At 40.9% G+C, this 72,089-nt stretch overlaps 3 protein-coding genes across 4 annotated transcripts in view; 2 read left to right on the forward strand and 1 right to left on the reverse strand.

The window, feature by feature from the left end:
* The first annotated feature begins 26,189 nt into the window (after positions 1–26,189).
* Positions 26,190–40,915, forward strand: LOC139445253 (apolipoprotein L4-like). Its single transcript, XM_071226394.1, has 6 exons — positions 26,190–26,324; positions 32,715–33,602; positions 36,905–36,964; positions 37,545–37,736; positions 38,399–38,458; positions 39,177–40,915. Exons 2-6 carry the CDS (start codon positions 32,804–32,806, stop codon positions 39,275–39,277), a joined length of 1,212 nt encoding a protein of 403 aa, XP_071082495.1. The 5' UTR covers positions 26,190–26,324; positions 32,715–32,803; the 3' UTR covers positions 39,278–40,915.
* Positions 40,916–53,378: 12,463 nt separating this feature from the next.
* LOC139446660 (uncharacterized) lies at positions 53,379–56,818 on the reverse strand. The gene has a single exon (XM_071227933.1). It carries the CDS (start codon positions 56,544–56,546, stop codon positions 53,379–53,381), a length of 3,168 nt encoding a protein of 1,055 aa, XP_071084034.1. The 5' UTR covers positions 56,547–56,818.
* Positions 56,819–69,788: 12,970 nt separating this feature from the next.
* The window catches only part of LOC139445697 (protein CLN8-like), a 4,665-nt gene continuing 2,364 nt past the window's right edge, over positions 69,789–72,089 (forward strand). Inside the window, exon 1 of one of the 2 annotated variants that reach the window (XM_071226896.1) lies at positions 69,789–69,846. The gene's annotated coding sequence lies outside the window, so the exon portion shown is untranslated. The remainder of the gene's footprint in view (positions 69,847–72,089) is intronic. The other variant, XM_071226895.1, reaches the window with a different exon arrangement.

Below are 72,089 nucleotides of genomic sequence, written 5' to 3' on the forward strand. Positions count from 1 at the left end.
CCTAGCTGTATACGCTAAGCTAGAGTGTTAGGTACGTATGTGTTGGGGTTTGGCCTAGCTGTAGACGCTAAGATATAGTGTTAGGTACTTATGTGTTGGGGTTTGGCCTAGCTGTATACGCTAAGATATAGTGTTAGGTACTTATGTGTTGGGGTTTGGCCTAGCTGTAGACGCTAAGATATAGTGTTAGGTACTTATATGTTGGGGTTTGGCCTAGCTGTATACGCTAAGATATAGTGTTAGGTACATATGTGTTGGGGTTTGGCCTAGCTGTATACGCTAAGCTAGGGTGTTAGGTACATATGTGTTGGGGTTTGGCCTAGCTGTATACGCTAAGCTATAGTGTTAGGTACGTATGTGTTGGGGTTTGGCCTAGCTGTATACGCTAAGCTGTGTTAGGTACGTATGTGTTGGGGTTTGGCCTAGCTGTATACGCTAAGATATAGTGTTAGGTACATATGTGTTGGGGTTTGGCCTAGCTGTAGACGCTAAGCTATAGTGTTAGGTACTTATGTGTTGGGGTTTGGCCTAGCTGTATACGCTAAGCTATAGTGTTAGGTACGTATGTGTTGGGGTTTGGCCTAGCTGTATACGCTAAGCTATAGTGTTAGGTACATATGTGCTGGGGTTTGGCCTAGCTGTAGACGCTAAGCTATAGTGTTAGGTACTTATGTGTTGGGGTTTGGCCTAGCTGTAGACGCTAAGCTATAGTGTTAGGTACTTATGTGTTGGGGTTTGGCCTAGCTGTAGACGCTAAGCTATAGTGTTAGGTACTTATGTGTTGGGGTTTGGCCTAGCTGTAGACGCTAAGCTGTGTTAGGTACGTATGTGTTGGGGTTTGGCCTAGCTGTATACGCTAAGCTATAGTGTTAGGTACTTATGTGTTGGGGTTTGGCCTAGCTGTAGACGCTAAGCTATAGTGTTAGGTACTTATGTGTTGGGGTTTGGCCTAGCTGTAGACGCTAAGCTATAGTGTTAGGTACTTATGTGTTGGGGTTTGGCCTAGCTGTATACGCTAAGCTAGAGTGTTAGGAGTCTGAGTCGGAGACTTCAAATGGTTAAAATGTCTCAAGAGTCGCAGCAAACCATGTTAACATCAGTTTGATGAAGTCCATGTTGCCCACCGAAAGCTATCTATAGCTGTCTGTAGCTGTCTGTAGTTGTCTGTTGTTGTCTATAGCTGTCTGTTGTTGTCTGTAGTTGTCTGTTGTTGTCTGTTGTTGTCTGTAGTTGTCTGTCGTTGTCTGTTGTTGTCTGTAGTTGTCTGTAGTTGTCTGTAGTTGTCTGTTGTTGTCTGTTGTTGTCTGTAGTTGTCTGTTGTTGTCTGTTGTTAACTGTAGTTGTCTGTAGTTGTCTGTTGTTGTCTGTTGTTGTCTGTAGCTGTTTGTAGTTGTCTGTTGTTGTCTGTAGCTGTCTGTAGTTGTCTGTAGTTGTCTGTAGCTGTCTGTAGTTGTCTGTGGCTGTCTGTAGTTGTCTGTTGTTGTCTGTAGTTGTCTGTAGTTGTCTGTAGTTGTCTGTAGCTGTCTGTAGTTGTCTGTAGTTGTCTGTAGCTGTCTGTAGTTGTCTGTAGCTGTCTGTAGTTGTCTGTAGTTGTCTGTAGCTGTCTGTTGTTGTCTGTAGCTGTCTGTAGCTGTCTGTAGTTGTCTGTTGCTGTCTGTAGTTGTCTGTAGTTGTCTGTTGTTGTCTGTAGTTGTCTGTTGTTGTCTGTAGTTGTCTGTAGTTGTCTGTAGTTGTCTGTTGTTGTCTGTAGCTGTCTGTAGTTGTCTGTTGTTGTCTGTAGTTGTCTGTTGTTGTCTGTAGTTGTCTGTAGCTGTCTGTTGTTGTCTGTTGTTGTCTGTAGTTGTCTGTTGTTGTCTGTAGCTGTCTGTAGCTGTCTGTAGTTGTCTGTTGTTGTCTGTAGTTGTCTGTAGTTGTCTGTAGCTGTCTGTAGTTGTCTGTTGTTGTCTGTTGTTGTCTGTAGTTGTCTGTTGTTGTCTGTTGTTGTCTGTTGTTGTCTGTAGTTGTCTGTAGTTGTCTGTAGTTGTCTGTAGTTGTCTGTTGCTGTCTGTAGCTGTCTGTTGTTGTCTGTTGTTGTCTGTTGTTGTCTGTAGCTGTCTGTAGCTGTCTGTAGTTGTCTGTTGTTGTCTGTAGTTGTCTGTAGTTGTGTTTGTTCAGACGTCCACTGCTCTCAGCCGTCCTCAAGTGAGTCTCAATGAAGACACAATATCCACACACGTCTCTTAATTATAACCTTATGTTCTGTACACAGTAATAGTGGGATTAGGAGATTTCAGTATCACCATGTACAGACGGGACCCGAGTATCTAGATGTCCTCGGACTTCTCCCAACTCAGTCCAAGGTGTCCATCAGCCCCAAGAGCTCCACTCACATTGTGAGAAGACCTGGGTTACGAGATGACGGCCTTCCATTGCAATCAACTTGAACCACACGATATGCATCCCCGTTTGGTAATACATACACTAAATGAGCTCCCGTGTAATACCAATATTAGGAAACTCGTGAATTGGCATTTCAGAAGTTTGACTCTGCTTTATGCAGAGATTTCTATTTGCTATGAAAAGGGTTTTGTTGCTTTATTTGTCATCTGTCATCAAATCAGTAGATTACAGAAGCACCAAACAGGCATCGACACCAACTTCAAAGGCTCCATAAAACTTAGAACCATCCTCCAAGCTAAAGGCCGCAGGCCCCCCTCCAACAAGTAGCCCCACCAAGGAGTAATCTGTAAGATTAACTGTGCCTTTGGTGACTCGTACATCGGGGAAATCAGCCGCCCAGTTCACACAGCATCTAAGAACATAAGACTTCCACAGCACACAGCAAATCAGCCCTCTCAGACCCGAGCAAAAATTCCACAGCCATCATTTTAGTTTGACAAAGTCCAAATCCTCTCAACCAAACATCAGGACTTCACCAAGAAAAAACTTTCAGAGGCTATAGAAATCCGCCGTCACAAACGTTTGATCATCAGAGATCAAGGGTATGACTTCTCGTCTGCCTATGAAGGCCTAATCAAGCAATAGAGATAAAATTAATTAGGATCCAATTAGCTTGTAACAACCGTTTAATCATTTCAGTCCTTATCCTTATGTACAGTAAACCTGTGTGCTTCTTTACCTGTGTGCTTCACTACCTGTGTGCTTCATTACCTGTGTGCTTCATTACCCGTGTGCTTCATTACCTGTGTGCTTCATTACCTAAGTGTTTCATTACCCGTGTGCTTCATTACCTAAGTGCTTCATTACCCGTGTGCTTCATTACCTAAGTGCTTCATTACCCCTGTGCTTCATTACCTGTGTGCTTCTTTACCCGTGTGCTTCATTACCCGTGTGCTTCATTACCCGTGTGCTTCATTACCTGTGTGCTTCATTACCTGTGTGCTTCATTACCTGTGTGCTTCATTACCTAAGTGCTTCATTACCTGTGTGCTTCATTACCCGTGTGCTTCATTACCCGCGTGCTTCATTACCTAAGTGCTTCATTACCTGTGTGCTTCATTACCTGTGTGCTTCATTACCTGTGTGCTTCATTACCTGTGTGCTTCATTACCTAAGTGCTTCATTACCCGTGTGCTTCATTACCCGTGTGCTTCATTACCCGTGTGCTTCATTACCTGTGTGCTTCATTACCTGTGTGCTTCACTACCTGTGTGCTTCATTACCTAAGTGCTTCATTACCTGTGTGCTTCATTACCCGTGTGCTTCATTACCCGTGTGCTTCATTACCTAAGTGCTTCATTACCTGTGTGCTTCACTACCCGTGTGCTTCATTACCTAAGTGCTTCATTACCCGTGTGCTTCATTACCTCTGTGCTTCTTTACCCGTGTGCTTCATTACCCGTGTGCTTCATTACCTGTGTGCTTCATTACCTGTGTGCTTCACTACCTGTGTGCTTCATTACCCGTGTGCTTCATTACCTAAGTGCTTCATTACCTGTATGCTTCACTACCTGTGTGCTTCATTACCTGTGTGCTTCATTACCCGTGTGCTTCACTACCTAAGTGCTTCACTACCTGTGTGCTTCATTACCTGTGTGCTTCATTACCCGTGTGCTTCATTACCTGTGTGCTTCAATACCTGTGTGCTTCATTACCCGTGTGCTTCATTACCTGTGTGCTTCATTACCTGTGTGCTTCATTACCCGTGTGCTTCATTACCTGTGTGCTTCATTACCTGTGTGCTTCACTACCTGTGTGCTTCATTACCCGTGTGCTTCATTACCTAAGTGCTTCATTACCTGTGTGCTTCACTACCTGTGTGCTTCATTACCCGTGTGCTTCATTACCTAAGTGCTTCATTATCTGTGTGCTTCACTACCTGTGTGCTTCATTACCTGTGTGCTTCATTACCTGTGTGCTTCACTACCTGTGTGCTGCATTACCCATGTGCTTCATTACCTGTGTGCTTCATTACCTGTGTGCTTCATTACCTGTGTGCTGCATTACCCGTGTGCTTCATTACCCGTGTGCTTCATTACCTAAGTGCTTCATTACCCGTGTGCTTCATTACCTAAGTGCTTCATTACCCGTGTGCTTCATTACCTAAGTGCTTCATTACCTGTGTGCTTCATTACCTGTGTGCTTCTTTACCTGTGTGCTTCATTACCCGTGTGCTTCATTACCTAAGTGCTTCATTACCCGTGTGCTTCATTACCCGTGTGCTTCACTACCTGTGTGCTTCATTACCTGTGTGCTTCACTACCTGTGTGCTTCATTACCCGTGTGCTTCATTACCTAAGTGCTTCATTACCTGTGTGCTTCACTACCTGTGTGCTTCATTACCTGTGTGCTTCATTACCTGTGTGCTTCATTACCCGTGTGCTTCATTACCTGTGTGCTTCATTACCTGTGTGCTTCACTACCTGTGTGCTGCATTACCCGTGTGCTTCATTACCCGTGTGCTTCATTACCTGTGTGCTTCACTACCTGTGTGCTGCATTACCCGTGTGCTTCATTACCCGTGTGCTTTATTACCCGTGTGCTTCATTACCCATGTGCTTCATTACCTGTGTGCTTCACTACCTGTGTGCTGCATTACCCGTGTGCTTCATTACCCGTGTGCTTCATTACCCGTGTGCTTCACTACCTGTGTGCTTCATTACCCGTGTGCTTCATTACCTAAGTGCTTCATTACCTGTGTGCTTCACTACCTGTGTGCTTCATTACCTGTGTGCTTCATTACCTGTGTGCTTCATTACCTGTGTGCTTCATTACCCATGTGCTTCATTACCTAAGTGCTTCATTACCTGTGTGCTATTTGTTATTCTTACTGTACATGTGGCTTCACCCAATAAAGGCAGACAGACAGACAGACAGACAGACAAATTTATTCGGTTCGTCAGGCCACCGGCCCATAATACAATGGAAATATACTGTAAATATATATTTGCATGTTGAGTAGATTTAATTATGATATACCGTCCCACACTGTGTTTCCTTTCGATGTTCATGACTTGTTAGAGAAATATTGACCTAAGCCTTTTAAAATTTGTTCGTTTTCAGCTGACATAAATCTTACAAAATTCTAAATAGAGAGGGGGATAACGAGACGCTTGGGAAAAGAGTTTCTTCTTGCTCTGGAATACTGGTCACAAATCATAAGAACATGGAATTCATCTTCTACATGGTTATGTCCCTTTGAGAAACAGAAAGTGCAGACACGTTCATTATATCATCCAATTAACTGTATGTTAATCAGCTGCTTATCACAACTTATCATGCATGTATACCTCTCATCACTGGATTGTAGTCACCCCAGCTTGACAACGGTGTAAGAATCTACATCAACACGTCGCTCTATACAATAAACCAGAAGTTGTTATCCATAAAGTTGTATTAAACTCTGTGCAATACCAGCTTATTGTTATCAAACGGGTGATCTCTTCACGGGCGAGCAATACGTATCTTATCTTACTATGTAGGGGATATGCTACAATAATGAAACAGAGAACTTTACCCGGTCTGCTGTGTAGCCAAGGTGATTGTTGGAGTATATGTGCACAGTGTGTACCCCCCAGTTAGGACCCATGTCTCGGCCCACGTCATATTAACGTTGGCCTGTACATGTACGACAGTTCAATGTAGTACGTGTGTCCGTGTAAAACTACTGAGTCATTACATGTAAGGTAAAACGTCGCTTTGGACTGAATAATATAATACAGCATGTACATAAAGCATATACTACTACATAAGTCGTTCTTATCGTTATTACTGAAACAGAGTTAGTTTTTACACTAAAACTGATCAAAACCTAGAATGACTTTCGGGGAATTAGCCACGGGATCAACAAACAGAGAGGGGTTCTCAGGCAAAGCAGGAATTTCTTTATTAAATGGTTTCATCATCATCAAGCACATAGACATAATCAGACAAATAATTAAGCGGTGATACAAAAACTGTTGAGATATTCGTTGTTATATAATAGGCATGAGTTAATAAACAATTGCTTGTTATGTGATCTCACTTTGAGAACAATGCATTAACTTCAGAGACGTCTCAGTACCTATTCAAGTTACAGCCTAATATAACATTGCATAAGATTACGTAACACATTTATAATTAAAATACCATTTGTAAAATAATAACTAAGTGTAAAGTGTAAGCTCAACTCATTGGATATTCATTTATATCATAGCAGTAAAAATTTGATATAATGCAGACATTATTAATCAATTCACATTAAATTACTCATTGATAATTACTCATAATGTTTGGTCTATATATTTAAGGTACTCATAAATAACATCTGAACAATGTTTACAAAAAGCATTCATATAAAAGATTATAACAACACCTTTCTTGAACAATGACATGTCTAATAACTTATTCTACGTTAAATACGGTACATGTGACGTCATGAACTATAGCTGATTCAGGTGTACACTCCAGAGTTAAATAGTGAATACAAGATTGAATACGGTAAATAATAATGGGACCCGCATTCAATGACTGAATACATTATACTAAATTCAGGTAACAGCTATGCGCAAAATGGTTAAATACGGTACGTGCCGTCACTGCCGAGCGCTGGTGAGTGCGCCGTTATGTAACAATGAGCGGTGCCGCCTGTGCATGCCGCGCTATGCGGGCCGAGCTTATACAAATCACACATGAATGAATACCGTACTTGAAACTTGAAATATATATGAATTAAAACTGATTATTAGTGAACGTATATTCTATTGTGAATGTTAATGAACCTTATTGGAGATTTCGCCAAACAGAGAAATTGCTTGTGAACTGTAATTTAGAAATGGATATAAACACTGCTATAGGAAAGCCTGTTTCATTATAACTATTCTACAACATAAAACTACTACGTTATCTGTAGCGTCCAAATTATGCTAAAAGTATAGTATCTGAGATATTCTATACAGCATCCATTCATCTTACCGAATGGAAACAATATGCATAAATTGGAAAACATAAATTTATCAGGCATAGATTAAATTGCGTGCATTTATCTAGAACAAAAGTTACGTTGGAGTATTGTGGTCTAGTGCTATGCCCTCACAAAGTAGTTACCTAATAAGAAATATATTTTGGGCTACAGATAAGAATAATATACTTTGCTGTACTTGCACTGATCTGGTTTTGTATATAAAAAATATATTTGATGCATGAACATCGGATATAAGTTATATTCTTGAACCGTATTTATCAGGCATAAGAACGCAAACAAATATACATAACGTAATTAAATCGAGTAACTGGATCATGTTGATGCATATTGACGCATTTAACGTTGTTGCATTATAAAACCACTCTACTAACGATACAGCATACAATAAGGTAAATAACACGACACACATATGAATATTGGTCCTACCGACACACGGACAAATAATTCATACATTATTATAATGCACGCTATTCACATTGAAACATGATAATTATGAAGCATCCACGACACCTGTGATTAATAATCATTTGCCTAGTAGTTTTAAACCAGATAAATAAACATGTGGGATACGAGCGCTGATTGTGAAATAGTAATATTTCTACATGAGACGCACGCATATAAATTACTGTAGCTAATTTGAGTCAGTAAAACTTGAATAATATGCAGCTTAGATTAGAACGGCATTTCGAATACATAGAGTATAAGTTCATTGTTCAAGCAAGATATTCATACAAAATTAAAGACAAGTTTAAAAGACAATTTTAAGCAAAGTTCAACCTAAATGGCAAAGTAACAAGTAAAAGTGACTTACCTTCAAAGACAAACAGGGAGAGGTTCTCAGGCACAGCAGGAATGACTAACAGTCGATTTACCCCTATATTTATACCTGAGACCTCCTTTGTTAATCTGAAGGCAAGTCTACACGTGCATGTCCAGTTTAAAATTTGAGACTTTGGACTAATAAAGACTGGACATGTTATACAATTTTGTATGATGGGTTTGGTCTTTTAATAGTCAAAGCAGACGGTCAGTTTGGAAAGTTGAGTAATAGAAGATTATAAATGCCGATAGAATCACTCAGCTCGTGTTTGGTTTCGCGTTTTCAATTTTATAGTTTGTCAGTTGCCGCTAAATAGCTGATAACGGTACACTGGTAAGTGCCGAACGCGCTGACCACTACCAGTTGTTATTCAACATGTAATTAAAGTTTCGCCCACCGACCTAATTCAGGCGGCGTAAATTTGAAGTGCCAGATATTGTTATACAAGTTCTTATCGCTAGTATGTACCGACAGGTCTTAAATGGTTAACCGACAACTTATGAATTGAAGGCGAATTTGACGAAAAGTTGAATAAAATATAGCAATTTTAGCACTGTTACCTTACAAATAGAGGTGTCGTTTTAGCCCGACAAACAGCAACCGTTTTCGTCAATTGAGGTGCTGTTTTCGCTTGATAAATCGGTGGCGTTCGGCTGATGTGCCGTTTTAGCCTGCCTATTTTATCTTTAGGTGGGAAGAATCTGTAATTGTCACTCACTGATGCCATTGCTTCACTTTGAGCAACGTTTACAATGTTTCTTTCCTGCTGAATTGTTGAATGGGTAGTCACCCGATCTGTATTTGGAGTACACACACCTGTGAACGCACAGAAAAGTTGTCACGGTGTGAAATTGAACGTGATAACCTTCCCGGAACTACTCCCCCAGGTTTCCCCCAACTCGCGGTGTTTACAATCAACTCGTGTTTCTATGTTCTTTATCTTCTTTTAAGGCCTGCATTTATCAGCATTAAACTTAATTTAGTATTTTAGCCTGGACCTGTATTATTTTTAATCTGACAAATGCTTTGGTTCTGGTGTTTGTTGCCCTTACGATGATCTTGACATGGATTGACTCTCTATAAATACTAGTGACGCAAGGGAAGAACTTTAAATCTGCAAAATTAGTGTGTTGAATGAAACTGATTTATTGAGCGATATTCACTGATGCTTTGTTTTCGGAAATTACTCCGGAATCTAGCACCAAGACAAGGATGTTGAACTCTGCTGAGATATGGCCGCCGACACAGATATGACAGTGACTGCTCCTGATTAACCCCAACCGATACCTGATTCACTATTATATCAGGAAACACAGCAAATCTACAATCACAAACACCTAAATGTTCCTTGAAAATGTTTAATGGCAAGCCAAATAAAATTAATCTAGTTTTTATATAAATAAGGCATTAAAAAAGTGAGGAAAGATACTTAAATTAAAAACAAACAAACAAACTTGCCTGCCTGTCTACAGATTGGTCATCGGAGACGAGAAAAATATCCGTAGCAAAGTCCATTTCACATCGTCCGAAACAACACCTTCACAAATCAGTCATTTTCCTAATTTGCTAGTGCCTTGGGAGGATGCAAGCCTTGGGATGTGTTCCATAACTGTTCCAAAAATTCACTTTAAAGATGCATATACACCCACCGCAAACATTCAATCCTTTCACACGGTGGCGTACTAACATGAACTCACTGTTCTCTCATTCAAAATCTTTAATAACCACTTTTAGGAAATCTGAAAATAAAACCCCTATAAACAAAATAACCAAAACCCAAACAAACTCTAATTTCCAAACTTAAAGTCCCCTCCCTAATGGAAGGACTATATATACTACAGTGGAATGTCAACAGGCTGTAGTGGATGGAAATGGGACTACGATGAACTCTATTCGGGTGGGTTAGGGTTAGCTCAACAGGGTTAGGGTTAGCTCAACAGTGGACGGATAAACGTAATGCTCACGGGAACATCAGAACTTACAGGCTGTTCCATAAGGCCTGCAGTCCAGAACCCCGTCTTTGACACATCATTTCCAGAAATAAATGAATAAATCCGACTACGATGTGGTAATCTACAACTTTACATTGCGACAGGTAGATACGACAAGTCCCAACCTCTGTGTGTGAGACTGTGCCCTTTCTGGAATTGTGTAGAAGCTGAAGCCCATTTCCTCTTAGATTGTACATCTTACAATGACATAATATGTTTTTTTCTTTTATCTATCTTAGATATAAAATCACATTACTGCCTTACAACATTTACTAAATTCATCTCATCATCCGAATCTAGCATCGTTAACTTACTTGCTTGCACTGTAAATGAAATGGTTACCAGACGCCTGTACCTTTCATAAGTATTATTTTATCCTTATATCTAATGCCAATTAATATTTTAATTTCAGTTTTAGCATGTATATATAGATCCCTTTGTACATTATGTGTTTTATCGTCAGTGTCTCATTAGCCTCTTCAGGCTTGATGATAGGCCACTTTGTATGTAAATGTCTTATTATTGTCGCCTATCATGTGACACTTATATAAACTAATTCTGTCTGTCTGTCAGTTATAGGAAAACACGACACACATGAACATGTTTACAATTTCCTTGGCATATGGGGTTCAGTAAACCCCTGATAAAAAGTTTTGATGATTACGATGCAATCTAACCCGGCTGAGTATTATGAAATCTGTTAACTGTATAAATAAATATTGCCAATTCAGACAGTATTGTGCATAAATAAACATCGCAATAAGTCATGTTTTTAACAACAACAAAAAGTGTATAATATTACTAACCCGTAATTGGCATGTACACACCTAGTTCGCCTCTTCCCTGCCCTTAATGAGCCACCTATAGCTACCTGTTTCCCAGCACCCTTCTACCCAAAATCTTCCATGGACATTCCTGGTAGAAACCTGAAGCGCTGCGTCAAGAACCACACGCAACCTGATAATTGGAACATCTCCTTAGGGTGACACTCGAGAAGTGTCTTTTGGAGCGCCCCAAATCAGGTTAGATAATCTCTTGATCTTGATGTACGTTGTGTAGGCTTGGCGTTCTTTCCCTGAGATCATTTCGTGCAGATAGGCTTGACGACCTGTTGCTAGTAGACCAGCCAATATATGATATTTCGTGTCAAGGCTACTCGCAGATAGTTGGCAAGGGAACCAACTCCCGTGTCATGTTACATGTACGGAGGACAGGTAGAAGTATCAACTTGGGGCACTTTGTACTCTAGTATGTTCACTCTAAACAGTCAATATTAATCTACTTTAGTTACAGCTGTTTTGTTTCAGTACAAGTTCAACATCCTCTGCAAAGACGTGCGGTTTGATGGGTTTCTGTTACTAGTATTAAATGGTCAGCAATAAGGCAGCCATGTGCTGCACAGCAGTGTAGCGTGTCCCTTCAGCCGTGTTTGGCCGCGCTAGAATATGCTGTGAGGAGTCTCGCCCCTGAGCAGTGTCAGGATCCGCAGCGTTTCGCTGTGTAGCGTTTCGTTACCTCCCTCAATGTATAAGACGCCTTTAAGAATTATATCTGGAAAATTATTTCGGTATAAACTGCATCTCACAATGATATTTGTCAAAATATGAAACTTTGTCAAATTGTATGTTCGACTCTTGAAAGATAAATTAGTGCAATTTGAAACAATACCAAAGACATAAAGTACTATTGTTGTAGTCAATAATGAAGGAGACAATGGCGCATGTTAAGATGAATACCCAACTCAGAGACAACATATATAGCCTCTGTCACAGGTGTTAAAACCCTTAATGTAAAAATTACTCTTATTGTAAAAAGAAATACATTAAGGGTTACGTGTTAACTCTTAATGTAAAAAATAGTTTTTACATTAAGGGTTAATATCGTACATATTGCCCCTTAATGTAAAATATTCTTACAAACAAAGTTTAATTGGAAATACAGGATACTTTTTTGTTATTTTCACGTTTTATATTGTTTGTGCTAAGTTTTCTTGCAATTATTCGTCATAAGCGACAGCGTGAGAAACTGACTTTGCTCAGGCCTGAGAACAAGAGGGGCTATAATAAGAATGTCAGGCTCGTTATTGAGGACATGCCAGCTACTACTCTGGAAGGTGATGAGCATCAGTTGTCCGCTCCAGTCACAGATCGCGACTCAAGAGGAACATCGTCAACTGTGGATCAGGAGCGGGTGCTGCCGTCAAGGTCAACAAACTGTCCGACATAGGCTTTGTTTCTTTTGTATCTGAACATGACATTGTTGCTTTATATGAAACATAGTCAATAGAAAATTACTTTAGTGACATATATAATATAAACTTATTTGTTTACCAGTCACAAAGGTCCCAGGTCGGGAGATATTCGGGAGGAATACTTTTGATAAAATATTCACTGGTAAGATATGTTATCGATGTTCGATACAGAGAACATGCTATTACTATTCTGTTGGATAAAAGTATGTTTGGTTTCAGTACAGCTACATTATGTGTGTTTACATATATCCAGCTGGAGAAATCGACCTGGTGTGACAACAAAGATAGACATAATGGAGCAGAGATTTTGCTGGATGAGTACCCAGTTGTTGCTATCACTGTACTTGGATTTCTTTGTTTGTTTGTTTGTTTGTTTGTTTGTTGTTTAACGCCGCGCTCAGCAATATATTCCAGCTATATGACAGCGGTCTAAATAATCGACAATTCAGTGGTCGACATCATAAGCATCGATCCACGCATTTGCGATATGATGCCATGCATCAGCCAAGTCAGCAAGTCTGACCCCCCGATCCCGTTAGTCGCCTCTTACGACAAGCATAGTCGCCTTTTGCGGCAAGAATGGATTGCTGAAGACCTATTCTACCCCGGATCTTCATGGGTCCATTGTACATGAACAGTAGAACCGGTGTGTCGCGGGACTGTGTGGAGAACGATGTTATTCACCATGTTGAAAGAAATAATTAGGTTGTTTTTTTAACAATTTGAGATGAAAAGATATTCATGTGATAAATTACTAAATAACTTTGGAAAAACTCTTTTGGAAATGTGTTCAATTCTGAACATACATATTGTGAATGAAGGATTTGGAACTGAGTATCAAATCGGCGACTGTACAATTATTGGGCATTCAGTTAGTGAGTGAGTTGGGTTGGGTTAAACGCCGCTTTTAACAGTATTCCAGTTATATCACGGCGTGTCAGCTTAAGGTGGGAGGAAAACCCGAAGTGATGCAGGCCTCAGACGTTTAGCACTTCGGTGAAACCCAAGAGCACGGGTAAGGTGCTGACAAACCTAGAAACATAATCGGGGCGAACCGGGATTCGAACCCACAATCATAGGTTTCTGGCGTGCCCAAGGGACGCAACGCTACAATTGGGCATTTAGGGTGTAGTATGATAGATTAGGTTTAACATCGAGTGACATGTTCCCCGATGATGATGAATGTCTCTGTAAAAAAACAAGAACGGTGCCATTATTGAAAGAAGCTAAAGAAAACTCATACCTTATTAAGTATAACAAAATTTGCAATGAATACAGATAACTGTATGGAATCATGAAGTACCAATTTCCACAATGTAAAAGGAGTGACCTAGAAAATGCAGCAGCGGTAGACTCTAAACGTTTTGGGGACATCTTATATAGAGCGCGTGTCTGGACGACCGTAACGGCCCACCCCTATTGATATATAAGACTGGGGGACTATGTCTCGTCGCTGAATTCTGAACCAATGGGTATTCAGGATAACTGTGGTGAGGTGGAGGACATAGTGACATGTCAAGGTTATGTGCAAGAACTGACAATTGACATATTATAATCCCAAATCACCAGATTTTTTGAAAGCATCAGTGCCAAGAAACATAAATAAAATGGCCATTGTACAAACATGGTTTGAGTGCTAAACTGGGTAAAATGTTACAATCCATGTACAGTAATGTAAAGGCTTGTGTTCCTTCAAACAACAGAGTGGGTATGAGACAAGGGTGAATGCTTTGTCCCTTTTTGTTTCAGTTTTTTGGTTACTGAAATGGAACCAAATTGTCGTTTTGGTGTTAAGTTACATCCAGAATTTATTTATATTTTTCTGCTTCTATTTGCGGAAGACCTTATTATGTTTGGCAAAACTGTCAACAACGTACAAATTAAGTAGGATATCTTGCATGATGACTGTTGTAAATGGGAAATGCCAGTCAATCTAAAAAAAAAAAAAAATAGTTGTTTTTCAAGAATAGGGGAGGTTTATCTCGTTATGAAAAACTGGTATTAGGATGGAAATGCGTATGATGTAGTTACATAATACATAAATAATACATAATACATAAATAATACATAATAAATAAATAACACATAATACAGTTATCGTGGCTTGTATTTTAGCAATAGATTACTTAGGTCGAATTCTTAAATAATATTGCGATTCAGGCAAGACAGGTGTTCATGGTCCTTTCAATTAGTATGCGTTCCTTGAAATTATTTACAAATACCAACGGAATGGATTGGTCGAAATTTAGATAGTTAACCCTGTTTAAGACTATTTTACCATACTAATAAGAGCTCTTTATGAAACAAGGTGTGGATGATCAGCACAACATACAGTTGTAACCTCATTCATGAATCCAAGATGGTCTCACACTCGCCATTTTGTAGTTTACAGGTCTCAAACACCTAATTGAGTAAGGGGGCACGGGTGGCCCAGTGAGGCGATTCGCACGTCCCTTGTGCACGCCAGAAACCTATGATTGTGGGTTCGAATCCAGGTTCGTCCCCGAATAGGTTTCTAGGTTTGTCAGCACCATACCCGTGCTCGTGGGTTTCACCGAAGTGGTAAACGTCTGAGGCCTGCATCACTTCGGGATTTCCTCCCACATTAAGCTGACATGCCGTGATATAACTGGAATACTGTTAAAAGAGGCATTAAACCCAACTCATTCACTCACTCTAAATGAGTAAATATCTGTTTATGAATTCCTTTTGAAAACCCTCCAGAATATCATTTCATTAGATTATTAGTTCAGTGTATCCCCGCAACGAAGTTAGACATGGCAAGGATGTAAAATTCAGCGGCCGGCCAAAATGGCCTACGAGACACTAAAAGACTGATAGAAACAATATTTTATATGTGTACACACCACATTTAATAGTAATTATCAAAATAATCTTCATAATATTATCCCCCATACAAACATCCTATATACACACAACATCCACATCGCATCCACATCCCTCCTCGCCTCCACAAAAAAAGAAGCACCAACCACGCACAAAGTCACCAACAAAGTAACAATCCACCGCCGCATACACACATATCAATCACAGGTATATGAATAACAGCTTTTTTACATCAAATTCACCCAATCTGCGCTGGCAAAGATCGTTGATGAATTGCAAAGTTCCTGTCACATTGAATAAGATTTAATGCAAAGGTCTGTTTTTTTACCAAATGTGAAACAAGTTCGGTTTGCAATAGATAAAAGACTCCGGTAAGAGTTTAAATGGTTTAATTTGCCATACTGACTTCAGAAAATGCGTGATTTCATAAAAAAAAAAACCATAAACATGCCAAAATGTCAATTTACAAATCAGTAGCGTGTGTGTTCACCTCTGGTTGCGATGCAAGCAATACATCTTCGTCTCATGGAATGGACCAGGCGTTGCACAAAGTCCTGTGGGATATCTGTCCATATCTGCTGGAGTATGTTTCGAAGTTCCTGGAGTGTCTGTGGAACACGTGGTTGACGTCGAAGGCGCCGATCCATCTCATCCCACATATGCTTGATTGGTAAGAGATCAGGGGAGCGAGCCGGGCAGGGGATGACATTCACATTGTTTTGTTGAAGAGAATCCTGAACAATTCGAGCAGTATGAGGCCGGGCGTTGTCATGTTGAAAGGTAATGCCTGGGCCATGACGACACAAAAGGGTAGAACAACAGGGCCGATGATTTCGTCGCGGTAGCGCTGTCTATTGAGATCTCCTCTACCATTATCAAACGGGTCCTCTGTCTTGATGTAATCCCACTCCATACCATAACGTTGCCGCCCCCGAACTGATCTTCTTCCATGACACAATGATTGACGTAACGTTCACCTCGACGTCAGTACACTCGAATCCGTCCATAACTGTGGCTGAGGTTAAAACGGGACTCGCCTGTGAATAGAACTTGTCCCCAGCGCATGGCCGTCCAACGTAGACCCTGTCTGCACCACTGTAGACGTGCTTGACGGTGTTCCTGTCAAAATGGGACGTCTGGCGAGTCTTCTGGCGACAATCCCTGCACATCTGAGGAAATGACGTACGATTTGTGAAAATATTCGTCGAAGGGCCAGGGATGCTTTTTGCAGTCACTGATGCTGGCTGTAATCGATTTCGTAAATGTGTTGTTCGAATCCAGTTGTCTTGTCGACTATTGGTTACGCATGGCCTGCCACTCCGAGGATGGTCTCTGATTGCATTCGTCTATTGCCAACGTTGCCATAAACACCAAATGGTGTTTCTGTGGACGTTACATTGTCTTGCAACATCACGTTGACTCGATCCTGATTCAAGGCTCGCAGACGCTCACTTTCGGACAGGTGTGGCATTTCGTTATATTGAATGATTGCGTAATTTTGTTGATTTTATGAGTGGTTGTTGTCAGCACGATGCTAAACAATGCATATGTTAACGTTTTTATACCAATTCTTGGGTAATGAATGCATGGGGCTTGCATAAAAGTCAAGTTTTGTATGGAATGCATGCTTTTCTGTAGCAGTTGCGTTTTCGTGACTTGATTCCACATATGTTCTACAATATTGAAAACCAAACTTTACTTGTTTGCAAAATACACTAAAATATTGGTGTCACATAAACTTTTGTTGTTGAGTATATAAGCGGCTAAGCTACACAACTGTATTACAATAAAAGTATTTGCTAAGACAACAATTTGACAAGCTACCGACCAGATGCGTAGACAGCCAATTAAGTCGGCTGCGACCAATTAACACCTGAGTCAATTGACTCAACACTAACTAAATAGTAAACACAGAGGACCTATCGTTAAATAAGTCACGTAGACTATAAAGTACGTCTGAATATCAAATAGTCTTAATTGACTAAAGGTTCAGTCACTTTTACTGGCTGAACTGAACTTTATTTACGCTCAGGCCGCTATCAGCGGCATCAGAGGTACAAAACTATTTCAACAACATAATACATGTACATATAAATATAGAATATATACACAAACATCTTGGCCGATCATGCATGCATATTTATACAGATTTACTATGGTAGCAATATATGTGCAATTCAAAAGGAGGGAGAGTTAGTTACTTGATAGGTTTAAACAATGACATGATGATTTTACAGAATTTTGACAGTTTTCTCAATGTTCCTAGTCGTGAATTATTGAAAAGTAAATTCAATTTATGCATTTTGGGTTTAATGTAGTAGAATCTGTGTAAAAAATGTTTTCTTTCGTTTTCTAAAGATGGACAAATATACAAATAATGAAATTCATCACCTATGTCAGATAATTTGCAAAGTTGACATCTCCTTTCGGTTAAAGGTATTTTCTCCATCTCCCAGTTTCAATAGGTAGATTATGATTACAAGTTTTAAACTTAAGTAAGACTCGCCAAGTGTTTTCCTGCAGTACGTTTAAATAATATTCAAAATGTAGGCAATCATGTTTTATGATACTATGCATTGTGCCTTTGGAAGACTTATCCCTTGCACTGGCCCAACACTGTAGGTTAATGTCATTTTTTTCAGGGAATAGATGTTTTACGTATGAGGGATTTTTGAAACCTTGTGAAAACCAAATGTAGCTAAGTCCAAGTTCATCAAAAGTTCGTTTGATATATGTAATCCATTTATGTTTACATTTTCCAAATAGGTCATCATTAAATAACAACTTGTATACAAGAAAGGATAATTTAGATGATTTCCCAGAAAGTAATTTTGCCCAAAAGCTTATCATTCTCATTTTGACGATGTTTGATAGATGTAGTCTTCCAAGTTCCCCATGTACCATGAAATTTGGAGTACATTTTCTTAATGATAAAATATATTTTAGGAAACGGAAATGTAAACGTTCTAGAGTGTGAGATGTTTTCAATTCCCCATACTTCGGATCCGAGGAGAAGAACTGGTACAACCATACTGTCAAAAAGCCGCAGCTGACATTTTAGTGACAAATTTAACTTTCGTCCTTGGCATAAAACATAGAACATAGCTTTCGTTGCTTGTTCTATTAGCTTTTTCTTTGTTAAAAAGGTAGTTATAGGAATCAACTTTATCCAAAACATCATGACCAATTTTGAAATTATGTTTATAATCAGTTTTTGATTCACCAAATGTAAATATTTTAGTTTTGGTAGTATAAACCTTAAGTATCCAGTGTATACAATAATTATGAAATGAGTCTAACATATGTTTTAGATCGTCTAACATATGTTTTAGATCATAGGCTTTTGTGGCCAGTAGCACTGCATCATCTGCGTACAGACAATATTTTCTATTCGATCATAGAATTCATCTGGTTTCAATTGGACACCTTTACATAAATCTTGTAAAAGAGATGCCTCGAGGTCATTTAAAAATATTGCAGACAAAACAGGCGACAGGTTTTTTCCTTGTCTTACTCCAGATTTACAGAGCGTCCGCCCGGAGAGAGGAAGGTCCGGGGTTCGATCCCTGGCCGCGTCATACCAAAAGACGTTAAAATATGATATTTCTTGTTACCCTGTCTGCATTAAGGGGCTAAAACAAGGACTGGTCGGCTCGGAGTCAGTATACTGTGTCTGAGTGGGGTATTCATGTTAAACTGCGGCATGGTATCTCAGTGGGCTAGCACTATAAATCGGCATCAGTCCGGACTAGTACAAGCAGCCACACACATACACGTGCATGCACGTCGCTTTATAAGTGCAATAATCTTGGACGCAACGTTAAACCCAATTTCACCTCACCTCACCTCACCATCGGTGAAATCTGTGACATAAACAACGGGATTATGGCTGATTTGGGTCTTTGATGAGTTGATGGTACGCCGGGGGTATGTATTAGCCTTGGTCACGGTCGATTGACTCCTGGAATCTTTTTATGTTGATGGCTTCTTGTAGTTTCCTGATCTTGAAGTCTTTGAGGTTGGTGGTGAGGGCTGTGACTCTCTCCCACTGGATGCTGTGGCTTGGGTTGTCACGGATGTGGTCTGATAGAGCTGATTTAGAGTCATCTTTGGAGACTGAGCTTTGATGTTCTTTTATTCGGGTTTTGAGGGGCCTAGATGTTTCTCATATGTAACCTTGTCCACGATTGCATGGCATGTGGTACGCTGCTCCTGATGGTTCTAGCTTGTGGCTGGATGGTGGTTCACCTGTGGCTTTAATTGTGTTCTGAATGGTATGACTTCATCAATGTTGGCCTGTTTCTCTGGATTCTGTGGCTGACTGTTCCAAAGTAGGAGGCTGATCACAAAGGGTGCAGACTGTTGACGCGGGGATTTCTGAGATTTCTTGGTGATGTTCTTTATCGTCTGTTGTACTAGTTGCTCAGGATAAAGGTTATACTGTGTAAATACTTGTTTGAGGTGGCTTAGTTCAGTAGTTAGATGTTGCTTCATGGAACAGATGTTGTGAGCTCGTCTTGCTAGGGTTGAAACAATTCCTTTCTTGATTTGAGGTGGATGGTTGGAGGCATAGTGTATGTATTGATCTGTGTGGGTAGGTTTTCGATAAACAGTAGTCTGCAGTTTGTTTGGAGAAACGTCGCTCTTAATTGTAATAAAGAAGTTGTTCATCCATAAATCCTTGTCCTTACTTAGAACTCCAACCTCTAAATGCCTGTCGAAGAAGTCACTATACAATTGTCCTATTCCACTTGCACAAACCGATCTTAGCGTGATTGTAGACGGCTTGGATTTAAGATTGCTAAGATCGATCTCAGTTAAGAACGGAATCTTCAAAGGTTGAGGTACAAATATCTAAAGCTCTATTTGGGGGAGAGCTTTTCGTAAAATCCTAAATAATATCTTCATGTTTTCATTTCGCTGCTGTAACAAAGGATGTTATGACTACCTTTTCAAAACACAGAAAGACGGGGGATAAATTGCAAATGACTCATCATGTGTATTTGTATTTGTGAATACGTGTATTTGTTTCTTTTAAATTCAAATTTTTAATCCACTCGTCCCCGTCCCATTTTTTTTTTGAAACACGTATGCTTTTGCACTTCGACTTTATTTGTAGATTAATTTAATGATAAACAAAAGACAAAATTTTGACACAAATGTGACCCAAACGAAATACAGGGGAGCCCAGCGATTCTACAACATAAATGCACTGGGCAAGATAGATTAAACTCTATGGGTTATATTCAAAAGGAAACACTCCCATCTAGAATATAAACTAAGATTAGCTGCCCTTAAGTTATCCAAAACGTCACGGACGTTAATAATCGCTTGCAGGACGTTACTAATTGCTTGCAGGACGTTACTAATCGCTTGCAGGACGTTACTAATCGCTTGCAGGACGTTACTAATTGCTTGCAGGACGTTACTAATCGCTTGCAGGACGTTACTAATCGCTTGCAGGACGTTACTAATCGCTTGCAGGACGTTACTAATTGCTTGCAGACAACTTAGGTTTTAATCCTTCCCTTGATTAGTGAAAAGGTTTCACACTTCTTTCAGCATTGAGTCGGGCGGGAATAGTTCTTTTAGCTTTCGACTCGATAGTTATGTAGTTCACTATCGCAATTAACAATATTTCTGACGTTACGTCTGTGGTGCGAACAGGGGGCACGGGTGGCCCAGTCGTCTAAGGCGCCACGATTCGCTGTCTGGTCATGCAGATACCTGGAAGATGAACACTGTTCAGTTAGTGTCTGGTCATGCGGATACCTGGAAGATGAACACTGTTCAGTTAGTGTCTGGTCATGCGGGTACCTGGAAGATGAACACTGTTCAGTTAGTATCTGGTCGTGTGGATACCTGGAAGATGAACACTGTTCAGTTAGTGTCTGTTCATGCAGATACCTGGAAGATGAACACTGTTCAGTTAGTGTCTGGTCATGCGGATACCTGGAAGATGAACACTGTTCAGTTAGTATCTGTTCATGCGGATACCTGGAAGATGAACACTGTTCAGTTAGTGTCTGGTCATGCGGATACCTGGAAGATGAACACTGTTCAGTTAGTATCTGGTCGTGTGGATACCTGGAAGATGAACACTGTTCAGTTAGTATCTGTTCATGCGGATACCTGGAAGATGGACACTGTTCAGTTAGTGTCTGGTCATGCGGATACCTGGAAGATGAACACTGTTCAGTTAGTATCTGGTCGTGTGGATACCTGGAAGATGAACACTGTTCAGTTAGTATCTGTTCATGCGGATACCTGGAAGATGAACACTGTTCAGTTAGTGTCTGGTCATGCGGATACCTGGAAGATGAACACTGTTCAGTTAGTGTCTGGTCATGCGGATACCTGGAAGATGAACACTGTTCAGTTAGTGTCTGGTCATGCGGATACCTGGAAGATGAACACTGTTCAGTTAGTGTCTGGTCATGCGGATACCTGGAAGATGAACACTGTTCAGTTAGTGTCTGTTCATGCAGATACCTGGAAGATGAACATTTTTCAGTTAGTGTCTGGTCGTGTGGATACCTGGAAGATGAACACTGTTCAGTTAGTGTCTGTTCATGCGGATACCTGGAAGATGAACACTGTTCAGTTAGTGTCTGTTCATGCAGATACCTGGAAGATGAACACTGTTCAGTTAGTGTCTGGTCGTGTGGATACCTGGAAGATGAACACTTTTCAGTTAGTGTCTGTTCATGCGGATACCTGGAAGATGAACACTGTTCAGTTAGTGTCTGGTCATGCGGATACCTGGAAGATGAACACTGTTCAGTTAGTGTCTGTTCATGCGGATACCTGGAAGATGAACACTGTTCAGTTAGTGTCTGGTCGCGTGGATACCTGGAAGATGAACACTGTTCAGTTAGTGTCTGTTCATGCGGATACCTGGAAGATGAACACTTTTCAGTTAGTGTCTGGTCGTGTGGATACCTGGAAGATGAACACTGTTAAGTTAGTGTCTGGTCATGCGGATACCTGGAAGATGAACACTGTTCAGTTAGTGTCTGGTCGTGTAGATACCTGGAAGATGAACACTTTTCAGTTAGTGTCTGGTCGAGTGGGTACCTGAAAGATGAACACTGTTCAGTTAGTGTCTGGTCATGCGGATACCTGGAAGATGAACACTGTTCAGTTAGTGTCTGATCATGCGGATACCTGGAAGATGAACACTGTTCAGTTAGTGTCTGATCATGCGGATACCTGGAAGATGAACACTGTTCAGTTAGTGTCTGATCATGCGGAAACCTGGAAGATGAACACTTTTCAGTTAGTGTCTGGTCATGCGGATACCTGGAAAATGAACACTGTTCAGTTAGTGTCTGGTCATGCGGGTACCTGGAAGATGAACACTTTTAAGATGATTATGAACTTCATAAAGGAAATTCCTAAGTTTATTAGTAAGTATGCCATGTGTATAGATTGTTGCACCGATCTTGCAATCATTGGCAAATGTTCATGCAGATGTTCGGTTTGGTTTAAACAATATATATTCCCCCCAAAAGGAATGAGGTGGGTCAACAGGCAGATCCTATTTCAACACCTCTCTCTACAAAGGGCATTCAGCAATTAATAAAAGTAAACTGTGCATAAATAATAAATTTAGATTGACTGTACTTACCTTTGCAAATATCATTAGGTACAAATCACACCCAAATACACACATAAACATAGTATCGGTATATAACCAAACCGTTGCATCCATGCACATATATGTAGAGGCATATATGCTTGTACACCTATACCTCTACATACCAGCATATCACACATACATAGAGGTTAACATGCTTGTGGATGGTAAATACCCATGTATTAGAAGTAAACATTGTATTTAGTGAGCTTTGGCAAAACATTTTCTCCCATCTCTCAGAAAGATTTCTAAACATTGCAAGTTTTCTTGGAATGTGCAGATTAATATAATCAATAGGTCAGAAGGTAAGTGATGTGGCAGTCGGACAGTGACAACAGCCAATATAGTTCCAACTGAAATATGTTTCTTTTACAATGGCATAACTACATGTAGACAAAACAACAATTCCCAACACAAAATAATTTTCTACTTGTCTTTCGCGGCAATTCATCGGTCTGTCCGCTAGTGTAACTGGCCTTTATCGAAGCGAAGCTAGTTTGTGGGACGTCACGTTTGTTCACAGAGCACGCCTGTCCGCATAACGTTACGAAGTGCAGTCAGATGTACACACAGCGAACAAATGAAAAAGGTCACTATTCGGACATATTTCGGCCAAATCCAACTGTTATAATATGGGGAAAGGATTCCAAGCCGCAGAGGTCTACAAGCACAGACATGGAAACTTATCCCGCTTGGCTCGTGTCCTGCAAAATTGTCTTGCAATTAATATCTCCAAAGTTGACCAAACTTAAAATGCCTTAGTTACGTCACAATTAGACACTGATGTTCAGTAAATTAGACTATTATTTTGATATTGATAGCAATTATCCTTGTAGTTTCTCCAGAATTCCGATAGTTAATTCTGACTCGATCACCAATGACAAGGGCGACGCCATGTTTGTTTGTAAATAAACAAATTATCTGTAGTGCATTACATTTGACGATAAGACCAGTACTCCATTAATAATTGGGTAACAGGAGTCAAATTACAATTCACAATCAGATCAATGCGGGAACCGAAGGACTAATTTAAGTCTTAGACAGGGTAATCTATGTATCTATTACTTTATATATTTATTTCATCAGATCTTAGAATTTGGCATGATAACAGAAAGTGTATGATTTCCGTATCGATATCTGTGTTCGAACAAATTGGTTACATGTGAACAAAAGGATACGAAAATATACCGTGACACACGGTAAATTCTCACCGGGGCAGCCACGTGTTTAGCATAGCATGAAATGCTATACATAAGCTTACAAACCCAGTGTAAATATAATTATGTAGTTTGGATATCAGCAGTTTTGATCTGTTGTGGTTCACTTGTTTTACACCAATATAACAATGTAATGTTGTGTATCGAGATACAAGGGTTGTATATCGGTGTGTGGTATTGTGGGCCTCGTATCGAAACACAATGCTGTATCGCCGTACCGTTACACCAATACTTAGCATGTCCGCATGCTGATAAGCATCCCATGTTTCATAAGCATTGAGCATCATCCACATTGATATGAGAGACCATCTCACCAAGGAACGGCTTTTGTAATAACAGGGTGATCCTGGTACTGACTCAGGTTGTGACCGTTGGTATATGGCAGTGTAAGTTTGTTGTTGAACAATGACTGTGACTGTGTTACATTGTTTGTTGTGATTCAGGAAAAAGTCCATAACATTGTATTTGGATTAGTTGTCAGGAATATAGTACTCCTTTATTTAAGCAGAGGTGAGGAAATTATTTTAGTTCGATGCTCGAATTATCTGCGAATTTCCAGAATAGCATTTACGGATGTCAAGCGTTTCAGAAACATGTTAAATATTCTGTAATGTTCTAGTGATACTGGACTGGTCTAGAACTGTGTGGAAAGTAATGGAAGCCAGTTAGACGCGGGCACGTGCCTGTCTCACTTCACATTTCTTCTGACATTACATCAAGACCAACCTTTTTGTGTGAAGATCACCCTGGAGTCCATGCCTGGGACAATCTCGGAAGCTTGAATACTGTTGCAGTGAGGTGAATATTTTTCTTGTCATTGTCATTTCCACTGCTCACACTCTTTTGCAGAAATTTGTACTGATTTGTAAACCTAGTTAATTGTGTAATGCACTTGGTTGATTGTATACCAATTGTTGATTGTTTGTTGGTTTCACACTAAGCTCTTTTACGTACAGATTGTTGGGTTAACACATTGTTTCAATTTAGGAGTCGCAACCTAACACCATATTGCTGCTAATTTTTGCTTTAAAAGCCTCTCTTTGATGATTAAGAAATAAACACGAGAGTTTTGTGAAAAACTCAGCCGACTGGTAAACTAAACAGACGAAGATTCGTGATCTAAAATAGCAACCAATAGAAACGCACGTGACAGACCCATAACTGTCTCTCGTTGACAGCCATTGTATCAATGGCCTGCACTCTTGTATTCACACTCCGGCACAGTGGTGACTTAGCACAACACCACTGCCACAGGCTAATTTGCATATCATGTGACCAGACTTTTCTCTCTTTTTTGTAGCAGAACAGACTGACCTAATGCAAGCCTTTCGGTGCGCTTTACATATTGTTGACATTATCATGTTGATATGCAGCTACACCTGCGACGGTGATTTACACGACAATGCATATTTATACATCAAAGTGACCGTATCGCTAGCTCTCCGTTGTGCTTCGAGGACAGCACGAGGAGTCGTACAACCAACGAAAACAAGGGATAACTACACAAATGGAAATAGTTTTTCACGTTTAAGATCTTTTCTCAATGCAAGTTAACCAATATATATTTATCTGGATCTATAGACTCGTAAAAATGAAAGAGAAATGGACTGTAAGATGCAACGAATCGTCACATATAGCGCTGACCTGTGGCAGAGGTACTATGCTGGCCGCATGGAACTCTGGGTAAGAGAGCGTCTTGTATTGTGATCTCAGACGGGGCCCAGCTGCAAAGATCTGTACGGATGACATGACGTCAAAACGTTTGGCGTGACGCCACCCGCTTGTGACGTCATAGTTAATCATGAGTGCACACTATCGAGCTTCGGTCTCGTACACACCTTCACTGGCACATCGAACTTATACTGTGACGGTTGTACTTGTGATCGTTTGTAAACTACGGTCGGTAGGGACTCGCTGACACGTCGCACAAAACTGACCTACTTGCATGCCTCCGCTCTGACATATATTCTATATATAGCTACCCGGAAGCAGTCGACTGCTTGCCGACATTGACAGAGAGAAGTAGCGAGGAGACACATTGCCAACATCTTCGCTTCCGGGTTGGAACTTGTGAGTGCCAGCTTCATCAACCCTCACATTATGTGTGGAAACTATGTCCTGTTCCGGACTAAACAATTGATCTACATATCGCCATATGTAAGTACACGCTAGTACCTTACCTAGCACCTACCATCTCGGAGCTCCACTTCTCAGTGTTCGTGTTTGTTGTAGAGCTCGCATCAGTGTTCAGTGACAGGTGTGATGTATTTGGGAGAAATGAAACGTGACACATGGCCCCCTGACAGCTGTTGTGTTTCAATTGTGTCAGTAATATTTGCGGCTTGTGAAGGCACCTCTACATGTATTTGTAACAACGACGTGGTAGAACGATCCACCACTTGTCACTCGGTCAATATCTCCACTTTACGAGCTTGCTGTAAACCTGTGTATGAACGTGTCGGTTAAATTTATGTGAACTAATTTTTGCGCTTGAGTGAGTTACAATGTTAAATATCGGGACCAGTCAGTTTTGTGTTTACCATTGAGGTGAGTGTTGGTATACAGGTGTCGTATTGGCGGAGGGGCCATAGATAGGTTATGTGGGTCCTACAAGCATGCCAGAGCCGGTGCCGCCACTATATATAAGATCGATACGGGGATTGTGGTGCAGGCTCCTCACAGTGATAGACGTGAGCGGAGCTCGCTTTACAATCTCCCCTGCTAGTCACAGCTCCCCACTGCACAAAGGCGGTGTGCAACCTAGTATGAAGTTGACCTCTCAACCGACTTATCGTTGTTTATGAATAAGTGAATATTCCCCCAGCTGAGAGATGATTTTCCTTCAGCCTGCGATATCGAACTAATCTGATAAAACAAACAGATGTAAGTTAACTCCTAGGAGAAATAGTAAGTCACTCCCAATTCACCAGAATAGCATTCCCAAAGACATACACAACATTAAAATGTCAGTACATTTTGGGTAAGAGGGAAAATGGTCAAGATAAATGCCGCTTCCTCACTGGTGCCAGCGTTGATACGGGGACGCTAACGAGTGAGTGATTGAGATTTTACGCCGCTTTTAGAAATATTCCATTAATATCACGGCAGGAGATACCAGAAATGGGCTTCAAACATTGTACCCATGTCGGGAATCGAACCCGGGTCTTCGGCGTGACGAGTGAAAGCTTTAACCACTAGGCTACCCACTACAGTGCATGTTACGTTTGGGGAACATGTCGTTCTATACACGTTATTTCAAATATACAGGACCACCTGTGACAGGACATTTTCGTACCAAGCTATTATAGAACAACACGATGTACCATATGCCTTTCTACAGACGTAGTGTACGTAGAAAGGCTATATCGGAGGCGCATTATGGTCCTGGGCCCCGTTCCACAAAGCAATCTTAGCGCTACGACTGTCGTAAGTCAGTGTTAAAGAATGGGAGTTACTATCACCGTAGCGCTAAGATCGCTTTGTGGAACGGGGCTTTAAGTATAGGACTATACAGATATGACCCTTCTACCTAGGTGATAAGTGCAGGACTATATCGCAATGACACTTCTACCTAGGTGATAAGTGCAGGACTATATCGACATGACCCTTCTACCTAGGTGCTAAGTACAGGACTATATCGACATGACACTTCTACCTCGGTGTTAAGTACAGGACTATATCGACATGACACTTCTACCTCGGTGTTAAGTACAGGACTATATCGACATGACACTTATACCTAGGTGATAAGTACAGGACTATATCGACATGACACTTCTACCTCGGTGCTAAGTACAGGGCTATATCGACATGACACTTCTACCTCGGTGTTAAGTACAGGACTATATCGACATGACACTTCTACCTAGGTGCTAAGTACAGGACTATATCGCAATGACACTTCTACCTAGGTGCTAAGTACAGGACTATATCGACATGACACTTCTACCTCGGTGTTAAGTACAGGACTATATCGACATGACACTTCTACCTCGGTGTTAAGTACAGGACTATATCGACATGACACTTATACCTAGGTGATAAGTACAGGACTATATCGACATGACACTTCTACCTCGGTGTTAAGTACAGGACTATATCGACATGACACTTCTACCTCGGTGTTAAGTACAGGACTATATCGACATGACACTTCTACCTAGGTGATAAGTGCAGGACTATATCGACATGACCCTTCTACCTAGGTGATAAGTACACAAGACTAGTTTGCTTGCATCTCCCGAGAGTATGATATTACGGAAACAAATCAAATCCGAGGGACAGAGAAAAATATTTCACGAGTATATATACTATTTATTTTCAACGATGACATTTGTCAACACAATTACGCAAAGTCTTCCGTATGATAATACCAGTTTATATACTATTTATTATCAACGATGATTTTAATACAGTTGTCAACAAATGACGCATGTGTATCTGTCCATATGACAGTACGTAGTTTGGCAGTTGTATTTGCAAGGCATAGAGCCGCATCACTTCCGCCCTCTTACAATAACATCCCTTTGAAATAAACATAGAGACCGTTGATGTTTTGTAAAAACAAGCGATTGCCCAACATTATGATCTCTCTAAGCCTCACACAGATGAAACCGCACGTTTATGTGGAAATGGCTGAAACAAAGTGGTTGCAGTGGCGACTACACACATCTTGTCTCTCTCTCTCTCTCTCTCTCTCTCTCTCTCTCTCTCTCTCTCTCTCTCTCTCTCTCTCTCTCTCTCTCTCACACACACACACACACACACACACACACACACACACACCACCCCATCCCACCCCACACATCCCGACTCATCGGTCGTGATGTGGTTTACAATATAGTCATGAAATCTCACCACACCATGATACAGGAGAGTTGCCGAGCGGACCCAAATGAACTCACACTATGCGTTGAACAGGCGATTTTATGAGCGCTTTTACCTTCGTCATAGAGACAAGGGAAGTAATTACTAGTGTTTCCTAAAACAACATATAAGTTGTGTTGATTTTGTTGACTGGCATTAAGAAAGTTCAAAGGAAATACAATAATTGAACAAACTCAAGTTACATTTTTCGTCGACACGGGCACCGAGAGGCTCGTTCGGCCTGGTCTGCTGGACAGATCAAACTCAGATGATTGTACGACCCGTCGACGTGGTGTCAAGAGAATCAGGATCGACAACAACTCGCCTCCAGCTCGTGCTGAGGTTGCCAAGTATGCCACCGAACACGGTAACACTCGAGCTGCAAGACATGTTAGTCAACTTTTAGATGGTTTTGATTTTGTTTTTTTCTGGATGAAAGTGTTGTCTGTGTAATATAGAAGGCTTGTGCTAATACTAAAAGGGCAGACAAAGTAGCTGAGGTGACCAAAACGTGGTTGACCATTGTTGTTGGGCGAGTTAGACAAACCTGGGTACGAACATTTGACTGGAATTAAGCGCGGCTGGGGGAATTACGATCTGGCATATTGTACTGCGCGTGTCATTGTACCAGTTGTCCAAGTTGGTATTTCCGCTAACCAAAAGTGAGGCCGTCTTATTGTTGATAGGAATTTTGTGATATAAATGTTTCATCAATGCGAGCAAAGACCACTGCATTTTTCGCATATATTTTACGCTCGCATCTATTTCAAGATTTACAGTATTTCCTTACAGTATGCACAACATGCAGGCACTTCTCCTGGGCCTCATGTCGCTCACAGGAAGCCACTTTATCTCCGACATCGTTTATGATCATACATATTAGTTGGAGTCTGGGATATATCGTTGTACTGTATTGTGGTATAGCGTTGTACCGTATTGTGGTATTGCAATGTACAGTATCGAGGTATTCGTTGTACAGTATTGAGGTTTTTGTTGTACTGTATTGAGGTATTCGTTTTACCGTATTGAGGTATTGCAATGTACCGTATGGAGGTATTCGTTGTACCGTGTTGTGGTATTGCAATGTACAGTATCGAGGTATTCGTGGTACCGTATTGTGGTATAGCGTTTTACAGTATTATAGTATAGCGTTGTACCGTATTGTGGTATAGCGTTTTACAGTATTATGGTATAGCGTTGTACCGTATTGTGGTATTGCAATGTACAGTATCGAGGTATTCGTGGTACTGTATTGTGGTATAGCGTTTTACAGTTTTATGGTATAGCGTTGTACCGTATTGTGGTATAGCGTTGTAACGTATTGTGGTATAGCGTTGTACCGTATTGTGGTATAGTGGTTTACAGTATTATGGTATGGCGTTGTACCGTATTGTGGTATTGCAATGTACAGTATCGAGGTATTCATGGTACCGTATTGGGGTATAGCGTTTTACAGTATCATGGTATAGCGTTGTACCGTATCGAGGTATTCGTTGTACCGTATTGATCTTTTTGTTGTACCGTATGGAGGTATTCGTTGTACCGTATTGTGGTTTAGCGTTTTACAGTATTATGGTATAGCGTTGTACCGTATTGTGGTATTGCAATGTACAGTATCGAAGTATTCGTGGTACCGTATTGAGGTTTTTGTTGTACTGTATTGAGGTATTCGTTGTACCGTATTGATGTATTTGTTGTACTGTATTAAGGTATTCGTTGTACTGTATTAAGGTTTTCGTTGTACTGTATTAAGGTTTTCGTTGTACAGCATTGAGGTTTTTGTTGTACAGTTTTGAGGTATTTGTTGTATTGTATTGAGGTATTCGTTGTACTGTATTGAGGTATTCGTTGTACAGTTTTGAGGTATTTGTTGTACTGTATTGAGGTATTCGTTGTACTGTATTGAGGTATTCGTTGTACTGTATTGAGGTATTCATTGTACTGTATTGAGGTCTTCGTTGTACAGTATTGAGGTATTTGTTGTACTGTATTGAGGTATTCGTTGTACAGTATTAAGGTATTTGTTGTACTGTATTGAGGTGTTCGTTGTACAGTATTGAGGTATTCGTTGTACGGTATTGAGGTATTGCATTTTTTTTACTTATTGCCGTATTGCGTCCCCTTGGATTAGTGTAGAGGATAGATGTCGAAAACACATATAAGGCAACTTTTCATTTTTAAAGAATTTGCAGATTTTCCCAAGCGACTAGCTTGGGATTTACCGACTAGGGGTTGTTCTAGTAGGTCAGTTGAGAAAATAGATCATGTTTGAAGTGTCTGGTGTTGTCTGGTAAAACATGTATAAGGCTGTATTCCCTGGTGAAATCAGCGAGTGACCGTCGAGGCATCGACATCCTCAATACGGGTAGGGGAAGCGTTCAGAGCTGATTTTGGTATGTCGAAACGATCGCAAACAACAAGTTTCGAATGTAGATAAATAAAGTCCGCCCTTACATTGTTATGTTCCCCAGTATCATGGAATCTTCACCCAAAGCAATTTCCGGTGTGGGTTTTAACTTTCACAAATTGAACTTTCGAAAGGAAGTGGTGACGGAATGAAGGCGGGAGAAACCATTGACAGTTCGTTCGTCCTGATAATGGTTCTGGGTATAACACCGTTACCTCCCTCGTGGTTTTCACAGAATTAGTAAAAGTCTTGGACCAGCCCACATCCGTGAAAATCCGGATTAGAACAGGTCTTCAGTTTCCCATGCTAACCGTAAGAGGCGATTATGCTTGTTGTAAGAGGCGACTAACGGATTTGGATGGTCAGGCTCGCTGACTTGGTTAATGCATTTCATCGTATCCCAATTGTGTGAATCGATGTTCATGATGTCAGTCACTTGATTCTCTGGTCCAGACCCGATTATTTACAGACCGCCGTCATATAGCTGGACTATTGCTGAGTGCAGCGTTAAACAACAAACAACAAATGGACCCGCCCGCATTGAGCTGACACGCCGTGACCTATCTGAGGTCCTACTAGAAGCGGCGGGTACAGCCCAGCTCGCTCACAACCTACAAGATGATGACGTTTTCTGAATGTGGCATTTAAATGATAAATGTCCGTTTTGAAATTAGACCTTTACGCATTGACTTTCCAAGATGAGGTGGTGGGGTGAAATGGGGTTTAACGTCGCGTCCAAGATTATTGCACTTATATAGCGACGTGCATGTACGTGTGTGTGTTTGTGTGGCTGCTTGTGTTAGTCCGGGCTGCTGCCGATTTATAGTCCTAGCTCATTGAGATACCATGCCACAGTTTAACATGAATACCACACTCAGACACAGTATACTTACTCCGAACCGACCTGCCGGACAGGGTAACAACAAGTACCATCTTTTAACGTCTTTTGGTATGACGCGGGCGGCGATCGAACCCCAGACGCTCTACCACTAGACCACGGAGGCGGTCGACTTTCCAAGGAGTAATAGGACCAAGGAATAATACATCTCACTGACAAGAGAGTGTCATCACACAGGTTGTAAGTCATATCATCAATACACTATAACAATCTTACCTTGCTGGAGATTAATTAACATTAATTACACCAATAGCGTGTAAACCGGTACATGACACTGTTGTTTTGTATGTTTATGTTTACTTTAATATGTTTTTTGTCACCTGTGAAGGGAGGTATTCTTCTTAGTAATATTGTCATGTAATCTTTATTGTTTCAGCCAAACCCTTAACGGAAGAAGGACAACTTGTGCAGACTTAGACTAATAAAACAAAGCTATCCAGATTCGAAAGATCGAACCTTACCGCCATGCCGTATTCCAACGAGGAAAGGGATAAATTACTGACAGACATTTTAAATGTTCTTGTTGAAAAGGAAACAAAGGAAAAGGCCGAGGTGGTAAGAACGCTGAACGCCCTGGCGGATGATTTGGACAAACACACGCGGAACACCAAGATTGCGGATTTGACGTTTGCGTCAACTGGGATAGTTGCAAGTGGACTGACCATAGCAGGGGTCGCCACAGCCCCCTTCACCTTCGGAACCTCCCTGGGGCTGACCATTGGGGGTTTGGCCTTGGGCGTGTCCAGCGGTGTCGGAACAATCGGCAACACCATCGTTGGAAAACTGATTAGAAGCAAGACTTTCAAACAAGCCCAGGAAGCAAAGGACAGGTATTTTGACACATCCAACCAACTGATTAAATTTGCTAAAATCCTGAATGAAAGCGGTAATAATGAACTTTTGTTTGTGGACTTGACACACGAAACGTTTGGCCTCTCTCAGTGTACCTATGTCGAAAATGCATCTTTAGGTTTGCGAACTACGGTAGGGCCAGTAGGCCAAGGGCTGAGATTTGCTGCAGTTGCCTCCGCCATAGCGACAAGAGAAGCGATAGAAGCCACAAGCAGGACACTCGCTGGTGTTTTAAAGACTGGCCTGATGGCTGCAAAAGTTGCCGGTGCAGTGATATCCACTTTGAGTGTTCCCCTGGATATCTACACTATAATTGTCAACAGTAAAGACATCCACCACAAGACGCCAGCGGAAGGTGCACAAGAGATCCGAATGGCAATGCATAATATTGCGCATTTGAAAGTTATCAGTGGTAAGTAAACAGACCCTATCCGTTCTCTTTACGGCTGATGATATTTAAATATATATTTTAAAAATACATCAAATTCTAGGGTTAATTATCTTTGTTATCGCTATACTTCGTTTGGCCCTCACTCTATGAAGGTTCAAACTCCAAAGAACTCACACAAAGAGCAAGTCAAGTCTTTAATGTATTTCCTGACTTCGTTACATTGTACACTGTATGGTGTCAGGGCGACCGAGTCATCGGCCAACTCCGACTTCATCTGGCGAGTAACCAATCAGCGATGCCCAACAAGGCTCGGTGATGCCCCACAAGGCTCGAGGATGCCCCACAAGGCTCGGTGATGCCCCACAAGGCTCGGTGATGCCCCACAAGGCTCGGTGATGCCCCACAAGGTTCGGTGATGCCCCACAAGGCTCGGTGATGCCCCACAAGGCTCGGTGACGCCCCACAAGGCTCGGTGATGCCCCACAAGGCTTGGTGATGCCCCACAAGGTTCGATGCTGCCCCACAAGGCTCGATGATGCCCCACAAGGCTCGGTGATGCCCCACACGGCTCGGTGATGCCCCACAAGGCTTGGTGATGCCCCACAAGGTTCGATGCTGCCCTACAAGGCTCGATGCTGCCCCACAAGGCTCGGTGATGCCCCACACGGCTCGGTGATGCCCCACAAGGCTCGGTGATGCGCCACAAGGCTCGATGATGCGCCACAAGGTTCGGTGATGCCCCACAATGCTCGGTGATGCCCCAGATACAACACATGTGATGCCTGAGATATCAGGGCTTGTTTCCCAGCACATCATTTATCGCCGTGAAACCATCAAGGAAATTATGCCGGCTATTGGAAAGTTTTCAATTGTTTACCCACCTTAACTAGAAATAACAGCACCCAGGAAGACCGCCTCATCTGTTTCATACTTAGATCTATGGCTACAGATTCATGGTGACGGAAAGCTATTCACTAGGCAGTGTGGAAAGAGGGATGACTTTAACTTTCCAATAGTCAACGTAGCCTTTGTGTCAAGGAATATTCCAACAGCCCCGACCTTTCTATATTTCACAACGTTTGAGGAACGATGTCAGATGCAATTCCATAATTGTGACTTCCCGGGTTTGTTCAGGTGAACAGTTGACTTGCCTTGGCATGTGTTTGTGACTGGCGCCATCGGTGGGGCAGGATACGCTCACCTTTTCGTGAATACCTGGTATCATCACTATTTAGTAGTGATTCATAAACACACGCTCATAAAGTAGTCGGAATCGTGCAATGGACTCTGTTTAAGAGATCTCTTATGAAATGGAACATATTTTGTCGCTTGTATCATTATTATTATTATTTTTATCATTATTTACAGATTAAAATTAGAAATGCAGCAAAGTGATCCTGGCACAGTCAGGCTGGCTAGGCTCATCATCAGCTCAGTGCCCTTGCCCCCTCTGCACGCAGCCCAGACAGCGAAGGGGACTTCTCCCAGGAAGCGCTGCCTAAAGTACTGTCGGAAATGCTAGAAAACTGCTTTTCTGGCTTTATTTAATAAACACGAGTCATGGGACTATAAAAAGAGCATATATCAAAATAACGCGAATTGTCCTAATCTAGCCTGTCGTAACTGACACCGTGATTACCCTTAAAATGTACTTTTACAGGTAAAATAATGATAAACTTAGAAAATATTCTTGCGTTTTCATGCATGTATGAAATTACCTATGACCTGAGGTAATTACCTAACACCTGTCCCGAGGTGATGACCTCACACCGTCCCGTGCATTCTCCCAGGTGCAAATGTCCCCGAGTTGGGTGTGGTCTCAAAATATTGCTGTTATTGTACTGAATTGACATGCGTGGATGAGGTAGCAATTTTGGATATGTACTGCATTATATTTGTTTGGAAACATGATGGACTAGTTAAGAGCTATGAAACGGGATAAGTATTGGAAGGTTGTGGTTTTGGAATCCAGAAGTATTTGTTGTACTACAGATGGTTTCTTGAGGTAGCATTTATCTCCGCTGATGACGTATATGAATCTGCACTTTGGAATGTTGTATTATGTCTTGCCACGAACCCTGTACACTTAGCCAAGATAGACACAACAGGGTTGAGCTCACAATGTCTGACTGCCGTACGTAAGACAACGTAACCGTGTTGTGCTGCCAGCACATATGTCTTGTACTTTACTGGTTTCTTATTCAGCCGAATTTTCTCCATGAGTTGAACTTTCGTTTCATATGGTCTGAAGTCGACCAATGTCATATATTCCTGTATGGTCGCCTTCAGACTACTCATGGTTTGGACGACAGTATCTGATTCCCGGACGTTAAATTAACTGGCGTTATCCATGACAATGACACTGACGTTGTTTAAAATGGACAATAGCTGAAGTTCCAACCAGTCTATTAACACATCACCTCCTATTATTTCCTTATGAAAATCACCAGTTTTCTTTTTCGCCTCGAAAACTTATCATAACGTAGACTTGATGGTATGAATTGAAAACACCATAGCTTGGGCAGGTCGGTATTTCACCCTATCTAAATTAATAGAGGTTTCCCTCTATCTCTCTAAAGACCTTCTATGCATTTCCAAGTACAGATTCCATATCGTGTACCATGGTTATGGCTATGCAAGTGTAATGTAACATACATCATGGGAGCAATGTTGACAAAAAAAACGCAGCGTCATTTTGTCATTTTAGAAGATGCACATCTAGAATTTTTCACAAAATGATTTTTTGTGTGTGGAGTAGATGTTTTATGAAGACTACATTATTATCATTGTAACGGAATCACGTGCGCATATTTCTTTAGTCCGTTTCAGACTGCCATTATTGGACTTAGAATAAATGTGAACTTCCTGTTTTCGTTCGAAATTGTCTCCTGTAAACTTGTCGATAGGACTCCTTGTGACTGAAATACTTCAAATCACAGGTAGGTCGATCGGTAGTTATTCGATATTTCAATAACAACAGTCTGTGAAAAATTATATCCCTTTTTAACAGGCAAAAAAAAACAGTTTTCTAGCATTTCCGACAGTACTTTAGTCCAACCCACCCAGAACTTGTCAAGACTCCCCAACACTGCAGCCTTCTGCATTACCCAGATTGTCAGAAGGGCTGTATTCCTGGTAGCAAACCCGGGTACCCGGTTATTAATTATTATTATTATTATTATTATTATTATTATTATAACCATTATTATTGTTGTTGTTATTGTAATAATGGAAAGGGTTTTGTCGGGTTTTCAACATTTAGTCCTTGTGTTGCTAATATCCATTCACGTATTGGTGTCATTCCTAAACTCCGTTTTATCCAGATGATCCTTCAAGAATGCAGATAAGTTCTGACAGAAAGAACATAGAATACTCCAATGATGGTAAGTAGAACAGTTTATTTGTGGCGAAAGATGGTAATGTCGTGGAAGTTTAACAACTTAGTGAAAGATGCCGCTATGGCGCCGCCCGAGGCTGATCCTAGGGGCGACTATGGGGTATAGACACTGCGCCACTGGACAACATATGCGGTGCGATGCTGTCATGAACGCAGTGAGTTCCCGGCGCGACCCGCAACCAGTATTTGCTGTGTGATAAAATGGAAACGGATTGATAACCTTAAAGTTAACGCAAACTGTGTGTAGAGTATTGCTGTGTTCCCTTGTTCTTTATATATCAGTATATCAAGATCAGTAGACTCGTGAAGATCCGGGTAGAGAATAGTTCTTCAGCAATTAATGCTTGCCGTAAAAGGCGACTATGATTGTTGAAAGAGGCGACTAACGGGATCGGATGGTCAGGCTCGCTGACTTGGTTGATGCATGTCATCGACCCCAATTGCGTCTGGTCCAGACTCGATTATTTACAGACCCCCGCCATATAGCTGAAATATTGCTGCGTGCGGCGTTAAACAACAAACCAACCAACCAACACTCTCGTACATGCCACGTTGTGTTTCTACAGCCTTACAGTCCATGCTATCAGGGAATGAAGACTTGAAACGACTTTTGTTCTGCACAAACTGCTTTACCAGAGAAACAGACATCATCTGTTTGCCGTGTGGTCACGTTACCTGCTGCTCGCACTGTATCCGACACTTCAGCACGTGTGGCACGTGCAAGGAACGTGTTAGGGGCGTGTCTGGAAATCTGACAGGTATCAACCGGACAGAATGAACATAATATTATTGATTATTTTTCGTTAAAGGTGAGCTATTTCTGGACTTGCCATGTGCAACAGATTGGTCACCACTGAATAATAGTATCTATATTTCTGTTCACAGTTCCCTATTTGCATATTGTGTATTGATGCTACTGCCTTGAGAGTGATGTCGGTGTGTCCAGAACATGGATGAAAAGGACATTTCTCTCGGCTCACACAGAATACATTCATGTGGTAGTTTCATGGATCTGGTGACCTCGCTTCCATTGTAATTACGCTATCATGTCACAGGAGTTTCTGATCACTGGACTTTCTACATGCCGCAGTCCCATGTGACGTCACGCAACAAACAAATACCAACCTTTCCGTGCAAGTTGTGTGAGCGGCGGAGGTTACCGGTGTGCAGGGCATGCATGCTTCCCCTTCTCGCGGACACCTGGTGTCATCACTCATATTGAAATTCGGTGATCCATTCCTATAATTGTCACCGCTATTTTACGAAATCGCGGGTAATTGAGACTGGCGGTGACGTTTCGAATAGAAACACATTAAACCACTTGGACCCGCTCCGCGCCGGCTCATTCCAATGATATCGGATCCGCTTGATCGAACTTATACCTAATATGAGATTAGATCTGTTCTTTTTTTATTTACAGACAGCGTCAGGGAAGCACTATGTTTGATGTTTGAGAAACGGGACACAGTATCATTTCCAGGTACGTCATGCTCTCACAGCTCGCCAGGTCCCAGGTACGTCATGCTCTCACAGATCGCCCAAGGCGCCAGGTCACTGGTATGCCCTCTACATGCGAGTGTACAAATTATAAATCCTTATGGCAACGTTTATTCATAAAGGACATATATCATTCGTAATTATGACAGGAAATGTAACATATTACCATTGTGAGGTTTTAATGACCACCATGTTCGCATGACTATAATGAGTAAACAAGGAGTAATTATATACCGACCCGTGTAGATCCGGGGTAGAACAGGTCTTCAGTAACCCATGCTTGCCGTAAAAGGCGACAATACTTGTCGTAAGAGGCGACTAACCTGATCGGGTGCACGTGGTCAGACTCGCTGACTTGGTTGATGCAGTCATCGTATCCCACTTGTTTGGATCGATGCTCATGATGTCAATCATTGGATTGTCTGGTCCAGACTCGATTATTTACAGACCGCTGTCATAAAGCTGGAATATTGCTGAGTGCTTCGTTAAACAATAAACAAACTAACAAACAAAAGAATATTACCCATTTGTAGATCGATATAGACAATTTATCATCTTACAGTGGGGACACAGGTTCGTAAGAGACGACTAAAAGGTCGTCAGGGTCGGTGAATTGATTGATGGACGGTGCTTATAGTATCAGTCACTGGGTTGTCGATTACGACAAGCCACCGTTACATAGGTCATATTTATGATTACAGAACTGGACACGGATTGGGTCATTTTGGACGAAGTAGATTGTCCAGAAGACGTAGTTGTCGCTACAGAAAAAAGACACGACGAGATCCAACCGACCATCTGACCACTCGTGTGAATTATATTGTTTTATAAAACACGCATATATCCTATAGGATCCCTACCCTTCCATGGGGATCTCCCCGAGAGCAGACATCCGGGCTACGACCAGACCGATGCAGTGAACTGCCGTAGCTGCGCCAGGAAGAACTGCTTAAACTTGGAATGTGTTTCAATATATGGGGTTGTCTCAAAATCAAACTGAGGAATATTCTTTTGCGAGTCGTGAGTCCGTCTTCCACTAGGGTTGACCGTTGGTGAAATAGACCTGGTGCATTTCCGAGTTTACTCCTGGAGTAAAGACTTGGTATGAGCAGGAATGGCGGTCAGCCCTAGGAAAATGCAAAACAACGTCAGAAAGTGCTTTTATATCCGCCGTGTCGCCTGATAATCCAGCTTGTCGGTTTTGATGTACAGAACGGTTAATAATCTGTCAAGGTAGTAATGTTGTTTCCGGGCATATTTCTATATTATCAATGACTGTTTCAAGTCATGAACACACAATGCCATTTAGAAAGTGTTCAAATCTAACAAATATTATGTTTGGGTTAACACTTTTTAATTAAAGTAAAGATCCTCGTACTTTTTAGGGTTGACTCCCATAGGGGATTACAACCCACACTGCGAGAGTGAGGCACCTAATCGCCAGCACACAAAGTCAGCGGCCTAACCCACTCAGCCACCGAGGCTTCAACAAAAGTGAAAGTACGATAACTGGGATTCTAGATCACGTACCTTGAGTACCCCTCTGACAAGTGTAAAATGGCACGGCTCCCATGGCCGAAATCAATGAACACACAGTGACAAATGTTGTATTTGGGATGACACTTTCTTAGTAAATTAAAAAAAAAACACAAACCCCCAAAGTACTATAATCTGTACTTTACTAAGAAAGAGTTATTCCAAATAAAACATTTGTTATGTTTCAAATCAAAGATATAATTTTCTACAGACAACTAAATATTTGCATAATGAGACTTACATATAAATATTTTACATGAAGATTCTGAGTTTCATATACAGGATCAGTATTATCTAACTAACCATACAATAATGAATTGATTGAAAGGGGTCTTTGTATACTGATTAAGGAATATTTCATTATATTTCATCATTTCAGCAACATCACTGCAGCCAAAAAAGTAATGGTTCATATCTTCTTCTGTTTCACAAACATCACAATCTGGTGTTTCACTTACGTTAGGCTTAAAAAGCCCTAGTTTACATAGAACTTACCCGTGAACATCCGGGGTAGAATAGGTCTTCAGCAACCCATGCTTGCCGTAAAAGACGACTATGCTTGTCGTAAGAGGCGACTAACTTGGTTTTTCTATGTCATCGATTCAAATTGCCTGGACCGATGCTCATGATATATATCACTGGATTGTCTGGTCCAGACTCGATTATTTACAGACCGCTGTCTTAAAGCTGGAATATTGCAGAGTGCTTGGTTAAACAACAAACAAACAAAGAACTTTTAAGGCACTCCTAACTTTTAAGGCACCGTGATTTTCTTTTTAATCAAGATTGAATAAAACGTTGTAAGTTGTGAATAAAACGTTGTAAGTAGTGAAGTGCGCCCTATTGCGCTTTTAATAGCTCGTGTAATAATATTATAATATGTATTGATAATATTCAGATTATATGTGTGTTGTAGTTCTTGTTTTATCATTATCCTTCCACTATCATCCAATAAATCTCTAACAATTACATTTTTTTCCAGTTTCTTTCCAACATTCATTATGAATAGACCTTTTAATTATTTTGACCATCTTCTTGTTCCCTATGATTTGGTTGGAAATATCATTTTCTATTTCTGCAATGTCAACCCAGCAATCATAATTACATCTCAAAAGAAATGGCAGTTCACCTACTTCATCAAAACACAAATCTGGTGTCAGCTTCCAACAGCCGCTGGAAGAAATGAATAGTGTTCTCCATACTTAACAGCCTGTGGGGAGTCGCCGGTGCCATTGCTACTGGTAATAATATTGCAATAGATACGGTATTCATTAGATCGTTGGTATGATAAATCAGACGTACTAATACTTCATTATAAACAGTAAGTTGCAATCTTATGATATTCAGTTTGTGTTAATGGTATTCCTCAACTAATTCCTTTGTACTTTGTTTTGTTTGACCATGCCTTTATCAATAACCGTGTAATTGTCGCTTCAATTTGATAGAGCCTCTGATATTTGAAATATGTAACTGTTGACCAACAGAATGTCAGCAAGAAGAATTACAAAGACATATGTATGGAAGAACGAACAGTGTATACAGATGGTTTCCGACCAAACTCCTCACATGGCCTAAAATTTAGAAACTTTCCGAAACATTTTCTGAGAAACAAAACCAGTGTATATTCACCAACGCTTTGTACGTTTCGATGGCAACAAGTTGTACTTAGGTTCTATAGGGTAGAGTTCGTTTCCGGAGCATAACTCAAAACCCATTCAAAACTTTCTAACAACACTTTGCATGTCTATCAGACTCATGCAGAACTGGTACCTTTTGCTATTTTGGAATTTTATACATTTTTATTTTGTACGTTTCCATGGCAACAAGTTGGATTTAAGTTTTAATATAGGGTAGGTTCACTTATGGGATATATATAACAAATAAACTGTTGATATTAAGGAGTTTTAGAAATGTTTATTTTAGAATTTCCACTGCAGCTATTTTGACATGGGCTAAGAGAAATGTTGGGTAAGTTACCTGGTTTGGGACCATAACGTGTTCAATGGGCGGGGCATATAGATGACTTTGTTGACTATACGCTTGTTCAGTTATTGTTTCTTGTAATTTGTCATTTGTTTGCATAAAAAAAAACACAGAAACACACTTGTTTTACTTTCCATTTCATATGGATGCGACCATGGTGGATCTTGTGTGGGTAAATAATGTATGCTTCTTAAAGAACATTCAACTCTTGACTTACATACAGAATTGCACATTTACTTGTGGTTACTTTACAGACAGCTGCCGGAGGATATGTCATCTTTCTGATGACTCTTGTTTTATTCGGCTTGTCCCAAATACATGGCTTCTTACAGGCTGAAACAAGACAGTGTCAGATCTTCTGCAGTTTGGGTTCTTAAATTCTTCATAATTAAGTATTCCCTCCTCTGTTTCAAAACAATGAACCAAAAAACGGGAATATACAAAATATTCAAAAGAATAACCCATTCAAAATATAACTAAGTGAAACAATGAAAGATATATCCTGAATAGATCTTTGCTTAAAATTACGTTACAATCGATGTCAAAACGTTAAAAATGAATTTGGAAAATGCTACAATCAATTCTCAATTCCTTGAGGTAAAGATTTGGACAGAAAGGAAAAGACAGTGGGACAAGAAAAATAATTTCCTAAAATAAAATAAGCTGTTAAAAACTGATGAAATTAAATGCAGCCAATAGAATTTATGAGGAAAGACCCGCCATGGATCCCAGTGAAAGGTTTTGGTAACAAGTGTGGTCAAAACCCGGCATCTCCGGACACGCGGAACCTTGGGTAAATGATTACAATATGATGTACATGAAAAGTACGGTCACCATTGTTGTGTTTCATTACACCAGATGACCTGGAAAAAAAGTAATTAAAAGTCAAAATATATTACGGTGTCAGGGTTTTGAAAACTCCTCTCGTGTCCAAACACCATTACTTAAAAGTTTTCTTGTGGACAAAGGGAATGTTCCGCCTTGGTACTGCAAAGGTCGAACAATACTTCTCCAAAGTAAGGTGATCTGACTGACCATGAAAACTTCCGCCCTATTACTTGTCTGAATACACGGTACACAATATGTACAGGGTGTCTAACAGATCTTGTGTTATCGAACTGCGTTTCCGAAGACATTATTTTCATGGAACTGAAAGGAGCCAGAACGAGATGTTGGGGTTGTAATAATAAATTGCAGGGTCAGAAAATGATCCTTGAAGTGGCTACAACTTACCACCGTAACCTTTCAATGTCCTGGATTGACTACACTAAAGCGGATGGTTCTATTCCGTACCTCACTGACAGGCATTGACCAACCCAAGCGACTACTTGTTTTACTCAAGTCTAATGAATTCCTGGTCAATTCAACTGGGGCAGGTGGTGACTTCGGAACCAATTCTATAAGAAGAGGAATATTTCAGGATGATCTTTTTACTTTTCTCTTTGCCACTAAAACCTTTCAGCTTTTTGGCTGAGCAAAGAATAAGGTGTTCACCCTGTGAACACCCATTACTCACCTCCTTTACAAGGATGACATTGCCAAGGGAGAATCCACACCAAAAAACCCATTCTCCTTGTCAGGTTCTTTTCTAATGATACTGACAGGTCCTTTGGACTCGACAAACGCACCATTCTTCATCCTGCAAGAGGGAGGATCCGTCAGTGTACTTTGGGGAGGAGTTACTGACCATCTCGTGGAAGGTCAGGCCTATACGTACTTAGGGTCACATAGGGACACATTTCAGAATGCCAAATAAAGGACAAACTACGGGCAGGGTACACATGTACACTTAAGACAATATGGAGTTCAGGGCTGAAGGCAATAAATTTAAAGCCACAAATACTCATGCTGTACCCGTCCTTTAAAGATTAACATAAAATTTGCAGCCTTCTGCGTTACCTAGATTGTCAGAAGGGCGTGGCATATCGAAAGCGAGGTCTGCATATTTGCCATGTTTTTTCCTGAATCTTTTTAATCACATCAGTGTCAATTGAGACAGAAAACTCAATTATGTAAAGGATTTCATTGGATTTATCAAAAAAGACAAGATCAGGTTTGTTGGCCTGGAGAGGTCTGAGGCTTTATGCGGGCCTATTCCCATTTTGTATTTATCATTTTCCTTGACGCCCTCCACATATCTGGGTCGTACCATGGGAGGACCTCTGTGTCAAAACCACAAGCATGGCGAAGATGGCAATAAAACCATCCATCGTGTTGCTTTCGATTTTGTGTTTGTGCCAAAGCTGGGCATCCCCTGACAGATAACTGCATTGTCTCGTTAAATTTATTGCATATTCCACATTTTATATTTACATTTAAATGCAAATTTACACATTGAGGGTTTCGAGTGAGTGAGTGAGTGAGTTGGATTTAACACCGCTTTTAACACTATTCTAGTTATATCGCGGCGTGTCAGCTTAATGTGGGAGGAAAGCCCGACGTGATGCAGGTCTCAGACATTTACCACTTCGGTGAAACCCACGAGCACGGGTATGATGCTGACAAACCTAGAAACATAATTGGGGCGAAACGGGATTCGTACCCATAATCATAGGTTTCTGGCGGCGCCTCAGAAGACTTGGCCACCCGTGCTCCCTTGAGGGTTTCGAGGGGGAAGAGACTGGTGCTGAGCAGCGAACAGGAAGCCTTCTGTTAGGCTTTTCAACCCAGCCGACTTCATCCAAACGGAGGACTCTGAAGGGTTGGTGGTCTTCTCAACACACTGCACATAAACTGCACATGCAGTGGTTGTTCGGAGAGAAATCCCCTGAAAACCGAGCATGTGCAGATTTGATATGGCACTTCGCTTGGTTCACACTCATTTCTGTACCGTCCAGCAGTACAGAGCCATAGTCATCGAGTTAAAATATATAACATCCGCATTATTTCAGCCACATAGCGATACAGAACCAAAAACAAAATCAACATCGACATTGTATTTATGTTCTACATCCTGGTATTTCCAGACAGGCTTCACGAGAGATGAATAAATGTGTGCCAAGGTGCACATTACAATTATGTCATGAAGAGCCTCCCACTGACGATGGCGTTTGATATCATGCAGTACAGTATGAATAGATGATGTTATCTGTATTACAGAAACTTGGTCACATCCTGACATTCCGCAGTCATATCTTTATTCCTGGTGATCTTTTACCGTTCAGTTTGACCTATAGGTGGTGGCGTCGCAATATTTGTCTGAAATACTTGAAGTGTTCAACGCATGGACCATTTGACTTTAATTCGACTTCAGGCTAACTGGGTGCAAGTCCTATCCTTGTCTTATCCTAAAGTTGTATTTTGTTGTATAAGGTAGATCAGAGCATTTCTTAAATACTGGGATTGTGTTGACAAATGCCATAAACCTTAATATTGATACAATTATAACAGGAGATTTCAACATTTTCGTGGAGTAAATAAACAAAACATTGAAAATCAACAATCGACACATGGTCTTAAACAGATATGCTCTGAGCCAACAAGAATAACCTGTGATTCTTGGACGCTACTTGATAGGAACTTTGTATCGCAGTGTGGTATTGTAACGAACGGTGTGCTGGAGCCTGTTGATAGCGACCATTGTCCAGTGTACGTAGGAATTAACATATCTAAGCCAAAATGTTTTGGATGTACAAGAATATGTTAAACTATAATCTAATCTCAGTGTTAGTGAACGAGTTTGTGATAGCAACTGCGTAGATGATTCAGTTTAAAAATTAACTTCAATAATTTGTAAAAGCAGTGCATCGAATTACTTCTTCCCACATATATACATACTACCGACAAAACAAGGAACTGATGAAATTGTAGTTGTAATGATTATAAATGTCTATAAACTGAGTTACATCAATATCTGGTGATACATGCACGACATCCTGATGGCATACTGTTTGTTATCCCCCGCCACGAAGTAGAAGGTGGATATAGGAATGGGTGCCGTCCTTCCGTCCGGCCGTCACATTTCGTTTCCGGAGCAGATCTTGAAAACCGTACCATTTTTCTTCGCCATATTTTGCTCATTGATAGGACTAGTGGTGAACTGGTGCCTTTGGATAGTTTTGGATTTTTTTTTAAAGTTATTTTTTGAGTTTCCATGGCAACGACTTCGACTCCGTTTCATTTGCACAATTTGCACAATTTTGAATTCTCACCACCGGAGAATCTTCCCAACCAAATATGGTTGTTATCTCTCTCTTAGTTCCAGAGAAAAAGTCGTTTTAAGCAATATAGCCAAAGAACCCTTATTTGGCCCCGCCCCTTAGCCCCATTTGTACAATTTTGAATCCCCACCACCTAGGGATGCTTTCAGTCAAATTTCGTCAATTCAGAAGAAGAAATTGTTTGAATAAATTGTTGATCGACGGACGCCACGGTATGGCCTAAGATCCCCTTGGTTCTTCAGACCCGGTGAAGTAGAAATCTGCTGATAATTCTCTGGAATAACGACAGTACGTAAAATGTCGTCAATATGTCGCTGGCCAGTCAACAAATGTCCATTCATAATAACCAAGTCTATCCGTCTGACAAGTGTGTCATTGAGATGTTGTCTCGGAGGCATCTTTAAGCGTGTACGCACACAGAGGCTCACACTTTGGCATCACGTGCTGTTCATATATGATGCGAAATTTCATTGTGATCACATGTTCAGTTGCAACGCCACGATACTGAAAATGTTCACCTCAGCGATAGCTACATTCAAGTCATCAGTTCCCTTATATTTGTCGGGAACCGTCAAGATCCGGGGTAGAATAGGTCTTCAGGAACCCATGCTTGCCGTCAAGATCCGGGGTAGAATAGGTCTTCAGGAACCCTTGCTTGCCGTCAAGATCCGGGGTAGAATAGGTCTTCAGGAACCCATGCTTGGTGGATGCAGGTCATCGTATCCCAATTGCGTGGATCGAAGCTCATGATGTCAATCACTAGATTGTCTGGTCCAGGCTTCATCATTTACAGACTGCCGTCATATAGCTGAAATATTGCTGAGAGTTGTGAACAATCTCCAATACGATTTTATATCAGGCGATTCCACGAGCCATCAGTTATTATATTTGTATAACCGTTACGTTATTTCAAAGGGTCAAAGCAATCGAAAAGAAGTAAGCATAAGGCCTTTGGTGAGGTTTAGCATAAAGGATAACCTTATAAAGCATCTTCAAGTGGAATTGTTCGAGGTAAATTGTTGAAATGGATTGGTAGACTTAGGTATCAGCAAACGAACTATAAAAGTGGTACAAAACGGTAAATCACAGTAACATAATATATCTTGACATGTTCATTTGCACGCAGGCGACTTCCTATTAATTAACAACCTATACATTGGTGGCAGTCGCCTTTCTGTGAATTGTTCCACTGTCCATTTGATTTGATTTCGCAAGTTAAGCCTTACGTTTGCGTAGGTTCGTATCAAAAGTAGACAACGGCATTAGATTATCTTACAGATTTTATTTCATTCCCGTTATTTTATTCAATCCATACATGATATGTTACATGGAAGTTATACTACGCAGGGGTGCACTACTTTGGATCTGGTGGTGAAGGAGAGGAGAAACTTATTGTAATCGTTAAGATAAGAAGGAATTTCTCCGGAGTCTGGAGCATCAGCCAAGTCGGGACGATGGAAGAAATTCATTGTCAAGCTGTGCTGATCTGGTTGGTGATATAGACAGTGATATTCGTCTCTTGGAGGATGATCCTATCACAGCAGCAGGTAATCGAATGCTGACCTAGAAAGAATCTCTTGGAGGATGATCCTGTCACAGCAGCAAGTAATCAAATGCTGACCTAGAAAGGATCTCTTGGAGGATGATCCTGTCACAGCAGCAAGTAATCAAATGCTGGCCTAGAAAGGATCGCTTGGAGGATGATCCTGTCACAGCAGCAAGTTATCAAATGCTGACCTAGAAAGGATCTCTTGGAGGATGATCCTGTCACAGCATCATCAAGTTATCAAATGCTGACCTAGAAAGGAACTCTTGGAGGATGATCCTGTCACAGCAGCAAGTAATCAAATGCTGACCTTGAAAGGATCGCTTGGAGGATGATCCTATCACAGCAGCAAGTAATCAAATGCTGACCAAGAAAGGATCTCTTGGAGGATGATCCTGTCACAGCAGCAAGTAATCAAATGCTGGCCTAGAAAGGATCTCTTGGAGGATGATCCTGTCACAGCATCATCAAGTTATCAAATGCTGACCTAGAAAGGAACTCTTGGAGGATGATCCTATCACAGCAGCAAGTAATCAAATGCTGACCTAGAAAGGATCGCTTGGAGGATGATCCTATCACAGCAGCAAGTAATCAAATGCTGACCAAGAAAGGATCTCTTGGAGGATGATCCTGTTACAGCAGCAAGTAATCAAATGTTGACCTAGAAAGGATCTCTTGGAGGATGATTCTTTCACAGCAGCAAGTTATCAAATGCTGACCAAGAAAGGATCTCTTGGAGGATGATCCTATCACAGCAGCAAGTAATCAAATGTTGACCTAGAAAGGATCTCTTGGAGGATGATCCTTTCACAGCAGCAAGTAATCAAATGCTGTCCTAGAAAGGATCTCTTGGAGGATGATACATTACATTATATTAATTTCGATGATCCTATCACAGCATCAAGTAATCAAATGGTGACCTAGAAAGGGCCTCCGTATGGACGTTTAATGGCAAGTAATGTTTAAACCAGGCAAAACTGAAACCATAACTTTTTAAAGAATAATACACCAAAGCCAAAAACCTGTTCCTAACATAAAATGTACTCCAATTCACAACAGAAGTCTCATTGCCCGAACACCAAGGTCATATTTTACAGCAAGATGGCTACTGGTCAAATAATAAAGAAAATATAGAAGAATAAGTAATCGCCATGAGTATCTGCTTCAGAACTTTCAAATACCGCCTTCATAGAGAAGATTTGTCATTTATTTTTCCAGTATTCGACTATTGTGACCAGTAATGGGATAATTGTTCTGAAGTGTTGGTGTTGGAACTGAGAACACTATGTAGAGCTACTCGTTGTACCAGGTAGCAGTCTCTATACTCTGAAACTAACTTTTGGAATAATTCAGGCCAACCAATCTTGAACTCAATACCTGTTTCCATGGTAACACTGGAGTGTTTCTGTACCCTTGTGTACAAACCAGTACAGTATATTAGAGTACAGTCAAATAGTTGTACAGTTGCATACTTGCATAGATGTATACATGTATATAGATGATATAGGTTCAAGCTGTACAAAAGAAATTTGTTTGCTTCAAACTTCAATGTTTATCTGCATATCTTGCTTCAATAAACACAACAATTTACTAATGCAAAAGAAATCTTACGAAAGTTTACAACTGGTAAACATGCTTAGCACGAAATTATGTGACGCGTCTTCATGTGTTTTTCCGCGTCAACTCGCTAATTTACATTTTTTACAATTTTACTATATAATTAAAGCAAAAACATTGTGCTAATTCTAATTAATTAATACTTACAAATTTCCTGGACCCTATTTCCACACATTACCTTGCTAGGTACACCACAGTGACCCTTCGTTCCTGTGTCTGTCCCTGTGTCTGTTCCTGTGTCTGTTCCTGTGTCTGTTCCTGTGTCTGTTCCTGTGTCTGTTCCTTGTGTCTGTTCCTGTGTCTGTTCCTGTGTCTGTTCCTGTGTCTGTTCCTGTGTCTGTCCCTGTGTCTGTCCCTGTGTCTGTTCCTGTGTCTGTTCCTGTGTCTGTCCCTGTGTCTGTTCCTGTGTCTGTTCCTGTGTCTGTTCCTGTGTCTGTTCCTGTGTCTGTTCCTGTGTCTGTCCCTGTGTCTGTCCCTGTGTCTGTTCCTGTGTCTGTTCCTGTGTCTGTCCCTGTGTCTGTCCTTGTGTCTGTTCCGCAGCGAGCACAGACAACCCACAAAAGTCCGGGCAGCTACTGTCTTTGTGCCTAATACTAAAAACCGGATCAAAGAACCAGGAAGTTGTGTCAATGTCATATTCATCAGTGTTTTAGCTAAATCTGGACTCAAATTGTAATATTTCGCTCTTTTTTTCCTGTCAACCAAACTATGTGACCAGCATCTTCGTCGTAGAGCCGAGAGTCTCTACTTTACAAAATCCAATGTTGCCAGGGCGACAAGTGTCGTACAATTTGATTTGGGGCAGTGTTTCCATGGTAACCAGGACTTTCAATGACTTTCCAAGTTTTGCAATGTTTTAGTGATTGTGTGTATAACATATACACATAACTCAAATATTTACAAACATGTACATAAAACATGTCAAGGTCGTTGTCACGAAAACATTGACGGAACCAACTATACTCCTCAGATCCGTGTGGACAATACAAAGCCCGGAAGTGACGGCGCTATCTGTTCGTGGATAGTGGATTGATCCTCTTCAAGAGTAGGTAGGCCGGGGTAAGCCTCTGGCAATGGCAGCATAAACCTCAGTGAAATCAAGTTCATTTTCTAGAATGTTGATAATGCCAAATGAGCACAGTGCCTGGATCGTCAGTAGAAAAGAGCACATAAAGCATCTGAGTGGCATATCTGACCCTGATGGGTGTCACGTATTGAATCAACCACAACCACAAATGAGACTGTAATACAGATTTATTCCCTCCCTTAAAGTAATTTTAAATCCCAATAACAATATCTAAATTCAAACTCATACCAAATTAACTAACACAACTAACTAAACTAGCTTCTCCTACCAATAACAATACTACCACCTACTACTAATACTAATATCTTAATACTAACAGTACAAATGTCTACTACTAATAATACAAATATCTACTACTAACAATACAAATATCTACTACTAACAATACAACTATCACGATACCCTATCCTAATACTAATAGTCTACTTCTAACAATACTAACACTAATACAGATGTTCTAAGAATAACACAACTAATACACAGTAAAACTTTGTGTGTGTATATATATACAACAACAACACACAACCACACAAAAAAAAAACCCAAAAGATACAAAGCCACTCCACTGTCACTGTCACAACAGTTCTATACAGAACTTTAGAATCTCTGATGTTATTGAGCAGTTCATACGAGAATTCTTCCTCGTAATAACGAATGGTGATCTTTCCACCCAGGCGATGTTGTCCCCACGGAGTTAGGGGTGCCTGTTTACATGGATGCCACGGCTGTGTTCATCCTACGATGTGCCACGGAGACGAAGATACTTCTCTCCTTACGTTGGGTCGGAGAACTTCTCTCCTTACGTGATGTTGGAGGTTGTTACTTCCTCCTACGTAATATCGGAGGTTCTTCCCTCCTACGCACTCTAAGGTTAACCGGCCAGTTCCGGGACACTACAATGTAATATACGCAATTACAGTCACTGAGGTATGTGTCACTACCTCACAATACATACAGCCATGCACCAATACTCCGATTTACATATTACTGAGTTGAACTGTTTATACTTTGATCATGTTGTGGTTATTTGTTACAGTGGCTTTACGCTATTACCATCAATATGTGTATATAATTACGTTTGGAAAAAATACATAACTCAAAATTCTATCCTCTAAAATACAATTCAACATGAAACAATAAATGTAAAAACTTACGCCAACCAGAGTAGAAGTCTCCCACAATATTAGTCCATGCCTTACATGACCATGCTGATTCTGGCTGACTGTCCAAATTATTACCCTGCCCCGCTATTTAAACTGACCCCAAAGCCCAAGCTACCCCTGACCTCCCTATTGTTACACCAATTAACTCCCCAGCTATCAGCCGTACCCAGTCACGCTTCCCTGAACCTAACCTGTTCCCATAGTATTACCTGACAATATCTAAAAACAACTCGCTAAGCTTAATATACTAATGTAACCATACCGTAATACATCTATCTGAAGTACTAACATATAATTAAAATATACAAGATTATCTGTGATCTTGACATCACCTCCCCACTTAAGTTAATTGTACCTGAGCACAATTATATAACAAACAAGATCACATATAACTTTGTCCTAACGTCTTTTAAAGACATTATCTAATACAAAACCATATATATACACAATGACAACAATAATACACAAAAAGTAATGACTGTCATATCTTCACTATGATGCTGAAAAATGCATTATTTACATACTGCTATGCACACAGTGTGACTAGGGCGAACACCGGCTCAAGAGGTCAGCTCCCACATTCTCAATCCCCTTGATTGCACGGATCAGAAACCTGTAAGGTTGTAAAGTTAGAGCCCACCTCATCACTCGTCCATTGGTCAACTTGGCTTTGGTCATCCATACTAAGGGTTGATGGTCCGTTTCAAGAATGAACTCCCGCCCATACAGATATCTTTCTAACTTCTGTATTGCCCATACTATTGCCAAACACTCCTTTTCTATGGTAGAGTACGCCCTCTCACGTTCTGCCAACTTTCGACTCACGTACATTATTGGAAACCGCTCACTTTCCTGTTCTTGTAAAAGAACAGCTCCGATTCCGACGTCAGAAGCATCACTTCTTACTAGGAATGTTTTCTCCAAGTCTGGCAGTTTCAAGATTGGAAAACTTGACATGTGTGTTTTCAACGTCGTGAAAGCTAACTCTTGACTCTCTGTCCATACTACCTTGTTTGATTTGCCCTTCTTGGTAAGATCAGTCAGAGGCACTGCTATGGCTGCATAATTTGGGATGAATTTCCGGTAGTACCCAGTTAATCCTAGCAAAGCTCTGACCTGTTTCTTAGTTTGTGGTCGTTCAACATTTAGGATTTTCTCCACATTCTTACCCTCCGGTTGAATTAGGCCACTCCCAACCCTGTGTCCCAAAAACTCCAACTGTTTGTATCCTATTTTTACCTTTGATGGTCAAGCTGTAAGATGAAATTGCCTTAACCTTGTAAATATGTCTCTCAGACTTACCACATGAGGTGACCATTCCTCTGTTCCTTCTATGATGTCGTCTATGTAGTTGTCAGTGTTAGGTATGCTATGTAATACTTGCCTCATGAGTCGAGAAAATACTGCTGGTGCGTTGACTACTCCAAATGGCATCACCTTCCATTGGTATAACCCATCAGGGGTTATAAAGGCCGTCAGTTCTTTGCTACTCTCTTCCATTGGGATCTGCCAATATGCCTTGCTCACATCAATTTTGGTTAGGTACTTACAGTGTCGAAGCCTTGCAAATACGGAATCGGCTAATGGAATTGGTTCTGCATCAAAGACCGTTACTTGATTCAACTTGCGAAAATCGGTACAAAATCTGTAAGTCTCATCAGCCTTCTTCACAAGTACAATGGGGGAAGCATATGGTGAGTGAGAGGGTTCTATCACCCCCATATCTAACATTGATTGTATCTCTTTGGCGACAACGTCCCTCATGTGATGTGGAAGCGGATATGGTTTGGATCTTATAGGCTCATTGCATGTCAACTTGATCTTATACAGTCTACCTTCCCTGGTAAATCACTCAGCACATCCCTGAATTCACTTACGAGCTCTCTCACCTCAATTTGTTGTTCTTCTGTCAGGTCCTTGGAAATGTCTACATCCTGATATGTTTCTTTTGAAACTAGCGCAGGTGAAACTATGTCTAGCATACTTACCTCTTCCGCTTTGACATCTACCAGCCCGGCACTAGCATACATCAGGTGAGCTATGCTGACGTCACATACAGTTGTGTCCTTGATCTCCTCTCGGTCAATGTACTTTTTCAGTAGGTTTGCATGATAGGTTTTAGTCTTATTACCTACCTGTATCCTGTAATTGCCAATACCAAAGGCCTCCAAGATTTCATATGGTCCTTTCCACTGGAGTAGGAGTTTGTTGGAATCGGTAGGTAACAGAAGTAACACTTTGTCACCTACTTTCATTTTCCGTGCTTGTGATTTTGCATCAAAGAACTTTTTGTACTTACCTGATTTTTTTTTTAGTTCTTGTTGTGCTATATGAATAGTATCTTCCAGTCGGTTTTGCAAATCTAACACATACTCATAAGTAGTTCTTACCTCAGGATTTTGTATGTCTTTAGTCCAGATTTCTCTGAGAATCTGCACTGGCCCTCTAACTGTACGCCCGTACAGTAGTTCAAAGGGAGCAAATCCCACACTCTCTTGAGGTACTTCTCGGTATGCAAATAACAAAGCAGCTACATACCTGTCCCAGTCATATGGCCGTTCTGCACACATTCGTTTCAACATTGTCTTCAGAGTACCGTTGAATTTTTCCACAAGGCCATTACACATTGGATGATATGGGGTAGTAGTTAGCTGATGCAAGGATAATAATCTACTTACCTCCTTCATTACACCTGAAGTGAACTTGGCTCCCATGTCCGTCAAGATCTCCTTGGGGATACCTACTCTACTGAATATTTCGAAAAGAGCTTCAGCAACATACTCAGTTTCAATCCTTGGCAAAGGTACTGCCTCTGGGTATCTGGTAGCATAGTCAACTACCGTCAAAAGATACCTATCACCTTTGTCAGTGACAGGATACAACGGGCCTATCAGGTCAACGGCTATTCTCTCAAATGGTACTTCGATTAATGGCATTTGTCCTAGTGGTATTCTTCTTACCTTGCCCTTGGGGGTTGTGCGTTGACAAATATCACAGGACAGCACATGTCTTCTAACATCACCCATTATTCCTGGCCAATAAAACTTAGACATAACCCGATCTAAAGTCTTTTTGATTCCAAGGTGCCCTCCCATCAATGCTTCATGGCTTACTTTCATCACTTGGGTACGCAGCCCGACTGGTACAACTGCCTGTACAACTTGCTTACCCTTGTCAAACTTGGTGAAGGTATGCTTCCTATAGAGCATATCATTCTCAATATAGTAAGAGGAAGTACTATGCCTGGTCTCCCTAATTTTCCCTTCCTCCACTAATTTCCTGACTTTGTCCAAACTGGAATCCTGTTGTTGCTGGGTAATGAACTCACCTCGACTCAATGTCAGCCCCACAGGTTTCAGTGCCTTCAGTGGTTTCATGCCTTCTTGTCTTACTCTTCTTTGGCCTCTTGTTTCCACAGCACTTACCATCTGGATATCATCCTTATCCCACGTCTGATCTGGATCGCTTGGTTCTCTCACTCCTGGAATATTGCCTAATATCAGGTCACAGAGTGGTGTGTCCATACATGCAGCTCTTACCTTTCCAGTATAAAAGGGTGTGTCCACGGTAATCCATGCTACGGGAAGTATTAGCACCCTACTATCAGCCAACTTACAAGATTGTGTTTCTGAGGACAAACATTCATCCTCTACCTTTGACCTCCTCACTATTACGCCAGTACAGCCACTGTCTCTCAGGACATCCACTGGCTTGCCATTTACCTTTCCCTTGTGAATAGGCATGTTGTGGTCTGTAGTAAACATGCTTCCTGAGGCTACATCTGGTTCACTCACCCTCTCTGAAGTTGTGGCATCACCATCTACAACTTCAGGTATCCTTGCCTCAACATCTATACAATCTGGAAGGACTGCAGACACGTTACTGGTGTATTCACTTACTTGGATACTTGCCACGTTATATTTGGGTTTCTTACACTGTGCTGCCAAATGTCCAATTTGACTACAGTTGTAACATGTCCTTTTTTTAATAGGAATAAATGGTTTGGGTTTTGTACCACCTGGCGCCTTGTTCTCTCCTGGTTTACCTCGGACCTCTGTTTTGTCATGTTGACCAAAACTACCCTGCTTACCATATCTAACAGGACCTGTACCTCTGGCTTCTATAAATTGTTCTGCTAGTCTGGCCATTTCCATAGCATCTTTTGGTTTTCTCTCTTTCAAGAATATACTAAGATCCCTTCCAGTTACATTTAAAATCTGTTCACGCAACAATAAATCTTTCACACCTTCAAAAGTCTTTTGAGTACCACTAAGCTCAATCCATCTGTTGAAATAGTTCTCAATTCTAACTACAAACTGTGTGAATATCTCACCTGTATCAGTTTTAGCAGTTCTAAATTTCTGATGAAATCCATCCTCTGTCATTTCATAGCGTTTTAGCAATGCAGTCTTAACAGCAGTATAATCTTCTGCGTCATCTACACTTAATCTGGAGTATACTTCCAAAGCCTTACCTTTTAGTAGCGTACAAAGATATGCTGCCCAATGACAAGGCTTCCAACCTTGTGCTACAGCTACCCGTTCAAACCGTTGAAGATATGCATCAATGTTGTCATTGCGGTCTTCAAACGGAGGCATCTTAGGCATCTTAGGTGCAGCACCTGATTGTTTCTCTCCTACCTGTCCTTCATAATTTCCAGCATAACTCTTTTCTAACTTGGCTAATTCTATTCTTTCCTCTGATTGCACTCTTAATTTTTCTTTCTCCCATTCTAACTTTTCTCTCTCTTTTCTCTCCTCCAATTCTAATTTTTCTTTCTCCCATTCTAACTTTTCTCTCTCCTTTCTCTCCTCCAATTCTAATTTCTTGATCTCCCGCTCCCTTGCTCTTTCCTCTCTTTCTAACTTTTCCTTCTCTTTCTCTCTCTCTAACTCAGTTTGTTCTTTTACAAACGTCCTCAAATCATTTTGCTCATACCCTAAACTCTGACCCAATTTGATAATCTTTTCAAGATCCATATCTAGCTGTATGGTGATAGTATGAAGTACAAGTACAGTTAAACCCAGCAGGCTTAGTCTTGGACAACTGTGAATAATGAATGCTACCAATAGGAACTTAGACTATACAAAAGTACATTCATGCATAGAATGGAACCCAAAAATATAAAATTCCAACCAATAGCCTAATCTGACCAATAAATGAAATACACCCTACCAACCTTGATTCTAACTCGTACACTCAAGGATGTAGAAGTGGTGCCGGAGGTCCTATCACACCTCTGGCCAAAAAAAATACTACAAGGATAAACCATCAAGGAAGTAACTCCTAATCTCTCATTGAATGATGGTCTGAGTTAATTCAATAGTGACAATAATTAAATATCCCACCGCTGCCACCAAAATGTCACGTATTGAATCAACCACAACCACAAATGAGATTGTAATACAGATTTATTCCCTCCCTTAAAGTAATTTTAAATCCCAATAACAATATCTAAATTCAAACTCATACCAAATTAACTAACACAACTAACTAAACTAGCTTCTCCTACCAATAACAATACTACCACCTACTACTAATACTAATATCTTAATACTAACAGTACAAATGTCTACTACTAATAATACAAATATCTACTACTAACAATACAAATATCTACTACTAACAATACAACTATCACGATACCCTATCCTAATACTAATAGTCTACTTCTAACAATACTAACACTAATACAGATGTTCTAAGAATAACACAACTAATACACAGTAAAACTTTGTGTGTGTATATATATACAACAACAACACACAACCACACAAAAAAAAAACCCAAAAGATACAAAGCCACTCCACTGTCACTGTCACAACAGTTCTATACAGAACTTTAGAATCTCTGATGTTATTGAGCAGTTCATACGAGAATTCTTCCTCGTAATAACGAATGGTGATCTTTCCACCCAGGCGATGTTGTCCCCACGGAGTTAGGGGTGCCTGTTTACATGGATGCCACGGCTGTGTTCATCCTACGATGTGCCACGGAGACGAAGATACTTCTCTCCTTACGTTGGGTCGGAGAACTTCTCTCCTTACGTGATGTTGGAGGTTGTTACTTCCTCCTACGTAATATCGGAGGTTCTTCCCTCCTACGCACTCTAAGGTTAACCGGCCAGTTCCGGGACACTACAACGTAATATACGCAATTACAGTCACTGAGGTATGTGTCACTACCTCACAATACATACAGCCATGCACCAATACTCCGATTTACATATTACTGAGTTGAACTGTTTATACTTTGATCATGTTGTGGTTATTTGTTACAGTGGCTTTACGCTATTACCATCAATATGTGTATATAATTACGTTTGGAAAAAATACATAACTCAAAATTCTATCCTCTAAAATACAATTCAACATGAAACAATAAATGTAAAAACTTACGCCAACCAGAGTAGAAGTCTCCCACAATATTAGTCCATGCCTTACATGACCATGCTGATTCTGGCTGACCGTCCAAATTATTACCCTGCCCCGCTATTTAAACTGACCCCAAAGCCCAAGCTACCCCTGACCTCCCTATTGTTACACCAATTAACTCCCCAGCTATCAGCCGTACCCAGTCACGCTTCCCTGAACCTAACCTGTTCCCATAGTATTACCTGACAATATCTAAAAACAACTCGCTAAGCTTAATATACTAATGTAACCATACCGTAATACATCTATCTGAAGTACTAACATATAATTAAAATATACAAGATTATCTGTGATCTTGACAAACCTCAGTGAAATCAAGTTCATTTTCTAGAATGTTGATAATGCCAAATGAGCACAGTGCCTGGATCGTCAGTAGAAAAGAGCACATAAAGCATCTGAGTGGCATATCTGACCCTGATGGGTACAGTGAGCACGTGACTTGGCTGAACTTGATCTGTCGGGTGCCCCTCGGGTGAGAGAACGACCCGATCCTCACCCTGTACATCTCGATCGATACCATGCTTCGTTACTTCACAATATGTACGTCATCAGGTAAAACAAGATTGAGTTTCACTCTCAAATTTTCTTATTTATTACACCAAATTACATAAAAATGAAGTATTATTGAGCTGTTCGCAAACTTACGTCCATACCACGTATGTATCTTACTCGTCTATATTTTAGTTATTTTCTTATTTACTTTTTGCAAGTTCTTTACAGGTGTAGTCATCCGGGTAGCAGTTTTGTTAATAACTGTATGGCCGGGGTCAGTGAGTGCACATTTTATTGGTAGGCGGTGGGGTAGCCTTGTGGGTAAAGTCTTCGCTCGTCTCGCCGTCGATTGTCCACATGGGCACAATGTGTGAAGCCCATTTCTGGTGACCACCACCGTCACATTGTTGGTATATTGTTAAAAGCTCACTCGCACACTCATAATATTGGGCTCATAGCATCCAAACAGTGAATTGGCATTTATACAACACATAACAAGTGAAGCTGAAAACAAACACCACCCGTGTTTCAGAATGAACGTTGGAAAAAGAGACATCCACATTTTAAACGTAGATACTAGATAAACTGCGTTAAAACTTGATTGATGATGCGAGTTCATGTGAACAACATTTTAACCAGTCACACACTACTTAGGCTCTTTACCCTGTGCTTCAGAGACATGCGTTTGGGTGTTTTACAGGCTGTCCAACAATTGCATGCACGTATATACCATGCGACAAGCAGTGACACTTTATTTTCCAACCACTGTTGGTGTTGTAAGCGTAATAGACACACCAAACCGCTATAAGCCATTCAAAATTCCAATATGCTTAAGCAGTCTGTGTTTTTGGTTTTTCAGGTTTTTGCCTATCATGTGTAGTTACATGGTGATTCTCATGTGATGAGATGTGATTATACTAATGTCCTTGTATTTCTGTAGTTCTCCCAGCAATGCATGCACTCATCGGATGTGACACAACATCTTTCATACTACATAGGACACAGATGGCAAGACACCGTGTAAGCATTTCGGCATTCTGAATGGCTTAGAAACGTTTGCTTATATTACGGATACAACAGCAACTGTGGTCCGAACAATACATCCTGGCATTGTCAGGAAAGGTCAGAGGAGAGTTTACGACTCTTGATGAATTGCGGGTCCTCAGACAAGCCTGCTTCGTCTCTCTCCCCTACCGAGGACGCCTTCAGGCCGCACTTATGGAGATGTCAATACCATGACTGATAATTAGTCAGCCACATTTGCAGCCCCCTACACCTGGTGGATGAAGACTGAATGAAGAAAAGTCCCCAGTTGCTATCATGTTCTTAGAAGATGCTGCACCACAAGAATGTTAGTTTTGACGCATCTGTGCTGTGCTGATTCTCAGTGGTCAACTTCAGGATAGAGCCAGTGCTTGTCGCATGATGTAGAAGTGCATGCAATGGTTAGTTGGCCTTAAAAACATCCGACAACTGTCTCTAAAGTACAAGCCTTTGTGGGAAGTGGCAGGTATTGTTTGAATGCAGTTGTTCTAGTTGCAATGTTTCAAGTTAAAAGTTTGAATTTCTCTTCAGTCAACGTTCATTGTGACACACTGACGGTGTCTATGTTCAGCTACACATGTTATTTCTGTCGTCTTACCAAATCATAATGTGTACGGTGTCTGGAAATCCTAGTCCAACTAAATGAACATTTACTCGCTTCAAACATGCATTTATCATATTGTGATGGCTACATCTGTAAACATGCAAAACAAATAATAAAGTAACTGCAATACAGAAGTAGGAAGTTGTGAAGTTAGACGGTATTCATGGTATACCGGGGAATCACGTGTGCCTGCGTGGATCACATAGTACGATCTGTAAGTGTACATTACAAATTATAGTGCATACTTTTCGAAATCATACCACGAAATAACAAGCGCGTACTTGTGACCTTGACCTTTCAACAATTGTATGTTCATGATTGTAAATGTTGAGCCATATATCATGCAATCAAGTACTAAAACATACTAAATAAAGAAAAGTAATGTTGTCGTCGAGTTAGTATCTTATTGGAAAGTCATTGACAGTCCTGGATACCATGATAACGCCCCCCCCCCCCCCCCCCCCCCCCACCCCCCTGCCTAAAAAATTACAAAATATATAAATAAATAAATAATAAAATTTAATGATAGTAATAATAAAAACAAATAAAACATCATGTTGTACAGCACCTGTCATCGTAGCAGCATTGGATTCTGAAACGTAGAGACTTTCAGCCCTAAAACGACGATGCTGGTCATGTATTCTTGATGATATATATGTCAAACATAAGAGCGAAATAAATCATTTTCAGTTCAGATTAGCTGCACAACCGATTAATATGACCTTGACCTTTGATCTTAAAGAGGTTAATCCACGTGTTTTAATGACGCCGACTGCGGGATAACACGAACACCCGTAAACATCATTGAAAAGCAAAATTTTGTCAGAGAATGGCTGATAGAAAAGATTTCTGTGATGACCCTGGAAACGTCCAACATGCCACGTGTCCTATCATTTACATATTCTGCATCAACAGTATTCTGACTGTAATTATCACCTAATCAATGCACAGCAAAACCTTCTACATGTTCGTTAAATTACTCCAGGTGCTGGCGTTTTTGTTCGCAAACTAAGGCAAAACATAAGATAGACAAACTATACTACGATTAAATCAGTAGGAGAAATAAAAAAAAATATGAAAAAAATTTGAATGTCAAACTTCCACTGTGACACTATTTAGGCGACCTGTGAATATCTGGGGTAGAATAGGTCTTCAGCAACCCATGCTTGCCGTAAAAGGCGACAATGCGTGTCGTAAGAGGCGACTAACGGGATCGGGATCGCTGACTTGGTTGATGCATACCATCGATCCCAATTGCGGTGATCGATGATCATGACATCAATCACTGTATTGTCTGGTCCAAACTCGATTATTTACAGACTGGCGTCATATACTTGGAATATTGCTGCGTGCGGCGTAAAACTACAAACCAACAACAACTATTTAGGCATTCAATGGGCTACATAACCGGTCATTCAGTCTTTCACATGGACAGCTGGTTTATCGGCCTAGAAATCAAATGATAAAGTCAGATCTTCATTTCGTTGAAGGGCAAGGTCATGGTATATCTGCACCTCACTGTTACCTTGTGTCCACTATTGAGCTCATGGATAAGGGCGTTATTGTAAACGTGATTATCACATGAGAAATTGTACTATTGTGGTTTAAATGGAAATGATAAGAAGAGTGAGATAGCCGCGAAGTGGGCCAGGTACCTCCAAGTGTATCGCAAGTACAGAAAGTACTGCTTTGGAATATATAACTATCGATGGTATATTGTATGGTTTGTTTGTTCGTTGTTAAAGCCGTCGTCAGCAATATTCCAGCTATATGACAACGGCGTGTAAATATTCGAGTCTGCACAAGAGAAAAAAGTGATTGATATCATGAGCAACGTGTCGAGCTTATGAGGTAGAAAGACACGCAATGAACCAGGTCATTGAGCCTGACCACCCCATCCATATGGTCGCCTCCTACGACCAGCATAGTTTTGTGTGGACATATTGTAAGCTGGAATCCCACCATACACTACAGTGTCTAGAACAGTGTCTAAACCCTTTTCATATTCACAAGAAATCACTGCTGAAACCAGACTCGATTGTACGATTTCGACTATGTCACGAGTATGTGTTTATGAATCACAATGAAATAGTGGTGATACCAGGTGTTCGCGAAAAAGTGAGCCTGTCCTGCCCTACCGGTGGCACCAGTCACAAACACACGCAAAGGCAAGTCAATTGTTTAAACTAAAAAACACGGGAACATATGGTACATGTCCAAATAGGGAATTGCATCGGACATCAGTTTTGTCATTGATGCGTCAATTTTAGATATGTCCTCCTCGTAACTGTACCATAAATCTTTTTGACAGCTTTACTTAGGCCTGGAACGCTGTAACCTTGAACAAACAACTTCTGAACAAGAGTCGTATAACGCTGTTGGAAATCTTGGTAGAAAGAGCATGCTCGATTGTATCTTAAAAGTTGCAAACTGTAGACATCAAAGGCTGGAGCTGCTGGTATATTGCTCGACATGAAGGGAAAGTTAGAAGTCATCCGTCTTGTCATACAGTCTTGTGGAGATTGTTTTGTCACTCGGAATCTGTTTGCACATTTTTAAAAATGAAACAAATGAGGGGGTTAACTGTTCTCCCTGTTATTTCTAGTTCTGTGGGTAAATCAGTGGAAGGGAATTCGCTCTCTGATTGTTATTGAAAGAGATCAGACCATCGTTATACCTGAACCATAAGTTAAACCTCTTGGCTCAATTGCGGTGTTTTGACTTGGCCACTCCGAGCAGAAACTCTGATTCATGTGCATAAAGACACAGATCCGCAAGAAGGGGGGCACATTTCGTGTGTAGATCATAACGGTATTCTACAGTGTAGTGTGTAGATCATAACGGTATTCTACAGTGTAGTGTGTAGATCATAACGGTATTCTACAGTGTAGTGTTTAGATCATAACGGTATTCTACAGTGTAGTGTGTAGATCATAACGATATTCTACAGTGTAGTGTTTAGATCATAACGGTATTCTACAGTGTAGTGTGTAGATCATAACGGTATTCAACAGTGTAGTGTGTAGATCATTACGGTATTCTACAGTGTAGTGTGTAGATCATTACGGTATTCTACAGCGTAGTGTGTAGATCATAACGGTATTCTACAGTGTAGTGTGTAGATCATTACTGTATTCTACAGTGTAGTGTGTAGATCATAACGATATTCTACAGTGTAGTGTGTAGATCATAATAACGGTATTCTACAGTGTAGTGTGTAGATCATAACAGTATTCTACAGTGTAATGTGTAGATCATAACGGTATTCTACAGTGTAGTGTGTAGATAATAACGATATTCTACTGTGTAGTGTGTAGATCATAACGGTATTCTACAGTGTAGTGTGTAGATCATTACGGTATTCTACAGTGTAGTGTGTAGATCATAACGGTATTATACTGTGTAGTGTGTAGATCATTACGATATTCTACAGTGTAGTGTGTAGATCATAACGATATTCTACAGTGTAGTTTGTAGATCATACTTGTATTCTACAGTGTAGTGTTTAGATCATAACGGTATTTTACAGTGTAGTGTTTAGATCATAACGGTATTCTACAGTGTAGTGTTTAGATCATACTTGTATTCTACAGTGTAGTGTGTAGATCATTACTGCATTATACAGTGTAGTGTGTAGATCATTACGGTATTGTACAGTGTAGTGTGTAGGTCATTACGGCATTATTCAGTGTAGTGTGTACATCATTACGGCATTATTCAGTGTAGTGTTTAGATCTAAGCAGTATTCTACAGTTTAGTGTGTAGATCATTACGGTATTTTACAGAGTAGTGTGTAGGTCATTACGGCATTATTCAGTGTAGTGTGTAGATCATTACGGCATTATTCAGTGTAGTGTTTAGATCTAAGCGGTATTCTACAGTTTAGTGTGTAGATCATTACGGTATTTTACAGTGTAGTGTGTAGATCATTACGGTATTATACAGTGTAGTGTGTAGATCATTACGGCTTTATTCAGTGTAGTGTTTAGTTCTAAGCGGTATTCTACAGTTTAGTGTGTAGATCATTACGGTATTATACAGAGTAGTGTGTAGGTCATTACGGCATTATTCAGTGTAGTGTGTAGATCATTACGGCATTATTCAGTGTAGTGTTTAGATCTAAGCGGTATTCTACAGTTTAGTGTGTAGATCATTATGGTATTTTACAGTGTAGTATGTAGATCATTACGGTATTATACAGTGTAGTGTTTAGATCCTTGCGGTATTATACAGTGCAGTGTGTAGATCATTACGGTATTATACAGTGTAGTGTGTAGATCATTACGGTATTATTCAGTGTAGTGTTTAGATCCTTGCAGTATTATACAGTGCAGTGTGTAGATCATTACGGCTTTATTCAGTGTAGTGTTTAGATCTAAGCAGTATTATACAGTGCAGTGTGTAGATCATTACGGTATTATACAGTTTAATGTGTAGATCATTACGGCTTTATTCAGTGTAGTGTTTAGATCTAAGCAGTATTATACAGTGTAGTGTGTAGATCATTACGGTATTATACAGTGTAATGTGTAGATCATTACGGCTTTATTCAGTGTAGTGTTTAGATCTAAGCAGTATTATACAGTGCGGTGTGTAGATCATTACGGTATTATACAGTGTAATGTGTAGATCATTACGGCTTTATTCAGTGTAGTGTTTAGATCTAAGCAGTATTATACAGTGTAGTGTGTAGATCATTACGGTATTCTACAGTGTAGTGTGTAGGTCATTACGGCATTATTCAGTGTAGTGTTTAGATCTAAGCAGTATTATACAGTGTAATGTGTAGATCATTACGGCTTTATTCAGTGTAGTGTTTAGATCTAAGCAGTATTATACAGTGCAGTGTGTAGATCATTACGGTATTACACTGTGTAGTGTGTAGATCCTAACCATGTTACACAGTGTCTTTGGTAGGTCCTAACCATCTCAACAGTGTATTGTGTAGATCATCACGGTATTACACAGAGTTGAGTGGAGAAAGTAACGTTATTATCCTGCAGTGTAGGTGAAGAACATAACGACATTTTACAGTATCATGTATAGAACATAACGACATTTTACAGTATCGTGTATAGAACATAACGACATTTTACAGTGTCGTGGGTAGAACATAACGACATTTTACAGTGTCGTGTATAGAACATAACGACATTTCACAGTGTCGTGTATAGAACATAACGACATTTCACAGTGTCGTGTATAGAACATAACGACATTTCACAGTGTCGTGTATAGAACATAACAACATTTTACAGTGTCGTGTATAGAACATAACGACATTTTACAGTATCATGTATAGAACATAACGACATTTCACAGTGTCGTGTATAGAACATAACGACATTTCACAGTGTCGTGTATAGAACATAACGACATTTCACATAACGACATTTCACAGTGTCGTGTATAGAACATAACGACATTTCACAGTGTCGTGTATAGAACATAACGACATTTTACAGTATCGTGTATAGAACATAACGACATTTCACAGTGTCGTGTATAGAACATAACGACATTTCACAGTGTCGTGTATAGAACATAACGACATTTTACAGTGTCGTGTATAGAACATAACGACTTTTCACAGTGTCGTGTATAGAACATAACGACATTTCACAGTGTCGTGTATAGAACATAAAGACATTTTACAGTATCGTGTATAGAACATAACGACATTTTACAGTATCGTGTATAGGACATAACGACATTTTACAGTATCGTGTATAGAACATAATCACCTTTTACAGTATCGTGTATAGAACATAACGACATTTCACAGTGTCGTGGGTAGAACGGAACGGTATTTTACAGTGTCGTGGGTAGAACATAACGATATTTTACAGTGTCGTGGGTAGAACATAACGACATTTCAGAGTGTCGTGGGTAGAACGGAACGGTATTTGACAGTGTCGTGTATAGAACATAACGATATTTTACAGTGTCGTGGGTAGAACGGAACGATATTTTACAGTGTTGTGGGAATAACGGAACGATATTTGATGTGTTGGTTTGCAAACTATTGCTGCAATGTTCAGAGATGACCCCGACTTTGACAGCGGAGATCCGGAGGCACTTCTGCTTTCCGATTTATCTTCCTTGCACTTGCTGACCTCACGTTACAAAGTCCTTGTGGATACTTCTCTATCAACACCTCGTCCTCTGTATGTGCCAGACTTGGGGGATGCACATAGCAGGTATGTTTCTAATGATCACGACATCATATTTTGGTCATTGGATTTTTGGATTTATTTTCAGTCTTCAGTAATTATGCAAAAAATATATAAACACTTAAACACTTATGCTGTCGACTGCACATACATACACATATGTTTCCTTCATATATGCCGACCGCCTCCGTGGTGCACTGGATAGAGTGACAGCCCACAGAGCTCGGTGGTTCGATCCCCGGCCTCGTCATACCAAAAGACGTTAACAGATGGTACTTGTTGATACCCAGACTGGGGCTCGGCATTAACGAGATAAAACAAGGACCGGTCTGCTCCGAGTCAATGTACTGTGTCCAAGTGGGGTGTCCCTGTTAAACTGCAGCATAGTGTCTCAGTAGGCTAGCACTATTAAACCGACATTTTTCCGGACAAGTACAAGCAGCTACACACACACACATGCATGCACGTCGCTATGTAAGTGCAATAATCCTGAACGCTAACTACACACACACGTGCGTCGCTAGGTAAGTGCAATAATCCTGAACGCTAACTACACACACACATGCATGCACGTCGCTATGTAAGTGCAATAATCCTGAACGCTAACTACACACACACGTGCATGCACGTCGCTCTGTAAGTGCAATAATCCTGAACGCTAACTACACACACGTGCATGCACGTCGCCAGGTAAGTGCAATAATCCTGAACGCTAACTACACACACACGTGCATGCACGTCGCTATGTAAGTGCAATAATCCTGAACGCTAACTACACACACACGTGCATGCACGTCGCTATGTATGTGCAATAATCCTGAACGCTAACTACACACACACCTGCATGCACGTCGTTATGTAAGTGCAATAATCCTGAACGCTAACTACACACACACGTGCATGCACGTGGCTATGTAAGTGCAATAATCCTGAACGCTAACTACACACACACGTGCATGCACGTCGCTATGTAAGTGCAATAATCCTGAACGCTAACTACACACACACGTGCATGCACGTGGCTATGTAAGTGCAATAATCCTGAACGCTAACTACACACACACGTGCATGCACGTCGCTATGTAAGTGCAATAATCCTGAACGCTAACTACACACACACGTGCATGCACGTGGCTATGTAAGTGCAATAATCCTGAACGCTAACTACACACACACGTGCATGCACGTCGCTAGGTAAGTGCAATAATCCTGAACGCTAACTACACACACACGTGCATGCACGTCGCTATGTAAGTGCAATAATCCTGAACGCTAACTACACACACACGTGCATGCACGTCGCTATGTAAGCGCAATAATCCTGAACGCGGTGTTAAACCCCATTCACCTCCCCTCACATGTGTTCCATGATACCACGTGTATTGTTGAAAGTTCATTCAAAGCATGCGCGGCGTTGATAACTAATAACTGGTAGTCATGTGGGGACGACAGCACAACCATACTACAATTCAAACGTGTATTGAGAGACAATAAAATAATTTTCTAAACAAAGTCGGCAATGTTTGACTTTAAGTAACTAGTATAATGAAACAGAACCAATTTAAATCTTAAAAACAAACAATAGTGGCAAGGCCTTGCCATGTAGCTCTCCTGCAAATACAGACAACAGTTCCACATGTCCACAAAGAGAGCCACGCAAGAAGGCGTGCTGTCAGCTGGGATAATACTCTCATGTCATGCCATGTCAGAGGAGAAGAAGTGCACTCAGCTAATTATGCAATTTAGGTGAAGTTAAAAGCATGGTTAAAACATACTCAACAAAGGACAGAAGTGGCTGCGTATTGACCCTACTGAACACAGAACAGAAGTGGCTGCGTATTGGATCTACTGAACACAGAACTGATGTGGCTGCGTATTGGCCCTACTGAACTCAGAACAGAAGTGGCTGCGTATTGACCCTACTGAACTCAGAACAGAAGTGGCTGCGTATTGGATCTACTGAACTCAGAACAGAAGTGGCTGCGTATTGGTCCTGCTGAACACAGAACAGAAGCGGCTGCGTATTGGATCTACTGAACACAGAACTGATGTGGCTGCGTATTGGCCCTACTGAACTCAGAACAGACGTGGCTGCGTATTGGATCTACTGAACGCGTAAAAGAAGTAGCTGCATATTGGCCCTACTGAACACAGAACAGAAGTGGCTGCGTATTGACCCTACTGAACTCAGAACAGAAGTGGCTGCGTATTGGATCTACTGAACTCAGAACAGAAGTGGCTGCGTATTGGTCCTGCTGAACACAGAACAGAAGTGGCTGCGTATTGGATCTACTGAACACAGAACTGATGTGGCTGCGTATTGGCCCTACTGAACTCAGAACAGACGTGGCTGCGTATTGGATCTACTGAACGCGTAAAAGAAGTAGCTGCATATTGGCCCTGCTGAACACAGAACAGAAGTGGCTGCGTATTGACCCTACTGAACACAGAACAGACGTGGCTGCGTATTGGTCCTGCTGAACACAGAACAGAAGTGGCTGCGTATTGGCCCTTCTGAACACAGAACAGACGTGGCTGCGTATTGGCCCTGCGGAATAGAGAACAGGCGTGGCTGCGTATTGGATCTACTGAACACAGAATAGACGTGGCCACGTATTGGCCCTGCTGAACACAGAACAGAAGTGGCTGCGTATTGGATCTACTGAACACAGAATCGACGTGGCTGCGTATTGGCCCTGCTGAACACAGAACAGAAGTAGCTGCATATTGGCCCTGCTGAATAGATAATGTGAACATCTGGACCAATGGGGATGTCTGTATCATTGGAAGTTTCAGCTTCTTTGGTCCAGCGGTTTGTGGGGAGATGATGTTTTTGTTGCATGGAGCGCCCTTTGAGAGAATTAGATGAATGGACGAAAGACATATCGAGGTCAACTTTAAGATGTTGCCGCATACGAAAAATATTTTCAGTTACTTTATTTACTACGTTTTGAAAAATATACAAGAAATGGGGTTATTGCCATTTACAGATTGTTTATTATGCTAATTTGAACACCTTGAACAAACTGTGCTGTCATGGTTCGTGGTGGACATATTTGGGAATTGATTCTGAGCAGCTGGCTTTAAGGGCATCTAAAAACAAAAAACACAGACGGAACATCTGTAATGAGTCGTACTACGACAAAGAACAATACCGAATTTAATTACCTTCGCATCAATGGAGTTATTGCCATGAATATAACAAACTCAATATTGCTGCTTTCGGCTAAGCGTATAATTTACTCTTTTGAGCAATTTTAATAACGGATAATATATTTATGAAATCCGGACCACACTTTATAAGGTAGTGTCATGTGCATGGTTATTGTTGCTGACATCACACGCCTCCTACAGCTGTCACTGTGTGGACATGGATACAGGGCCTGATGCGTGGTTATCTGTAAGTTTGCTGTACCTTGTACAGTGTGTGGTCACGTGGGCTCACGTTGTACATTGATATAAGCCGCCGCATCATCTGGTTATCGGGGTCAGGGAGTAATAACACACCATCAACAAAGGTTCTCCACATCACGTAAGTCTAACATCCACTGACATGTTGTGTACAGACTTAAGCCTGTGTAGTATTGTTATCCTTACAGCTGTAGTATCCTTACTGTGTAGTATTGTTATCCTTACAGCTGTAGTATCCTTACTGTGTAGTACTGTTATCCTTATAGCTGTAGTATCCTTACTGTGTAGTATTGTTATCCTTATAGCTGTAGTATCCTTACTGTGTAGTATTGTTATCCTTACAGCTGTAGTATCCTTACTGTGTAGTATTGTTATCCTTACAGCTGTAGTATCCTTACTGTGTAGTATTGTTATCCTTACAGCTGTAGTATCCTTACTGTGTAGTATTGTTATCCTTACAGCTGTAGTATCCTTACTGTGTAGTATTGTTATCCTTACAGCTGTAGTATCCTTACTGTGTAGTATGTTTCAGACTCTTTTCCGTTTCAATGTTGTTTTGTGTGTAAAAGGGAGGAAGTTTTTGTTTCATCTTTTTCGTTCCATATCGGGTTATAAATGTAATTTATTTGGCGGACAATTTCTTCATTTTTTCAACATTATGAAGCAAGAATTTTCTGGGTCAATATATGTTTTTTTCGATAACATGTGTGAACGTTTTTGAATTTCGGGTTGGAATTGGTCCCAGTGCGCTCTGCTGATCAAAGATGAACAGCCGATGGCAATCATCAAATCAATATCACTGCGTGCCATGTGTATTTCATACGGACAACGCCCATGCCTTGTTGTCGTTATAAAAACTGTATCTCTGATGCTGCACTTAGCAATGTTTCAGTTATATGATGATCGCCTGTACGTAATAGAGGCTTGCTCACACAAACCAGTGATTGGTACGCCTCTTACAACTAGCAAAGGTTGCAGGGGATGTAGTCTAGCCCGGGAAATAGTGAATGCATTTAGTCGAAGACCGCAGTCAGCAATATTGCAGCTATATCACAACGTACAAAGAGTATGCCTTGTTCGACATTATGACGCAGTACACGTGCCAGCAAATGCCTTGTGTGAAGCTTGACGATCCACCACCAGACGGCTCCATGTGCCTGGTAAAACACTCGCCAGACTGGAGCGGAGACAGTGTACGGACAATGTGTCATCCACCACGACGTGCTTCCATCTGCATGTTTCTGAACACATGCGAGATATTGAGTGGTCCACACAAAGAGTGAGCAAGCTGAGTGTATCCCCCCGTATCAATCATTAAGGGGAATTGTTAAGGGAGGTTGAAGTAATTCCATTATTTTTCTTTGATCTTTCACGTTGCTCGGAACGTTCGGATCTAAATAGGATGTGTGAGGGTGTTGATGATGATCAACGAACCTGATGACATACCACTCAGCGTGTGGGGACACGATAAGATAAAGGAGATATCTCAACTACTGGGTTATCATTATATTGGAACAGAACACGTGCCATCACAAGAACAGCACGAGAACAATTCACATGGCGTGAGGCAGACGGACATATTTCTCTATAAATCCATAAACGGCACCTTTACGGGTCAGTGTTGTTTTTGTTGGTTAATGCCGCACTCAGCAATGATCGAGCTGTATGACGTGGTTGAACACAGTCGAGTCTCGTCCACACAAACCAGTCAGTGATAGGAGCAATGATCGAGCTGTATGACGTGGGTTGAACATAGTCGTGTCTCGTCCACACAAACCAGTCAGTCATAGGAGCAATGATCGAGCTGTATGACGTGGGTTGAACATAGTCGTGTCTCGTCCACACAAACCAGTCAGTCATAGGAGCAATGATCGAGCTGTATGACGTGGGTTGAACATAGTCGAGTCTCGGCCACACAAACCAGTCAGTCATAAGAGCAGTCAACTGGCCAGAAGGTGTTCTGCTCATGACCAGTCACTTCCCACTCGAAACCGTCAATGTGTGCTCATTTTATTACCGTCTTCGCCATGCTTGTGGTTTTGAGACAGAGGTCCATCCATGGTACGACCCGTAATAAGTATAGGGCGTCATGGAAAAGGATGAATACAACATTCTTTGGAATAGACCTGTTTAATAATAATAATAATAATAATTATAATGATAATAATAATCCCTTGAGAAAGATTATGGTGCGGCGTTCTTGTCTGAGAAACGTTGCTAGTAAACTTACGACGTTCGTCAGACCGAGGGTGAGGTGAGTTGAGGTGAGGCTTAGGGGTTGGGTTGGGTTGGGTTGGGTTGGGTTAGCCACCACATCACCCATCCAACCTATTTGCTGGTATAGAAAAGTCGACGACACCTTCG

The sequence above is a fragment of the Haliotis cracherodii genome, unplaced genomic scaffold (genome assembly GCF_022045235.1).
Source record: "Haliotis cracherodii isolate W230 unplaced genomic scaffold, xgHalCrac1.p SCAF_6, whole genome shotgun sequence".
NCBI classification, from domain to species: Eukaryota; Metazoa; Mollusca; class Gastropoda; order Lepetellida; family Haliotidae; genus Haliotis; species Haliotis cracherodii.

Excerpts from the sequence above, each read along its gene's own strand:
- LOC139446660 (XM_071227933.1), bottom strand. The coding sequence starts at position 56,546 with ATGGATCTTGAAAAGATTATCAAATTGGGTCAGAGTTTAGGGTATGAG.
- LOC139445253 (XM_071226394.1), top strand. The coding sequence starts at position 32,804 with ATGCCGTATTCCAACGAGGAAAGGGATAAATTACTGACAGACATTTTA. Across the intron at positions 33,603-36,904 it reads GCATTTGAAAGTTATCAGTG|ATGATCCTTCAAGAATGCAG; the intron begins GTAAGTAAACAG and ends CGTTTTATCCAG. Across the intron at positions 37,737-38,398 it reads CGTGTCTGGAAATCTGACAG|ACAGCGTCAGGGAAGCACTA; the intron begins GTATCAACCGGA and ends TTTTATTTACAG.